The sequence below is a fragment of the Salmo salar genome, chromosome 13 (genome assembly GCF_965601325.2).
Source record: "Salmo salar chromosome 13, fSalSal1, whole genome shotgun sequence".
NCBI classification, from domain to species: domain Eukaryota; kingdom Metazoa; phylum Chordata; class Actinopteri; order Salmoniformes; family Salmonidae; genus Salmo; species Salmo salar.
Genome location: NC_138303.1, coordinates 47,134,889 through 47,206,977, shown reverse-complemented (window position 1 = coordinate 47,206,977; position 72,089 = coordinate 47,134,889). Strand labels below are relative to the sequence as shown.

The window sequence follows — 72,089 nt, the reverse complement described above, 5'->3', positions numbered from 1 at the left end:
CACAAATCTTATCTGTATACCCATCTGTCTAATCCTGCCATGGGTTTGTAGTACATCAGAAATCAGGTAAAATGTCATCTTTGCTTGCCTTCTTCTTCTTCCAAAGCTGCCATTGGTAGACCACCCAAAAAGGTGTATTGCCGCCACCTACTGAGCGGGATGAAAACAAAAATATTCCCAAAAGGAACATTGTGGGTGGGGGTAAAAATATCCATACAGACTGCCAGTGAGTGGTTTAGTGCAATTTGTTTGTAGGTGAGAGAGTGCAAAAAACGATGTTTCCTCAATTAAAGTTTGTACCGTCAATTGAATTCAGCCCACAGTGGATGAGTCATAATACCCATAAAACCCAGTAGTCAAACACAGAAATGGTTGAAATGGTTTTTTCACCATTCATTTTTTCCCATATGGGATTTTAGAACCACTTCAAACAAGATCTGTGTGTATGTAGGAGTGACGTTTTGATAACCGGGTAAATCTCTCTCGGTCAAAATTACTTTTATTCCTGTATTCGGCTTTATTTACTCTCATATTCGAAAAGTAGATATCATGCAAGACTACAAATCCCTGCAAAATCCTGCACGTCATCTCTACCCAGGTAGCACAAACGTCTGGCCCCTCGGCCGATTGTAGCATGCCAGATCTCAAACTGCTGGCCCAGGTCTGGCAGCCTGATCCGACCCAAATCCGAAATGAATGACAGTATAGACTAGGCCTGAGTCATTTGGCTCTGATCAGGCAGCCTGAACTGAGCCAAAGCTGCCATTTTAGGGCCATAATCGTCCCAGCAATGGCCCAAATCCACTCGATTCTACTTTTCCATGGGAAGTTAAGCCTGGAAATGTGGGGAATTTTGCTTAAATTCATCAAAAAAGTTAGCTTATAACAGTGAACCTTTTTTGTGGGATACACATAAGGCAATACTAGGTCTTGTGGCATATTTTGGTTAAACTATCCCCAATTCAATGGAAATGCAACCCTCTGCATGCACAGTGCATTCTTCCATCACATGTACAGCTGATTCTCAAGATCTTGTACACTAATGAGATGCTATTGAGCCCACACTACTACACTGTCTGAGCCAAGGACTACATGCTTTCTGGTAAGTTTTGATTACAATACTGGGTGGAGGGAACATATTTTATATGACATGCATTATTTTTTGTTAACTAGTAAATAGTAGCCTACAGCAAAGTGTGTTGAAATCATTTCTAACTTGTTAACAATTTCTGTTAGTTTGTTTTTGCTACCATGTGGGTTTTAGCTTGCTTGAGCCTGCTAACCCAGGAGTGTTCATTAACCTGTTTCCATACATGTTTCTTTTTAAAACATGTATCTTACAAAGGAGTTGTTTAATCTAACTGCTTAACTATTTATTTATACATGGAATTGTATTTGGGTTTTTATAATCTTTACAGGAAAATGCCACGGGCACTATCTGATGTGTGGAGACATTTCATTGCAGCAAATGTAGAAGGAAAAGCTGTGTACATTTGCAAATACTGTCCCAAATCATATGTGAAGAATGCAACAAAGATGCAGAATCATCTAGCCAAGTACATAAAGTTCCCTCAGCGCTCACAACAAGCAACCTCTGACAAAAGTTCCTTTACTTCTATTTTGAGGTGAAAATGATGAATCAAACAGCTTATCGATAGCAACAGCTCATGGTCCTCTTGGAATCAGAAGTTTTTTTGACTCAATGGAGGAACGTAGTCAGAGAAATGCTGATGAATGTCTTGCTCGAGCTGTGTGTGCAACTGGTTCACCTCTGATGCTCACAGGCAATGTGTATTGGAGATTTCTGAATGTTCTTCATCCAGCATACACCCCTTCACCCAGACATGCTTTATCTACTCATTTGCTGGATGCAGAGTTAAACAGAGTTCTAGTGAAGGTCAAGCAAATCATAGAGAAAGCAGACTATATTGCAACCATCTCTGATGGGTGGTCGAATGTTCGTGGGCAAGGAATAATTAACTACATCATCTCCACCCCTCAACCAGTATTCTACAAGAGCACAGACACAAAGGACAACAGACACACCAGTCTCTACATTGCAGATGAGCTGAAGGCAGTCATCAATGACCTTGGACCACAGAAGGTATATGCACTGTTGACAGACAATGCTGCGAACATGAAGGCTGCTTGGTCGAAAGTGGAGGAGTCCTACCCTTACATCACACCCATTGGCTGTGCTGCTCATGCATTGAATCTGCTCCTCAAGGACATCATGCACTGAAAACAATGGATACACTTTACAAGAGAGCCAAGGAAATGGTTAGGTATGTGAAGGGTCATCAAGTTATAGCAGTAATCTACCTCACCAAGCAAAGTGAGAAGAATAAGAGCACCACATTGAAGCTGCCCAGCAACACCTGTTGGGGTGGTGTTGTCATCATGTTTGACAGTCTCCTGGAGGGGAAGGAGTCTCTCCAAGAATTGGCAATATCACAGTCTGCCGATATGGACAGCCCCATCAAGAGGATTCTCCTGGAGAATATATTTTGGGAGAGAGTGGTGTGGTATCCCGGGAGGTCTTCCCCGGGGGGTGGTAATAGAGGGGAGGTACGTACTGCAACGTTGGCTCCCTCTACTGGGAGTACATGAGCTGGGCACCCCGACACGGATGGCTCCAAGTGGAGGTAATTAGGGGAAAATGCCAACCAGCCGTGGAGGCCACATAAAAGGAGCACTGTGGCACACCGTGGGAGAGAACCGGGCGAGAACGACACAGAGCTAACACTGAGAAGAACGACCGAGTCAAACCTACGTGATTTTCTTTGTAATGTTTATTTTATGGCCAAGTAAAGTCGTGTTTGCTGACTAAAACCTCCCGGTGTCTGTATTAATCTCTGCACGCTCAACCCAGCACCCCACAGTGGTAAGCAGCCTGAAACTCCTGAAACCTATAGCAGTAGCCAATGCATGGATTGAGGGAGACCATGCTATCCTGTCTGATGTTCAGACTCTGCTTGCACATGTAAGAGAAGAAATCTGTACTGCCCTGCCCACTTCACTGTTGCTCCAAGCAGAGGAAACTGCAGTTCTGAAATACATCAAAAAGCGTGAAGACTTCTGCCTGAAGCCCATACACGCCACAGCGTACATGTTGGACCCCAAGTATGCTGGCAAGAGCATCCTGTCTGGTGCAGAGATCAACAAGGCCTATGGTGTCATCACTATCGTGTCTCGCCACCTTGGCCTGGATGAGGGCAAGGTTCTTGGCAGTCTGGCGAAGTACACTTCCAAGCAAGGGCTTTGGGATGGAAATGCAATATGGCAGTCGTGCCAACATATCTCATCAGCCACCTGGTGGAAGGGACTTTGTGGATCTGAGGCTCTTTCCCCTGTTGCCTCCATCATCCTCCAAATCCCATCAACATCAGCTGCCTTAGAGCGCAACTGGTCCTTGTTTGGGAACACACACACCAAAGCACGCAACAGGCTGACCAATACAAGGGTTGAAAAATTGGTGGCCATCTGGACAAATTTGAGGCTTTTTGAGTCTGACAACGAGCCATCCTCAACAAGTGAAAATGAGGGCTCAGTCTGTTCAAGAGCTGAACATTGAGGAGGTCCAGGGAGAAGACATGGAAGCTTGAGAGGAAGACAACAAAAGCTTTAGTTTCTAGACTATCATTTTACAGATGTATGTTGAAAAGTTTTTGGGAGATGTGATGGATCATTGGGGATTATTCAATATTCCCTTTTGTTCAGTGACATCATCCCATGTGAAGAGTCAGCTCATTTAATTAAAGCTTAATTCGTAACTACATTTTTATTTATTGGAAGGATTTAATCATTTGCAATTACCTTTACTTATAAGGTAAAAGGTTTGTTTCTGTCTCCATATGATATGGTAAATATATCCAATGCAAAAAATATCTACATTGAAATGGTATTAATATAAATTTCCCATATGTTCCCGTTAATTCCCACGGAAAGTTTCCACCTGAATATACCCCAAACTGTGCAACCCTAACAAGAACATTGCCAGTCTGCATTGCAATCAAACAAATATAATGAACAACAAGTCTGCTTCTCTAGCAACCTAACTGATAGAACTAACTACCAGGTTTAGTGAAAGGATGAAATAGTATGAATTTACTTATCAAAATAAACATCTCAATGACAACTTCATTTTTACCAGTTAATGTATGCTTGTTTTCTTCAAGAATCAATGGGTATACAGTGCCTAGTGAAAGTCTACACACCCTTGAACAGTTTTCACATTTGACATTGACTCCTTTACTGTCCAGCCACACAAACTCAGGCTCAGGGTGCCAGGCTTCAAATTCACATTTTGGGTATTTGGCGCATGGTGGTGGAAGGTGGAGACAGTCCATCAGAGAGGCTGAGAGTGGAAAGACATAATCTGTTGGCAGGAAGCAGGGGCGAAAATCTGATATCCACTTTGGAGGGGACAATTACATGAAATTTTCTCAAGAGCAATTCCTGAGGGGGACACCAAAAGTAGTGCTGTAACACATAGCCTACATTGTAATATGGTAAATGTATATTGAGGAACCTAAGAAATAAGGTGTTTGCCGTACTCCTAACTACCGGTACCCAAAACTACACAACTAATCACAACAGCAATACCATTGCCTTTAACAAATCTTAGTTCAGTCACCAGTTTAAGTTGAGAGTGGGGGTATCCAAGGCATTTTCCAATTATGTTCCTATTTTACAAGTCAAAAAAATTGAGAACCTTTCATAATGTTGCCAAACAAAGACTCAACAAACTTACCTGAGACTCCCTGTCTCTGCCAGTCTGTCCCTGCATATCTGTCCCCAACTCTGCTGTCTGTGTGCCATCTGTTGCCTGCTCTGCCTAATGACATCATTGTGAAACATTTCCATTAGAATTTAATTTCTTTCTTATGAACATTTTATCAACTAGTCTTTGAGATATTAGGCTACTTATTTCATTTCTTTCTTATGAACATTTTATCAACTAGTCTTTGAGATATTAGGCTACTAGGGTTCTTACTATGCGTTTTGGTGTATTGAAAAATACTCTGATGTCCGTCTTTTGTTTTTCTGCCATTTTTCTACCTGGCTGGCTACACACACAGTGTGTAGGTTATTTACAGTGGGAGATGGGCTTCTATCATCTTCAATCATTCTATATCGGCTTCGATCTAAAAGGTAGCTAGCAAATGTGAAACGGATTAAAATGACAAGAGTTGACAGCTGTATGAGTTCACCATTTACACAACATATGCTGCAACCTTTTGTAATTTTAATAGTTTGTTTCATATTGGCTGGCTTCCAACAATAGCTGAATTTGCAAAGCTAGCGCGCACCAATTCAGTTTCAGTGGTGTTTACTATAATCTTTGCTACCCGGGTTAAATAAAGGTGAAATAAAATAAATAAATAAAATTTCCCTTGCGACTATTTAGCTTTTGCAACGAGACCATTAAATATATTTAAGACAATGGTAGATGAGAGTGTAGTTCTGTTCAGTTTGGACTTCAGTTTATCGCTAACCTTATCACAGGGACTTTGAAGCACTAACTTACATCATCTGCATGCTGATTCCATCTTTGACGAAGCCACATAAATGGAATAGGTACTAGCTAGCTTAATAGTTCATATTTGCGCGCTAGCTCTGCATATTCAGCTAGTGTGTGTGTGCGCGATTGACTGGATGAACCTCACGGCAGTTACGTAGCAAGCTAAGGAACTGGCAGTGGATCAAACCATTGTGAGGCAAAGGGCGGGGGGGTCGCAATCTTTTGAAACTTAAAAACGCGCTATTAAGTGTCTATAATCAGCACAATTGCTTTCATTGCATATTATTAATATTATTTAAATTACATAGTTATGTTTCAGTGATATATTGGGGGGGACAAATCATATTTTTCCCAGGATGGGGGGGTCGTGTCCCCCCCGTCCCCCCCGGGATTTCCGCCCCTGGCAGGAAGACAAACTAGAAGACATTTACTGTCGAACACATCGCTTTACATGGGGTTCAAGTGAGGAATGGGATCAACTGGAAACACTAATCATTCAACCTGTAGAATGTTGTTTAACATTATAGTTTATTTTCTTTTTTTTTCAATTTAAAGTTGAAAGTTTTCTTGTTTTTCAGTCAACCAACAAAACACATTCCACATTCACAGATTTGACAGACTTAAAAAAAATAAAAAATAAAAATGAAGAAAAATATATATATATATACTGCTATATATATTCAATTTGCACAACAGCATGTGAAATTTATTGTCAATCAGTGTTGCTTCCTAAGTGGACAGTTTGATTTCACAGAAGTGTGATTGACTTGGAGTTACATTGTGTTGTTTAAGTGTTCCCTTTATTCTTTTGAGCAGTGTATATTTATAATAAAAAATAGTAAGCAACACTGATTGACAATAAATTTCACATGCTGTTGTGCAAATGGAATAGACAACAGGTGGAAATTATAGGCAATTAGCAAGACACCCCCCAATAAAGGAGTGGTTCTGCAGGTGGTGACCACAGACCACTTCTCAGTTCCTATGCTTCCTGGCTGATGTTTTGGTCACTTTTGAATGCTGGCGGTGCTTTCACTCTAGTGGTAGCATGAGACGGAGTCCACAACCCACACAAGTGGCTCAGGTAGTGCAGCTCATCCAGGATGGCACATCAATGCGAGCTGTGGCAAGAAGGTTTGCTGTGTCTGTCAGCGTAGTGTCCAGAGCATGGAGGCGCTACCAGGAGACAGGCCACTACATCAGGAGACGTGGAGGAGGCCGTAGGAGGGCAACAACCCAGCAGCAGGCCCGCTACCTCCGCCTTTGTGCAAGGAGGAGCAGGAGAAGCACTGCCAGAGCCCTGCAAAATGACCTCCAGCAGGCCACAAATGTGCATGTGTCTGCTCAAACGGTCAGAAACAGACTCCATGAGGGTGGTATGAGGGCCCGACGTCCACAGGTGGGGGTTGTGCTTACTGCCCAACACCGTGCAGGACGTTTGGCATTTGCCAGAGAACACCAAGATTGGCAAATTCGGCACTGGCGCCCTGTGCTCTTCACAGATGAAAGCAGGTTCACACTGAGCACATGTGACAGACGTGACAGAGTCTGGAGACGCCGTGGAGAACGTTCTGCTGCCTGCAACATCCTCCAGTATGACCGGTTTGGCGGTGGGTCAGTCATGGTGTGGGGTGGCATTTCTTTAGGGGGCCGCACAGCCCTCCATGTGCTCGCCAGAGGTAGCCTGACTGCCATTAGGTACCGAGATGAGATCCTCAGACCCCTTGTGAGACCATATGCTGGTGCGGTTGGCCCTGGGTTCCTCCTAATGCAAGACAATGCTAGACCTCATGTGGCTGGAGTGTGTCAGCAGTTCCTGCAAGAGGAAGGCATTGATGCTATGGACTGGCCCGCCCGTTCCCCAGACCTGAATCCAATTGAGCACATCTGGGACATCATGTCTCGCTCCATCCACCAACGCCACGTTGCACCACAGACTGTCCAGGAGTTGGCGGATGCTTTAGTCCAGGTCTGGGAGGAGATCCCTCAGGAGACCATCCGCCACCTCATCAGGAGCATGCCCAGGTGTTGTAGGGAGGTCATACAGGCACGTGGAGGCCACACACACTACTGAGCCTCATTTTGACTTGTTTTAAGGACATTACATCAAAGTTGGATCAGCCTGTAGTGTGGTTTTCCACTTTAATTTTGAGTGTGACTCCAAATCCAGACCTCCATGGGTTGATCAATTGGATTTCCATTGATTATTTTTGTGTGATTTTGTTGTCAGCACATTCAACTATGTAAAGAACAAAGTATTTAATAAGATTATTTCTTTCATTCAGATCTAGGATGTGTTGTTTAAGTGTTCCCTTTATTTTTTTGAGCAGTATATATATACTATATATATATATATATATATATATATATATATAAACTTGCAGCAGCACTATCAAGGTTCTTATTAGTTATTTCCAGCCTTAGCTGAGATGACGAGCAAATAATTTGTTTTTACAGCACACAACATGTATCTGCTCATTTCCCTAATCACCCCATTCACTCTGTCCAATTTGAAATATTGTTGAGTAGTGGAGACCAAAGTCTATCAAACTTGGGCTGTCCCTTGCGGAGGTCATAAGTGAGCTTTTCAAGAGGGAGAAAGTCAACAATCTGGTCAATCCACATTTTAAATGTAGGAGAAGTATTAGAGGCCCACAGTAGAAGAATACATTTCTTAGCAAAGTATGTAATAGTCATGAGCAAATTTTCTCCGTCAGGATCAAGAACAAAGTCCTGCTGGGCATTAAGAGTTGCACCCCTTCTGAAAAAACCTACACTCGATCCCTCCGATGTCAACAACTACAGACCAGTATCCCTTCTTTCCTTTCTCTCCAAAACTCTTGAACGTGCCGTCCTTGGCCAGCTCTCTTGCTATCTCTCTCAGAATGACCTTCTTGATCCTAATCAGTCAGGTTTCAAGACTGGGCATTCAACTGAGACTGCTCTTCTCTGTGTCACGGAGGCTCTCCGCACTGCTAAAGCTAACTCTCTCTCCTCTGCTCTCATCCTTCTAGACCTATCTGCTGCCTTTGATACTGTGAACCATCAGATCCTCCTCTCCACCCTCTCCGAGCTGGGCATCTCCGGCGCGGCCCACGCTTGGATTGCGTCCTACCTGACAGGTCGCTCCTACCAGGTGGCGTGGCGAGAATCTGTCTCCGCACCACGTGCTCTCACCACTGGTGTCCCCCAGGGCTCTGTTCTAGGCCCTCTCCTATTCTCGCTATACACCAAGTCACTTGGCTCTGTCATATCCTCACATGGTCTCTCATATCATTGCTATGCAGATGACACACAATTAATCTTCTCCTTTCCCCCTTCTGACAACCAGGTGGCGAATCGCATCTCTGCATGTCTGGCAGACATATCAGTGTGGATGACGCATCACCACCTCAAGCTGAACCTCGGCAAGACGGAGCTGCTCTTCCTCCCGGGGAAGGACTGCCCGTTCCATGATCTCGCCATCACGTTTGACAACTCCCTTGTGTCCTCCTCCCAGAGTGCCAAGAGCCTCGGCGTGACCCTGGACAACACCCTGTCGTTCTCCGCTAACATCAAGGCGGTGACCCGATCCTGTAGGTTCATGCTCTACAACATTCGCAGAGTACGACCCTGCCTCACACAGGAAGCGGCGCAGGTCCTAATCCAGGCACTTGTCATCTCCCGTCTGGATTACTGCAACTCGTTGTTGGCTGGGCTCCCTGCCTGTGCCATTAAACCCCTACAACTCATCCAGAATGCCGCAGCCCGTCTGGTGTTCAACCTTCCCAAGTTCTCTCACGTCACCCCGCTCCTCCGCTCTCTCCACTGGCTTCCAGTCGAAGCTCGCATCCGCTACAAGACCATGGTGCTTGCCTACGGAGCTGTGAGGGGAACGGCACCTCCGTACCTTCAGGCTCTGATCAGGCCCTACACCCAAACAAGGGCACTGCGTTCATCCACCTCTGGCCTGCTCGCCTCCCTACCTCTGAGGAAGCACAGTTCCCGCTCAGCCCAGTCAAAACTGTTCGCTGCTCTGGCACCCCAATGGTGGAACAAGCTCCCTCACGACGCCAGGACAGCGGAGTCAATCACCACCTTCTGGAGACACCTGAAACCCCACCTCTTTAAGGAATACCTGGGATAGGATAAAGTAATCCTTCTAACCCCCCCCCTTAAAAGATTTAGATGCACTATTGTAAAGTGGTTGTTCCACTGGATATTATAAGGTGAATGCACCAATTTGTAAGTCGCTCTGGATAAGAGCGTCTGCTAAATGACTTAAATGTAAATGTAAATGTAAGAAGATAGATACACGGGGTCATATCAAACTGTACATCTAGTATTTTCTGTACAGCAGTATGTATTGATCTCTCTACAGCTCCAAAATACATGCATATAGATTCCACTTTCAGAGGTACATCTTTTACAGTTAGGAGAAATGTCTGTTTTCATTCTATGGAGTCTCATTGGAGTGTAATACAATTTGTACAAAAATATGTAATTAGATTCTTTCATTCTTACATTAGTAGAGAAGCAGTATACCCTGTCGCAAACCTCCGCCCATAACTCATCACTGATAGCCAGACCAAGGTCCTTTTCCCAGATCAAAGGGGTAAAGGAGGAGCCTCCTTTCTCAGAAAGGAGTCTATAGATATAGGAGATTTTGCCTTTAATGGATTGTGCTGTAGCAAGAAGGGTTTCAACTTCATTCATCTGAGCTCTAAACCTCCTCTTGGAGATACAGTATGGGGGAACAAAATGGCGCCGTAGAGAGAACACGGTGTTTCAGCGATCTCACGTGGTATTCGTAAATGTATATTCTTTCATTAATGTCCTAGCATTAAAAAGTGGTAGAATTGGCTGAATAAGTTACCCTACAATGAGTCTTGGCGACTATTTCTCAAAAATCTCCGACAACATGCCCAACAGAACTACTAAGAAGTCGACCAAAACCGCCATCCCTGTAGATGTGCAGGAGGAGCTAGCTAACGTTAGCGAAGCTAACAACATTGCGGATCCAGGCACAATGGACCTGGTGATTCAAAGGATGACGGATAGCATTACTAAAGTGATCGATGTTAAGATAAGAACAGTCCTGGAAGCAATAGCAGGCCATTCAGCTGAACTACAGAGGGTTGTCAAATGTGTTGATGAGGCGGAAGGAAGAATTGCTACTGTGGAAACTTCAACTACATGGAACTTCAACTATCCATGGACACTAAGATAAAAGCACTTGAGAAACAGGTGCGCGAAATGGCGGAGCACATTGACGACTTGGATAATCGAGGACGCAGATGCAATATCCGTGTTGTGGGACTCCCGGAAAATTCTGAAGGGACACGTTCAGTAACATTTTTTGAGGAATGGATCCCTGGCTACCTACAAATGGACACTAAGGCTGGTCTTGTGAAGCTAGACAGAGCACATCGCTCTCAAGCACCGATACCCGGTCCCAATCAGCGCCCACGACCAGTGGTTATAAAGTTCCACAACTTTACCGACAAGCAGCGCGTCATGGATGCGGCTAGAAACATCGGTTCTGACGGTAGTCAACGTAAAGGTCCAAAGGTCTCATTCTTCAATGATTATTCCACAGCGGTTGTACAAAGGCGCAAAGCGTTTGATGAGGTGAAGGCTCGACTCAAGAGAATGAAGATGGACTACGCACTGCTGTACCCGGCCACATTGAAGATTATGGTCAACGGATCGCCTAAAAAAACTCTACACATCTGAAGAGGCTGCTGCGTTTATTGACTCTCTCGGGTAAATAACCTTAAGCTGCACCTCCGCAGCATTGGATAACGTCTTATTTTATTTTGAATCTGATCATGAAACAGTGGTGTAAGTTCTCATGTGCTCCTGTTCAGTAATATTCGTATCGTTATTATTTTTCTTGCTAAAGTAACTGCCGCCGTAGCTCAGACTGAGATATGTGTGAACCTATATTGGTGCCCAGGCTTGGTTTTAGGTGGAAGAGCCTCAATCTTCTTCTATTGATTTTAATTTCCACATATATAAAGGATGAGGCTATTGAGTGGCAATGCGGACTTAAGAGTCTACATTGGAAAGTTGAAATCCCCTGCATGTTAGCTAGTGGGAAAACCCCCTTTTGGATCTTTACATGTTTAATTTTGGGGTTTAGTATAGTTCGAGTTCAGGGTTCATATCGTTTGTTTACGCTCAGTGAGATAGAGGAGAGTTCAACACATGAAAAAAGGTACCACCCCATTTTTACAGTAGGATTCAGTCTGGATGTTGAATGGTCAAAGCACAATGGCAGGTAACAGACTACGTGTATGTACATGGAACATTAGAGGGAGCCATAACCCCATTAAAAGGAAGAAGGTACTATCCTTTTTGAAAAAAGAAAATATTGATATTGCCCTGTTACAAGAAACTCATTTGAATGATAAGGAGCATCTGAAATTACAACAAGGGGGGTTTGGTCAAGTGTTTTTCTCATCATTTACATCCAGAAGTAGAGGTGTAGCAATTCTTGTGAAAAAGAACCTACCACTTAAGGACTTGAAGTGTGTGAAAGATAAATTGGGTCGCTTTGTTATAATTAATGGTACTTTACAAGGGCAGAGCATTTCCATAATGAATATTTACTTCCCCCCTGCCCACCCCCCTGACTTCCTCACTAAGGTATTTCTAGACTTTTCAGGATTAAACTCAGACACTGCAGTGGTTGGAGGAGATTTGAATTGTTTGTTGAACCCCCTTATTGATAAGCTTCCCAGTGGTATAGCCTCACTCTCTCCTCAAGCTAAGTCACTTACAGCTATTTGTGATGATCTGGGGTATGCTGATGTTTGGAGAGCTTTTCATCCCTCCAACAGAGAGTTCACTTTTTTCTCTGCACCTCATGGATGTCAGACTAGAATAGATTACTTTTTTATGCCCAGGACGTCACTGCAGTCTGTTTTATCCGCTAGGATAGGAAGCATAGTCATATCTGATCATGTGGAGGTGATCCTGGACATAAAACTCAACGGGGCATTCAATCAGTCAAGACATTGGAGGTTGAATACAACCATTCTTAAAGACCATACATTCACATCATATTTTATTACAGAGTTTAAAGCATTTTTCTCTATTAACTCTCAATCAACAGATAACCCCTCACTCCTTTGGGAAACCTGTAAGGCGTATGCCAGGGGTCTGATTATGTCATACGCAGCCACTAAGAGGCGGAAAAAGCGTGAAAAGCAAAAAACACTAGAGGGTGAATTAGGAACTAAAGAGAAGGACTACATTAAAACTCCCACTCCTGCCCTATTAAAGGAAATATCAGTCATTAGATCAACGTTGGACTCCCTCCTAACACAGGACGCTGAAAAGAAAATGAGATTTGTCAAGCAAAAGCTATATGAACATGGCGATAAGCCAGGAAAGTACTTGGCGTACCTAGCTAAAAGGAGAGCTGACTCACAGTCAATTGCGGCTATTACTGATTCTGATGGCAATCATTTATATGAAAATAAATTGATAAATGACTCATTTAAGAAATTTTATGCAAATCTTTATGCCTCAGAACTGCCAAATGACGCACCCAAGTTAATGGCGAACTTATTTTCTAAGATTGAGCTCCCTACTATCTCAGAAGAACAGAGGTCTCTCCTTAATGCCCCTATTACTGAGGAAGAGATAATGTCCGCAATTAAGAATCTGCAAAATGGTAAGGCCCCAGGACCGGACGGGTTTTGTAGTGAGTTCTATAAAGAGTTCCATGGCCTGATCCTTGAGCCATTGCGTGATATGTTTAACCACTCATTTTCAAATGACCAGCTCCCCCAAACGCTGCGAGAAGCCAACATATCACTTATTCTCAAAAAAGGAAAATGTCCGGAGTCTTGTTCCTCGTACAGACCAATTTCCCTTCTGAATGTGGATAGAAAATTTCTTTCTAAAATTCTAGCCACAAGATTAGAGGACTCACTGCCACTAATTGTGAAAGGAGACCAAACTGGCTTCATTAAGGGACGTAGGTCATGTAACAATGTCAGACGGCTTCTTAATGTAATTGAAGTCTACCAACGAAGTGCTATGGATGGTCTTGTGCTCTCCCTAGATGCTGAGAAAGCATTTGATCGTGTGGAGTGGTCTTACCTATTCTTTGCTCTAAATAAATTTGGTCTGGGGGACAACTTTATAAAATGGGTGAAAGTTTTATATGATGATCCTCAGGCTGCTGTCCTTACTAATGGACTACGGTCAAATAGCTTCTCTATATACAGAGGTATCAGACAGGGCTGTCCTTTGTCCCCCCTCCTATTTGCACTCGTTATGGAACCACTGGCCGAGGCCATCAGGGTAACGCCTGCTATACAGGGGCTGCTCATTGGTGATGTTCACCATAAAATAAGCTTGTATGCTGATGATGTCCTGATATTCATTTCTAATCCCGAGACTTCAATCACATCTCTTATTAATATTATTGAGTTATTCAGCGAATTCTCAGGCTACAAGATTAACCTAACTAAATCAGAGGCTATGCCACTTGGTAACCTTCACTCTGTACCTAATACTTCTCCCCCCTTCCCTTTTAAATGGTCTCCCTCAGGTTTTACGTATCTGGGTATATTTGTAACTCCTAAATTCCAACAAATGTACAAAGCCAATTTTGTTCCCTTGTTCGACACAATAAGACAGGATCTGGAGCGCTGGAACTCTCTTCCGATTTCATGGTTGGGTAGAATATCCCTCTTGAAAATGAACATTTTACCTAGGCTACTTTACCCAATCCAAATGATCCCAGTATTACTCTCCAATAAGGTAATAAAGGATGTAAATGGATGGCTAAGTTCCTTTACTGTATATGGAGTAAACGCAAGCCAAGACTTAAGATGGCAATATTGCAGCTGCCAAGTTCTATGGGCGGCTTGGATCTTCCCAATATCAGGTTCTATCAGTGCTGTGCCCACCTATGTTATATTTCAGACTGGATCACAAACGATGACTCCTCTATTTGGTTAGACATTGAGACTTCTCTTTCAAAATACCCTTTACAGGATCTTTTGTTTTTCACAAGTTTCAAGTCTGTAAAAGATCGACTGTAACAACCCCATTACACTTAACACACTCAAAGTATGGAGGTCAGTTCAACGTTTCCTGGGAAGGTCCAAACTAACCTCTGCTCTTACCCCAATTCTTAACAACCCAGATTTTGCCCCAGGATTGCTGGATGCTGGCTTTAACGTTTGGCTTAATAAGGGCATACGCAGACTAAATGACTTATTTGCGGATAAGATTTTATTGTCATTTGAGCAGATGGTCGAGAAATATCAACTCCCAAAGCAGGACTTTTTCCGTTTCCTACAAGTAAGACATTATATTCTGAAGAGCACCACCTTAATTGGCAACCCTGATATGTCTGTCATTGAAAGAATGTTTTTTTTCCCCACAAAGGAAAATGTCTGTAAGTCTGTTTTATGATGCTTTAAGGTCCTTTTCCGCTGTCGACACACAGAGGGTGAAACAAGTGTGGGAGAAAGAACTGTCTGTTACTATTGACGAAGAGATGTGGGAGGACATTTGGAAATATGCAAAAACAATATGTATATGTAATCGTACTAGAGCAATTCAATTAAGAATAATACACAGATTGCATATATCCCCAAATCACAGACATGCTTTTAGCCCCTCTTCCTCTTCTCCTCAGTGTCTTAAATGTAAAACTGATACAGGCACCCTAACACATTGTTTATGGTCATGTACCAAAATACAAAGATATTGGTCTGGTGTTCTGCAAGAAATTGAAAAGATCCTAGGGGTCGATCTAGAATTGGACCCAGTTTCTCTACTGTTAGGTCTCCCTAGTAGGCATGTAACTTCTGTGGGTAAGAGGAGGCTTTACAACATCCTCACCTTCGCAGCGAGGAAAAACATACTTTTACAGTGGATTAGTGATAAGGTTCCCCCTATTAAAGATTGGCATAAGATACTATTTGAATGGGTGCCGCTGGAATATCTGACATGTACATTGCATTCTAAGACAGATCAGTTCTACAAAGTATGGGAACCTTACCTAAATTACCTAGAACCTGAAGTATCAGCTATTATGCTGCAAGGATTCTCTTAGAATGGTGATCTATGTATTTCAGAATTACACTGTACGTTCCATGTGGGGAACCCAACTTCTTGGTTTAAACTGAGCTTTTTTTATTTTTTATTTTTTTATTTCTGTTTATATTTGTTTAAAATGTATGTATTGAGAGACGCAATGAGGGGGGTGGGGTGAGAGAAGCGCTGAGCGGGGAGAGGAAAATGGTTGTGTGTGTACGTGCGTGCATACATACGGATATGTGTAAGTGAGTGCTGTTTTTTTTGCCTTGTCTTTGTTGTTGTATCTCATAATATGGTTGAAAATTGTGAAACTCCAATAAAAATACTGTTATAAAAAACAGTATACAGTATACATGGTTAAAAAAAAAAAAAAATCCTCTTGGAAGTAAATGAGGAAATGACATTTGAAGATATATAAAAAAAAAAAGGATCTTGGCACATTGAATTCACTGCAGAGCTCTTGAAAGGATTTCAGTGTAGTGGTTTTCTGATGAAATAGGTCTGAAAAGGTCCTGATTTCTAGAGTATGCCAAAGATTAAAGTTGGCATCACTCAGGGCTTTTGGCAAGTCTGGGTTGCATACTATAAGCGAGTGAGAACATATTTGGGAGGAAATGCCCAGGTATTTCTTACAGTCCCTCCACGCTAGTAGGGTGCTGTAAATCACAAAGGTTTTGGCTAGGTTGCCCATTTCACTAAAGTTGAATATAATTGAGCTTAGAGGCAATGAACCACAGGATTGGGCTTCTATCTGAATCCACGTTGACTCTTGTCTGTTTGTGATCCATGTTTGCATGTTGCGGATTTGGGCAGACCAGTAGTACAATTGAAGGGAGGGAAGGGCAAGACTACCCTTAGATTCAGGTTTCGATAGTGTGGAGTGTAGAGTGGAGAACTTGATCCTAGGTTTTTTATTGCCCCATATACATTTGGTGATGCTTTGGTTGGTTGTTTTGAAAAAGGAAACTGGGAGATAGCATGGAAGCATCTGAAATAAATAGTTCAATCTAGGGAGGATGTTCATACGGATGACATTAATTCTTCTGACTAAGCTAATTGGGAGGGAGATACAGGTTTGGAGATCGTTCTTGATTCGATCCAGGAATGGAAGATCATTTTCCTTGAAAAGGCTATTCAGATCTGGTGTTACGAAGATCCCAAGGTATTGAAACCCCTGTGTCTTCCATTGGAACGGACATAGTGTCTTCATAGAGCTGGTGAGTGTAAGATTGAGAGGGCAAACAGTGGATTTGTTAAAATGTATCTTATATCCTGAAAACTTGCCATACTGAGCAATTGTGTCTAAAATGGGAGGGATTTCTCAGGGTTGGATATGTAGAGCAAGACATCATCCGCGTAGATCGAAATCTTGTGCTGCAGGCCGCCTGCACCATGGCATTTGGATGAGAGTATAGGGACGTAATCCATTTAATAAAGTTTGGGCCCATATTGAACTTTTCTAAGACTGAGAACAGAATGCTCCACTCCATCCTGTCGAACGCCTTCTCAGCATCCAGTGAAGCCAGCAGGACAGGGGTCTTCTGTGCGTTTACTTGATCAATAATATCAAAAAGCCGGCGAATGTTATCAGAAGAGTACCTGTCTCTAATAAATCCAGTTTGGTCCGCTTTTAATATTTTGGGAAGAAGAGTGTTTGGTCTTTAGGCAAGCAATTTGGTAATTATTTTGTAGTCGAAATCCAAGAAGCTTATGGGCTGGAAGGACGAGCAGGATAGAGGGTCCTTGTCTTTTTTGAGCAACACTGTAATGCGAGCTGTGTGCATAGAGTCTGGGAGAGCTCCGTTTTTGCTAAAATCATCCAGCATTGGCATGAAAATAGGGCTAAGCTTGGGCCAAAAAGCTTTGTAGAACTCTCTGGGAAATCCGTCTGGGCCTGGGGACTTATTAGGTGGCATGGATGTAATTGCCTCCAGGACCTCCTCGTGAGTGAAGGGGGAGTTGAGATCTTCTTGGTTGGTCTCTGATAGTTTAGGTAGCGAGATTCCCTCTAGGAAGGAATGGAGTTCTGCCTCCGTATGTTTTCTCTCAGAGGTATATACACTGCTCAAAAAAATAAAGGGAACACTTAAACAACACAATGTAACTCCAAGTCAATCACACTTCTGTGAAATCAAACTGTCCACTTAGGAAGCAACACTGATTGACAATAAATTTCACATGCTGTTGTGCAAATTGAATAGACAACAGGTGGAAATTATAGGCAATTAGCAAGACACCCCCAATAAAGGAGTGGTTCTGCAGGTGGTGACCACAGACCACTTCTCAGTTCCTATGCTTCCTGGCTGATGTTTAGGTCACTTTTGTATGCTGGCAGTGCTTTCACTCTAGAGGTAGCATGAGACAGAGTCTACAACCCACACAAATGGCTCAGGTAGTGCAGCTCATCCAGGATGGCACGTCAATGCGAGCTGTGGCAAGAAGGTTTGCTGTGTCTGTCAGCGTAGTGTCCAGAGCATGGAGGCGCTACCAGGAGACAGGCCAGTACATCGGGAGATGTGGAGGAGGCCGTAGGAGGGCAACAACCCAGCAGCAGGACCGCTACCTCCGCCTTTGTGCAAGGAGGAGCAGGGGGGGTCACTGCCAGAGCCCTGCAAAATGACCTCCAGCAGGCCACAAATGTGCATGTGTCTGCTCAAACGGTCAGAAACAGACTCCATGGGGGTGGTATGAGGGCCCGACGTCCACAAGTGCTTACAGCCCAACACCGTGCAGGACGTTTGGCATTTGCCAGAGAACACCAAGATTGGCAAATTCGCCACTGGCGCCCTGCGCTCTTCACAGATGAAAGCAGGTTCACACTGAGCACATGTGACAGACGTGACAGAGTCTGGAGACGCCGTGGAGAACGTTCTGCTGCCTGCAACATCCTCCAGCATGACCGGTTTGGCGGTGGGTCAGTCATGGTGTGGGGTGGCATTTCTTTGGGGGGCCGCACAGCTCTCCATGTGCTCGCCAGAGGTAGCCTGACTGCCATTAGGTACCGAGATGAGATCCTCAGACCCCTTGTGAGACCATATGCTGATGCGGTTGGCCCTGAGTTCCTCCTAATGCAAGACAATGCTAGACCTCATGTGGCTGGAGTGTGTCAGCAGTTCCTGCAAGAGGAAGGCATTGATGCTATGGACTGGCCCGCCCGTTCCCCAGACCTGAATCCAATTGAGTACATCTGGGACATCATGTCTCGCTCCATCCACCAACACCACATTGCACCACAGACTGTCCAGGAGTTGGCGGATGCTTTAGTCCAGGTCTGGGAGGAGATCCCTCAGAAGACCATTCGCCACCTCATCAGGAGCATGCCCAGGTGTTGTAGGGAGGTCATACAGGCACGTGGAGGCCACACACACTACTGAGCCTCATTTTGACTTGTTTTAAGGACATTACATCAAAGTTGGGTCAGCCTGTAGTGTGGTTTTCCACTTTAATTTTGAGTGTGACTCCAAATCCAGACCTCCATGGGTTGATAAATTGGATTTCCATTGATTATTTTTGCGTGATTTTGTTGTCAGCACATTCAACTATGTAAAGAAAAAAGTATTTAATAAGATTATTTCATTCATTCAGATCTAGGATGTGTTATTTTAGTGTTCCCTTTATTTTTTTGAGCAGTGTAGTTTGCAGTAAAAATCATGAAAAGTTAAATTTATATTTTTTGGGTCATATGTGACCATGATTGTACGCTCTGACTGCTCTTTTTAAATTGGTAAGCAAGCAATCTACTAGGCCTATTGCTATACTGATTGTCCAAATTCAGTTTGGCATTGGCTGCTTTAAGATGACTCCAGGAGGTGCTGTCTGGGGATTGTTTATGTACTTTTTCACAGCATTCCAGCTCCCTCTCAAGTTCTAACCTGTGTGCTTCCATTGCTTTTTTCTTAGAGGAAGCATATGCAATTAGATGACCTCTTAGTGTGGCTTTGGCAGCGTCCCGCATTGTGGCCGGAGAAACAGGAGAGTCTTTGTTGTCTTGTGTGTAGTTGTCTATCCATGTAGTTACCAATGTATGGAATGCTTGGTTTGATAACATGGAGGTGTTGAATTTACAGCTCTTTGACCTCGGAATGTTTTTGCAGAGGTCAAAGCGGAGGTGGACAAAGGCGGGATCTGAAAGTGCTATGGGTCCGATTGTACACGTGGCTGAATTTATGAAACTCTTTGGGATAAAAATTTAATCTATACGGGAATAGGTGTTATGGACATTAGAGTAGTATGTATAGTCCATAGATGAGCTATTAGTCTCTCTCCAGACATTTATCAGTCCCATCTCTTTAGTAAGAGAGTTCAACATCTTTGCAGATCTAGGATTTGTGGAGGGGATTTGAGATGATTTGTCCAGGGTTGGGTTAAGATCTCCAGTCAGCGCTCCAAAGGAAACACAATGCTCATTGAACAGGGTTATCATTTTCGACATGAAAGCAGGAATATCTGTGTTAGGGGTGTATATGTTTAAGATAGTAATTGGTTGCCCATACAGTGACCCAATTATCAAAATAAATCTCCCCTCCGGATCAGATATGTTTTTGTCAGTTATGAATGGAACATTCTTATGGATAAGTATGGCTGTGCCTCTACTGTTTGATTTGAAAGATGAGAAATACACCTGTCCCACCCAAGCTCTGCGGAGTTTGGCATGTTCGGCATCACAGAGGTGTGTCTCTTGTAATAGCGCAATGACTGCTTTTTCCTTTTTTAGAGCACATAGTATCTTTTTCCGTTTTATTGCATGACCTAGACCATGGCAGTTCCATGTCAGTAGATTTAAGATACTAGTCATCGTCATCGAACAGTAATCGAACTTTAGTGCAAGTCATCTCTGGGTAAAGGTGGATAATAGTTACAGCTGCGATCACATAAAATAAAAATAAATGGTGTACATAAAATAACAATCACTGAACACCCCAGCCGAGTTCCCAAACAACTCGACACATCCCGTTGGATCTATTACCCCCCCCGCTCAGTCTCAATTCTTTGTTCCAAAAACCCCCAAAAAAACAGGAACAGTTAGCAATGCACAACGTCTCCCCCTCCCCACCAAAGAAATGCCTCATCCTCTCCACCCCGCATTGAGTAAGTGACAACGTAAGTGACAACGATTTTTTTCCGCCTGTAGGACTCGTTCCTTGTCGGTGAATCTCAGGAAACGTATGGTGATTGGGCGCGGTGGTTGTCTGGCTGCTGGTGGGGGCCTCAGTGCTCGGTGAGCTCTCTCGAGTTCTATGGGCCTGTGGGCCTGTCGGTGTACAGGTGGAGCCACTCGGGAAGTTTGTCTTGCAGGCTGCGGATCAGTGGCATGTTTCCCTCTTCTTTGTCGCCCAGATTTAATAGAACACAATTATTCCTTCGCCCCCTGTTTTCCAGGTCCACTGTTTTCTCTTCCAGATGCTCTATTTTCTTTTTAGCATATGCTGTTGTTTCCATGGCGTCTGTCAGTGAGTTGTCCATGGATAGGATTCGCTCCTCTGCCTCGTCCAGGCGCCCCCGCGTTGATGGCAAAGCATTTTCCAGGGTTGTCACCTTGCCCTCTATTGCACTGAGCTGAGAGTTAATGCATTCTAATTTGATGTTGAGTTCTGTACGTTGGGATCTCAGCTCAGAAAGGATGTCTTCAACAGAGTGCGAGATTGGCATTTGTTGGGTCTCGGGGGGGGGACGGCAATCTCGTTCAAGGGTCACGTGATCCCCCCCCCTATTTTCTTTTTTTTATTGATTTTATTTTCAATGAAAGTAGACAGCAGCTGATTGGCCCATTGACTGTATAGGGTCAACCATGAATACTTTCCAAAAAATGTTTATTGTTTTTTGGTGGACCACAAGTTACATCCAAATAATTCAGGTAGCTAACATTACACAGAACTACCGGGACCATATGAAAAAAAATAATTATTGTGTTACTGTAATTCAACGTTTAGCTGCCATAGTACACATGAAATGAAATAAACCATAATCATCGTCATCATTGAATCTTGGAGTGCTATTTGCCATTTCTACTCGAGACCAGTTGGGGTCACACGAGTACTTTGTAATGGTGCATGTACACTAGATAGCGGTAAATTGCCATGTGCCGCTTAGGCCGCCCATTGTGACTCGCTTGTGGGCGTGCTGGCAGCATATGGCAGCATATAGCAGCACGTTCGATTGTGCGTCAAGAATTCAGCATAGCAAGTTTGTATGAAGGTCTGGTTATTAAATGGGTACATAGTTCAATAGTAATATCCTCTAAAACTCTCTGGTGACAAACAAACTTTGCTGCCCTGTTTCCAATTGTCCACATGGCTGGGATAACCTATTCAAGTAAGTAAATACATTTTGCAAATGTGTGTAGTAATCCACAATGACCTGGCAATGTAAAAGTCTAGTAATTACAGTCTTCCATATTCCTACAGATACCATGTAATTGGAGATTCCTTCAAAATTATTGCCTACAGTTACTGTGCAGGGCACTGCAAGGTTGGGTGACCAGGGCCATCTGGGACTGCCTCCTGGAGGAATTTAGGTGTGTGAAGGCTACCTGTGTCCTGAATAACTTAATGAGGATGGACACGAGGACCAGGAGGGGACCTGTAGCTCGCCGCTGTGTGCCAGAGGAGAAGTCTGGTGCTCTGCAGGATGTTTCAAGGATGGGGTCCAACAACGCAGCAAGAGGCAATCCGTGTGCAGGAGATCTTCACCTCCTACTTCTTCAAAGAGGGTGCTGTTCCCTGGCAACACCATCGACTACACTATGCACAACCAAAGGCTATGTTAAGTGCCATCCACATTGCAATACGAGTATTCTTCCATTTACTTAGCTTTTTTAACTAGATTTATTCAATTCCCAGTTTCTCTCCCTTTGATTTCTACTTCTCAGGTGAGGGTGCTGTTTAGGTAAGTGTGTGATGTCTGTACAGAAACAAAACAGGCTATTTTAAATCAGCCATATTGAAAAAATGTAGAACGATTAGACGTCCTATAACTCACACCCTCATGGATCAATCTGATTGATGGATTGTGTTGTGCAGTATGCAGGCTCAGGTGTATACACTACTGTTCAAAACGTTGGGAGTCACGTAGAAATGTCCTTGTTTTTGAAAGATAAGCACCATTTTTGTCCATTAAAATAACATCAAATTGATCAGAAATACAGTGAAGACATTGTTAATGTTGTAAATGACTATTGTAGCTGGAAACGGCTGATTTTTAATGGAATATCTACATAGGCATACAGAGGCCCATTATCAGCAACTATCACTCCTGTGTTCCAATGGCACATTGTGTTAGCTAATCCAAGTTTATAATTTTAAAAGGCTAATTGATCATTAGAAAACCCTTTTGCAATTATGTTAGCACAGCTGAAAACTGTAGTGCTGATTAAAGAAGCAATAAAACTGGCCTTCTTTAGACAAGTTGAGTATCTGGAGCATCAGCATTTGTGGGTTTGATTACAGGCTCAAAATGGCCAGAAACAGAGAACTTTCCCAGAATTTTGAACGGTAGTGTATGTCCAGTGAGTAACCCTCATGATACACTAGCACAGGATGCCGCGCGGTGAAACACCGCTCCCCATTCATTTCAATGGAAGGAAAGCGGAGAGGGTGGGGACAATTGGGCGGTGCGAAGGTGACGTGGGAGGCGGTGAAAAATATAAACTTTTCACAACTTTATGCAAGTCACCAGCGGGACCGCTGGACGATGACCAATCATATTGAGTGGTTCCCATGACGAATTTGACGCTATGCGACCCAAAGCTGGAGACTTTCTTCAGCAAAGATGGCTGACAAAAATCCTAGGATGGATGCAAGTGTAAGTGATTATAACGTCATAACGAATCATGCAAAAAATTTACAGTTGACAGGAATATGTTAGTTAATACATATTTTTTTAATCAGAAAGTTAATTCATAAAGTTAAAGGCCTCTGTTTGCCTATGTAGATATTCCATAACAACAGTTAGCTAAAATAGCTAGCTAACATTAACGTTAGCTGACGTTAACGGTACAATTACCTATTTTTTACTTTTTGGTATCTCCTCCGACTGGCCTCGACTGTTAACTGACTGACACTCACAATACCTTTGGAAAGTCAAGTGCTCGAGCTGCAAGGCAGACACTCGCGCAGCAGAGGCCAACGCTTCTGGATTGTATGTTTTTGGTTCATTTATAGGTAATGCTAGCTCCCTATTAAGGATACTTCAGCAAGCATTGATATTGACAATTGATACATGTATTCTGCTATTTGTTATGTTGAAAATGACAATCACAGATTTGTAAAACAGATACAAATAGTAGCCTGCATCACTCCTTCAGCCTAGGTAGCTGATTATAAAATGGAAGATATAGACCTATCGGTGCCTCCAGTCCTCTGCGGTTGCGGGCACGCTCCACTATTGATAACCATCATTAAGCCTACATTTTTAGAAAATACAATTATTCTACCTGTTAGGCTACAACAACGTAATACAATCCTCATTGCACTATTGTTAGTACACAACTATTGTCTAGGCTGAAAACTGCAGTGATGTAGCCTAAATTGAATAATTGCTCAAACATCCTTTTGTGTTTCATGCCGAAATAAAGCCCTGATTATACAATTTGGATCAACAGTTTACAAGGTCCAGAAAATTACATTAGGCTTCTCATATTGTCACGACTTCCTCCGAAGTCGGTCCCTCTCCTTGTTCGGGCGACGTTCGGCGGTCGACGTCACCGGTCTTCTAGCCATCGCCGATCCACTTTTCATTTTTCCATTTGTTTTGTCTTGTCTTCCCACACACCTGGTTTCAATCCCATCAATTACGTGTTGTGTATTTAACCCTCTGTTCCCCACATGTCCTTGTCTGGTATTGTTTGTTTGTAAGTGCTTGTGCATATGTGTACTGGTGCGCGTCGGGCTTTGTACCCATGTCGATTATTACTTTATGCCGTTGGTTTTGGAATTAAACAGCTCTGGCTATTTACCTGGTTCTGCTCTCCTGCGTCTGACTTCACTGCCACCAGTTACGCACCCCTTACAGAATACCGGACCAAACTTATGGAGTCAGCAGGAGCAGGTACCCCGGTTATAGGGGTGGAGGAGCGCGTCCGGGAGCATGCAGCAATGCTCCACCATCTTGGCACTGCCATGGACCGCGTTGTCCAGACAATGGACCGCTGGGAGAGACAGGGAGTCTCTCATATGTACACATATGTATTTGTATTTTGTCAGGATGTATCAGCGTTTACAGATAGGCCTACCATATAAAAATAGGCTATAGCCTGTGACACTGAGATGTGCTGTCTGTCGTGGATCATGTATCCCAAGTCATCCTATAATTAACGTGGCCACCAGCATATGCCTAAAAATTATTAGGCATATTATATTAAGCCAGGATTGGCCGAAGGACTTAAATTAATAGAATTAGTGTGAGTGGAGTTCCCCCCCAAAAAATCTGTAGTAAAATGTCATTTATTTAAAGCAAAGATTATCTAGGGTCCTTTCCATCCAATAGCCTAATGGGCCAAATTTTAGCTTGCAAATGACCTAGCAAATTTCAGGTGAAATTATTACATTAATTTGTTTTTGTATTCTTCATCACCTGCTGAATAAAAACCAGATATGGCCCTACTTCTGAAAAAGTTAATTGGGCCAGATATGCTGAAATGGACTCGACCCGAGTACCATTAGCTGGAACCCAGAGTAATATGATTATGCCGGACTCGGGAAGAGCTCAGCCCGTATGAAGCTCCTTCGAGTTTGAGTCGATGCCGAGTGTTGACCCACAGTGTTGACTGGGTAGTCAGCTAGCTACTAGCTACCTTCATCCAAAACAAAAGATATAGTGAACAAAAATAAAAAACGCAACATGCAACAATTTCAAAGATTTGACTGAGTTACAGTTCATATAAGGAAATCAGTCAATTGAAATAAATTCATTAGGCCCTAATCTATGGATTTCACATGAGTGGGAATAAAGATATGCATCTGTTGGTCACAGATACCTTTAAAAAGGTAGGCGCGTGGATCAGAACCAGTCAGTATCTGGTGTAACCACCATTTTCCTCATGCAGCACAACACATCTCCTTTGCATAGTTGTTGGCTGTTGATTAGGGCCTGTGGAATGTTGTCCCATTCCTCTTCAACGGCTATGCGAAGTTCCTGGATATTGGCGGGAATTGGAACACTCTGTCGTACACGTCAATCCAGAGCATCGCAAACATGCTCAATGGGTGACATGTCTGGTGAGTATGCAGGTCATGGAAGAATTGGGACATTTTCAGCTTCCAGGAATTGTGTACAGATCCTTGCAATATGGGGCTGTGCATTATCATGCTGAAACGTGAGGTGAGTGCAGCTGATGAATGGCATGACAATGGGCCTCAGGATCTCGTGCATTCAAATTGCCATTGATAAAATGCAATTGTGTTCCTTGTCCATAGCTTATGCCTCCAAATACCATAACCCCACCGCCACCATGGGGCACTATGTTCACAAAGTTGATATCAGCAAACCGCTCACCATACATATGCCCAGTAAGGTTGAAATCGAGATTCATCCGTGAAGAGCACACTTCTCCAGCCTGCCAGTGGCCATCGAAGGTTAGCATTTGCCCACTGAAGTCGGTTACAATGCCGAACTGCAGTCAGGTCAAGACCCTGGTGAGGACGACGAGCACGCAGATAAACTTACCCGAGATGGTTTCTGACATTTTCTGCATAAATTCTTCCATTGTGCAAACCCACAGTTTCATCAGCTGTCCGGGTGGCTCGTCTCAGACCACCCCGCAGGTGAAGAAGCCACATGTGGAGGTCATGGGATGGCTTGGTTACACGTGGTCTGCGGTTGTGAGGCCTGTTGGACGTAATGCCAAATTCTGTAAATTAAGTTGGAGGTGGCTTATGGTAGAGAAATGTACGTTAAATTCTCTGACAACAGTTCTGGTGGATATTCCTGCAGTCAGCACGTCAATTCCACGCTCACTCAACTTGAGACATCTGTGGCATTGTGTTGTGACAAAACAGCACATTTTAGAGAGGCCTTTCATTGTCCCCAGCACAAGGTGCACCGGTGTTGTGATCATGTTTAATCAGCTTCTTCATATCCCACACCTGTCAGGTGGATGGATTATCTTGACAAAGTAGAAATGCTCACTAACAGGGATGTAAACAAATTTGTGCACAACATTTGATTGAAATAAGCTTTTTGTGCTTATGGAACATTTCTGGGGTCTTTTATTTCAGCTCATTAAACATGGGAACAACACTTTACATGTTTGTTACGTTCCCCAGTTTCTGTGTTGCTGTGGGTTAGTATGTGTGTCTATTTCAGGAAATGGCTTCCTGGATTTCTAAAGCAGCTGATTGGTGCTCTGACCCCTCCCTCTCGTCAGGGGATACAGCTGTTTCTTCAATTACCAACTCCTTCTCCAGCTTGATAAAAGCCAGTGTTCCTTCCTCAGAGAGGAGAGTTTTTTTTTTATGTCCTGTGTTGGTTGTTGTGGCAGTTAGTGAAAGCTTTTTTTTAAATATCATTTTGTAGCTGCTCCTTCAGCGATATGTGTATGACAATAGGACTTAGTGTTTGGGGTTATTGAAATTTCACACTTAAAGTATTGGTAAATTATTCTGCGTTTCATTTGTTCCTGGGGGGGAAGGGGAACGTACCTTGGGAGTGTTTAGCCAAGATTTAAAATCGGTCTATGCACACTAAGTAAGACCTGGATGGACCATCCCTTGTATTTTGGTTAGCGTGCCAGGTGGTGCTGAAGGTTAAGGTTAGAAGTGGGAAGATGGGAGAGGGGATTCCTTAACTTTTACTTTCTTTGCTTTGGTTCCGTCCAGCCCCCTTTCCCCACATTACCGTGTTAGGAATAATAAATTCCCTGTAAACAATATTTTTCTCTGCCTCTGTCGTCCTACCCCGCACCTACGATCACATACTTTTTGCACTCCACAGGGAGTTGAGATGCAGCGGGGTGTTGCATTCCCTCCAAGAGGCGTACGTAACAATGTCACAGGAAGGCCAAAAAGATCATCAAGGACAACAACCACCCGAGCCACTGCCTGTTCACCCCGCTATCATCCAGAAGGCGAGGTCAGTACAGGTGCATCAAAGCTGGGACCGAGAGACTGAAAAACAGCTTCTATCTCAAGGCCTATATAAAAAATATAATTAATCCCAACAAGCCTACTCCAGGTCACTCGCTTTGACTCCACGGTAGCATGTCACGGTTCCACCTCTCACCAGAGGGCGGTAGAGACCGTCCTAGAGACATTAACGACACTCAGGTGTGTCCTATTTACTCATTATGAATTCCCTGTTTAAAGAGGTGTGTTTTCTGTTGTTCTTTGCTGAAGCTTGAATTATGTGCCGTGTGCGCTTGTCTCCTGAGTGAGTTTGAGACTTAGTGTTTGTTTTCCCAGTGTTACTGTGATCCGTCCGTTACTTTTTCTCAGTGAAGTATTATGTTTATCCTTAACAACTGATTCCTCATCTGGTCTCTTCTCTGCACCTGGGTCCAACCTCACCATGTCACAGCAAGCTTCAGCCCACAACATGGACCCAGCAGAGACCACCCAGATCAAGAATGTTGTAACCCATCAAGGAGCACTGCTGGGGCGGCAGCAAGAACAACTCTTGCAGATATCAGAAACCCTCCGGGCACTTACCGACTCCCTCCAACCCCAGCCCAGGAGGAGCCAATGCCCAAGTCTCATCACCCAGTGCTACAGGCATCGCTGTAGTTCCTCCAGGGAACCTGCACCGGGATCACAATATCCCAGCACCTGAGCGGTATGACGGCCACCTGGGAGGATGCAAGGGGTTCCTCACCCAGTGCTCTCTGGTGTTCGAGTTACAGTCCTCCTCGTTCCACACCGATCGGGCCATGATCGCCACCATCCTGCAGCTCTATATTAGCCTTCACTGTCGAGCTGTGACGAGTCTTCGACCACCCAGTTGACAGATGAGAAGTGGCCAACTGTTCAACATCCGCCAAAGAGAAGGAGAATGATGGAGTGCTGCATCAGATAACCTGGCCTCCACAATAACCTGACCTCAACCTAATTGAGGTGGTTTGGGATGCGTTGGACCGCAGAGTGAAGGGAAAAGCAGCCAACAAGTGCACAGCATATGTGGGAACTCCTTCAAAACTGTTGGAAAAGCATTCCAGGTGACGCTGGCTGAGAGAATGCCAAGAGTGTGCAAAGCTGTGATCAAGGCAAAGGGCGGCTACTTTGAAGAATCTAAAATATTAAATATGTTTTGATTTGTTTAACACTTTTGGGTTGCTACATGATTCCATATGTGTTAATAGTTTTGATGTCTTCTATTATTCTACAATGTAAAAATAAAGAAACCCTTGAATGAGTAGGTGTCCAAACGTTTGACTGGTATTGTAGATATTACCGACTCTGTCAGGGAGAGGTTGAAAATGACAGTGAAGACACTTGCCAGTTGGTCCGTGCGTGCTTTGAGTACACGTCCTGGTAATCTATCTGGCCCTGCGGCTTTGAACGTTGACCTGTTTAAAGGTCTTGCTGACATCGGCTACGGAGAGCATGAACACGCAGTCATGCGGAACAGCTGGTGCTCTCATGCATGCTTCAGTGTTGCTTGCCTTGAAGCGAGAATAAAAGGCATTTAGTTCATCTGGTAGGCTCGTGTCACAGGGCAGCTCGCGACTGGGTTTCCCTTTGTAGTTCGTAATAGCTTTGAAGCCCTGCCACATCTGACGAGTGTCAGAGCCGGTGTAGTAGGATTCAATCTTAGTCCTGTGATGCTTTGCATGTTTGATGGTTCGTCTGAGGGCATAGAGAAATGTCTTAAGCGTCCGGATTAGTGTCCCGCTCCTTGAAAGTGGCAGCTCTAGCTTTTAGCTCGGTGCGGATGTTGCCTGTAATCCATGGCTTCTTGTTGGGATATGTACATATGGGGATTTCGATGCACTTATTGATGAAGCCGGTGACTGATATGGTATACTCAATGTCATTGGATGAATCCCGGAACATATTCCAGTCTGTGCTAGCAAAAGTCCGGTAGCATAGCATCCGCGTCATTTGACCCCTTACATACTGAGTGAGTCACTGGTAGTTTTTGCTTGTAAGCAGGAATCAGGAGGACAGAATTATGGTCAGATTTGCAAAATGGAGGGAGAGCTTTGTATGCGTCTCTGTGGGGTAAAGGTGGTCTAGAGTTTTTCCTCTGGTTGCACATGTGACATGCTGGTAGAAATTTGGTAAAATTGATTGAAGTTGCCTGCATTAAAGTCCCCGGCCACTAGGAGCGCAGCTTCTGGATGAGCATTTTGTTTGCTTATGGCCTTACAGCTCGTTGAGTGCAGTCTTAGTGCCAGCATCGGTTTGTGGTGGTAAATAGACGGCTATGAATAATATAGATGAGATCTCTTAGTAGGTAGTGTGGTCTACAGCTTATCATGAGGTATTCTACCTCAGGCGAGCAATACCTCGAGCCTTCTTTTAATATTAGACATCGTGCACCAGCAGTTATTGGCAGACCCTCACCCTCTATAGAATAACTATCTTCGTCGTAATGACTCAGGACGTTGGGTTGTGAAATGAAAGCTTCTTTTAGTAATAATACTAGTTCACGTTACATTTAACAACTTTAGATTCTACAAAACAATAAAAGAAAGTTGCTAGCGAAAGTTGGGTTAATCACTTGTACATAACTGCCGCGTTTTACTACCTGTCGCAAGGCATTCTGGTACTTGCAGTCAATAGTGTAATCCAATACAACAGAAGTATGTAGTTCTCCAAATCTCATCATACGAATTCTAATACAATTACATATGTAAATAATTCTAAAGAAAATATCTTTAGATACAGCTCAACTGTATACATTAACTCTGTAACCCATTAAAAGTTACAACACCCCCGCCCCTCGTCTTACCAGATGTAGCTGCTCTGTCCTGCAAACGCATGGAAAATTCACCCAGCTTTATATTATCTGTGTTGTCTTTTAGCCACGCCCCGTGAAACATAAGATATTTGTTTTTTTCATGTTCAGTTGGTAGTATATTCTTTTTTATTTTATAAAACATTTTTGTTGTATTTTTCACCCCTTTTTTCTCCCCAATTTCGTGGTATCCAATTGGTAGTAGTTACAGTCGTCTCATCGCTGCAACTCCCATACGGACTCGGGAGAGGCGAAGGTCGAGAGCCATGCGTCCTCCGAAACACAACACAACCAAGCTGCACTGGTTCTTGACACAATGTCCATCCAACCCAGAAGTCAGCCGCACCAATGTGTCGGAGGAAACACCGTACACCTGGCGACCGTGTCAGTGTGCACTGCGCCCGGCCCGCCACAGGAGACACTAGTGCGCGATGAGACAAGGATGTCCCTGCCAGCCAAACCCTCCCTAACCCGGACGATGCTGGGCCAATTGTGCGCCGCCTCATGGGCCTCCCAGTCGCAGCCGGCTGCGACAGAGCCTGGACTCAAACCCAGAATCTCTAGTGGCACAGCTAGCACTGCGATGCAGTGCCTTAGACCACTGCACCACCCGGGAGGCCTGGTAGTATATTCTTAATCGTAGATCGTCCAGTTTGTTTTCCAATGATTGCATGTTGGCCAATAACACAGAGGGTATTGGTGGTTTACCTACTCATCTGCGAATTCCTACAAGGCACCTCACCCTCCTCCCCATTTTTCTCTGTCTTTTCTTCACTCGGATGACAGGGATTTGGGCCTTGTCTCGACAAAGCAGTATATCCTTCACGTCGGATTCATTAAAGAAAAAAACCTTTGTCCAGTTTGAGGTGAGTAATCTGTTATGATGTCCGGAAGCTCTTTTCAGTTACGAGACGGTAGCAGCAACATTATGCACAAAATGAGTTACAAATAATGCGGGAAAAAAATAGCACATTTGGTTAGGAGCCGTGTAATGGCAGCTATCCCCTCCGGCGCCATATGTCCTTTTTTCTCCTCTTTTTTTTCACATCTTCAGAGTTATGTACAACAGCTATTTTCTCCAACCATGATAGCCAGAACCCTACATTGCTGCTATGTCCCGATTCTTGAGATACATCCAGCTACAGTCCCATAGCCTAGTCGCATGTCACTAAAACCAGCCTGTCACAAAACGTATTATTCTGCACGTAAGTCCGTGCCAAGTTACTTTACATGATTTTCTTCTTCCTTTTGGGTGTAACCAGCTCACAGACACAATGATGATACTAGCAAAGAGAATTTAAATAACTCAGAGTTGGGAAACTCTGTCATGCTAGCAGATGTCACGGGTAAGAACATTATTTGATTGTTGATTTATTGATGTCAGCCTTTAAGTGGATAATCCTTTTCCAGCTCTTAAGGTAGCTGGCTATGACTAGTTAGCTAGTTATATTGTTGGCTCTCCTCTGGCTCTCCTAAGCCGACAATGTCATGGGCTTTGCTTATCTGATCTGCTGGATCTTCGTTGCGTCGTTACCCGCGGCGGTCTTGTTGTCTCTCCTACCCGTGTTGAGCAGGCCAGTTCTCACTGTAGCTCTCTTCACAACAGACACAGGTTGGTTCCTTGAAACGGGCGTTTATTGCCTTGCACGTCTTTTTCTCCGATGCATCCACGTCACGCCGTGAGAGTTCGTTGGCAGCTTGTCCCGAAGAGGTTCTTGAATCCTTAAAGTCCCTTGAAAGTCCCTTTACCTTCAATGACAATGACCTAACGTTAATTTACCTGTTACATCATATTTAAATTCTTATCTATACATCAATAAATCATTTATTTATTTACTACATCAAATAAACCATGAATTATGTATTAATCATGCATCGTGAACACAGCATCTATGTAACACCACTTACACTCACCCTGATTCTTGAGGGTTGAAGCTGGTGAAAAATGATCATTAAGTAAATGGGACTTTTCAATTCTTGAATAAAAAAACTTTAATGAACATGAATTTAAATACAATTGACTTGAGGATCAGAGCAGGCAGGCTGACTGGCTAGCCCTGAAGGCCCTCTGCCTCTACCTCTGTGTGGTTCATCTCAACTAAGAGGTTGTGTGGGTTGTCTTTCTCTCTGTGGGTGTGAATCACTATGACCTCTCCCTCTGCCTGCCATTTGGCTGATCAGAAGCCTTCTGCTCTTTCTTGGTCACATTAACAGGAGGAATGGCCTCTGGGGTAACCTCCTCTATCTAACGCCTCTTCCACCTCCTCTTTCTGACTGTGTTCGACTGAGGTCACTCGTTCTCTCTCCCTGGGTGTTGGATAGTTCCTCCTCCTCTGTGTCTTTGTGAGTTTGGAGGGAGTTATCCTGTTCCGGCTCCCTCTACGGGTGTGCACCTTAATCTCTTTCGGTGTGTTGAGGGGTTCAGTGGTTTTGGAGGGAGTCTGAAGTTCGATCTCTAGTGATGAGTGTGGGGGCTGTCCCCCTCCCTCCTAAGGAGGAGCCACTGAGACATGTGATGAGTCCAAGGAAGATCACTCTGCAAGGACGGGATAGGACACATCACAACACTGATGCTCATTCATATTAAAACACACCTCAGTGTATGGACACCAACATGGACCCCCCCCCCCCCCCCCCCAAGAATCATACATTCGACAGCCACCTCTTCCCCCACATGTATTGATCCCCCACCCCAAACATGTTGAGTCAATTCCAGATGCTGGAATGCAGGTGCAGTAGGGCCTAGTATGTAATGATGTGATACCATGTGTACCCCATATCCTGTGTTTGTTGATGTTTTTTACAGTTGGTAGAGCATGGTGTTTGCAACGCCAGGGTTGTGGGTTCGATTCCCAAGGGGGCCAGCACAGGGAAAAAAAAGTATGAAATGTATGCATTCACTACTGTAAGTCGCTCTGGATAAGAGCGTCTGCTAAATGACTAAAATGTAAAAAAAAAAAATTAAAAAACATTTTATTTAAACAGGGAGTCAAGACAAAATATTTACGTGCCTTTCAACGGGGCATGGTAATAGGTGCCAGGGGTACCAGTTTGTGTCAAGAACTGCAACGCTGCTGTGTTTTTTTATGCTGAACAGTTTCCCGTGTGTATCAAGAATGGTCCACCACTCAAAAGACATACAGCCAACTTGACACAACTGTGGGAAGCATTGGAGTCAACATGGCCCAGCATCCGTGTGAATGTTTTGTACACTCAGTACATTAATAGTATTGGTATCGTGTTCTTGCCGTAACCTGTAAAGCTGGAGCAGCCTGCGAGGCAGGGGGAGGTGTAGGTGATGCCGTTGTCTGAACACACAGGGTCCCACTCCCCAGCCAAGCAGGAGCAGTCTCTGTTACACTCTGACAACAGGCTGCCATCGTACACCAGGGGACCTGGGGGACAGAGAAAATGGCTGGTAATAATGATGTTTAAATAATTGTTGCTGAACTATCATTGGCATAGGCACAGTGACAAAACAGCCAGGAATCCTGGCTCAGTAACAACCATACTGTATATTCCCACAAGAGGGAGCCCCGGCACAAGCCCATGTGTGTTTTGGTCTCACTCTCCCTCATATTCCACTGATCAAAACTTTTGTTTTTATCAACCCACCCACCCACCAACTAACCAACCAATCAGATGTCATATTTACCCGTTGTGGGACACGGTCAGACAAGCCACCTTAACGTTGTCACACTTAGTGCCAGACTGCAGAGGGAGGAGGAGGTAGGCCATGAAGGAGGTGACGAAAGACAGCTGGGCTCCAGACATAACGCCAAGCTTATACCTCTTCATCAGTAGACCTCCCAGGAATATCCCCACCGCACGCACAGGCAGCTTCAACTCACCTGGAGAAGTTATACTCAAACGTCTTTAGTGCTACCAGTGTGCTGGAGTTTCATTTCCACTCATGTTCAACAAACCTACAGGGGATGGGAGAAGAAAAAAAAAGTGTATTAAATGCAATTCAACATCAGTACTGACAGGGGGGAACATTTCAGTTGGAGCATGTCCAGGTTTCTATGGCTTCGTTGAGACAGGCAGCCCAAATCAGTCATTTTTTTGAGTAATTGGTCTATTGACCAATCAGATATGCTCTGAAAAAGAGCTGATGCGAAAATATCTAATGTGATTGGCCAAAAGACAAATTAGTGGAAAAATATCCGAATTGGGCTGCCTGTCTAAACGCATCCCTTGTCTCTCTGTCTCTGACCCAAATCTCAGTCCTTGCATCAATTACAGAGGGATGAATAGGATTACAATCAAGAATCGTTACCCCCTACCCGATGTCCGCCGCCTTGGAGTTGGCCCTAGGAGCCCAATTCTTCACCAAACTGGACCTCCGCAACGCTTAAAATCTGGTGAAAATCAGGGAGGGAGATGAGTGGAAAACTTCCTTTAACACCCCTAGTGGTCACTGAGTATTTAGTCATGACCTTCGGAATATCGAACTCACCGGCAGTCTTTCAAGCATTGATCAATGACACTCTTAGGGATATGTTGAATCAGTTCGTCTTTGTTTACCTCGACGATATCCTGATCTTCTCCAAAAACCCTTCCGGAACACATAAGGCCCTGTCCCACCTCACTCAAGCTGTTTTTTGCTGGAATCCCGAGGCTGACAGGGCATTCATAGAGCTCAAGGGACGTTTCACCTCCGAACCCATTCCTCGTTCATCCTGATCCTACTCGTCCCTTTGTGGTAGAGGTGGACGCCTCGGAAACCGGAGCTGGTGCGGTACTTTCACAGCGGAACGAGGAGGACAAGAAACTGCACCCATGCGCATTTTTCTTTTTTTTTTTAACAAAAAATGGCATATCAGTTTGGATACTAGGCTGCAACAACATAGCAGCACATAAAACAATGTTAGGGGTTTGACAGTAGAGTCATGGACAAACGCCAGTCAATCAATTAATAGGAACAACTATAAAACTGGACAGTATTGAGAGCAGACTCTGAACCACAAAAAAAACGGATCATACTGTATTGTGTATCTAGTTTTTACTACATGAATTCTCAAGCAACTCATTGTTATTGTTGATACCCATCTCAAAGCTGCCGTCTATGAGTCCGATGAGAGAGCCGGACAGGTCAAAGTGTCTCTCTGAGTGATGGCACTCTTCATGTAGGTCCCTGACAGAGCTTTGGTGAAGTAGGCGAACGACAGGGCCACGATGAACTGCTGACAAACACAAGAGAGAGAGAACATTAGTGTGTGTTTGTCCGTGTGTATGTGCATGCGTGGATGCGTGTGCAGACAGAGTGCATGTGTAGCTGAGGTGGCCTGCAATAGTAAAAAGAGCGGACACAAGTTTAAGTCTGCAAAGTTCTGGCTCTTTCTTTATTCTGAAGAATGTTTTTTTTCTCTTGTTCAATTGTCTATTTTCTTGTTAGTACTTTGAAAATATTCACATCAAACAAGTGCACACTTTAAATTACACAACATAAATTCACTTTACCTAAAGCACAACTCAAAAATGTTCCACAAATAACCCTGTCTTAGTGTATGGTTTCACATGAAAACAACAATGTATTTCACATTCATACAATAGAAACACCTATATATGAAACCATAAATAACTGAATGTTTTTCTATATACCGCTACCTCTATAGAAAACTGACAACAATACATTCAGCTTTAAGATAATGGCACCTCCAGAAAATCGTCTCTCTCTCACTGTATGCACTAAAAGTCCACCAGACTGAGCGTGCTCGGCCAGTTTACCAGCTAGTGAGCACAATTTTACACAAAAAAACCAATAACATGTAAAACCAACTCAGAAATCCCTAAAAAATGGATTCATTATAAAAAAAATCTCCTAGACAAAATCCAGTACAAGTAAGCTACTCAGTAAACATTGTCTCTGTGACTCGTAGTTTTTTTTACCTCAGCTAGCATCAAGCTAACATATACTCTCACTCAATGTAAATCACGTCCTTCTTTCACTCAGTTCGACACAAAGCCAAAACAAGACCTTTCCTAACGTGATAATACCTTGACAAAGTTGTTAAATAGCATGTTATTACATATTGTGTATATATTTCAATGCTTGGAAGTTCTGTTACATACCTGCAAAAGTAAAAAGAACAGACCCAGTTTACCTCAGTAAAGTTCTGATCCTTATTCTGCAGAATGGTGAGCGCTTGGCCAGAACTTGCTGTTTCTCCTGCTACAACAGTGCAACAGCGCCATCTATTGGCCTGATGGACTGCTAACGCAAAAGTATGTGGAAAACACAATTTAGATTAATTAAGACAAATACATAAACAAATTTGGCGGGGGTATAATAAATGGGTGTCTGTTTTTAGTGAATTTGTTTTCAACCCATTACACATGCACAATCATACATGTGCATTTTAAAGCATTATTAAGAACCTTGAGTGTGGCACTGCAGGGTGTTTGGAGGCCTGCTTGTCAGGGACACACAGTTCCTGTTGGCTGGTCAGCTTTGCTCTGTCCTCTGCTGAATCACCCATCCTATCCAGTTAGATACGCAAAAACCACATGAATTTCACATGTGAACATGGGAAGTGTTCCAAAAACATGTTTTCATGTAATCACATGGGGATCTTATGTGAAGATAATGTGATGGCATGTAAAGCAACATGTCGATTACATTAAACTACACATGTGAAAACGTGATCACGTTGTGTTCTGAAACATGTTTTCACATGATTTCACATAAAATGTAAGGTGAAATCATGTGGTTTTTCTGTCAGGGCAGGAATATAAGATGCATTATGATGTTATGTTTGATGTTACATGATCTTGAAAATGCAATGTTCTTCCATGTTCCTTTCCATGTATTTTCCATTTTACTTTCCCTCAGTCCTTTTCACTTTCCTTGGCAAAACAAGCTCTGTCTCTGTCAAGACTTATTCAGAGCCACCATGAATTGAAAGCAGCTTCTAACGGAGTTTAAACCATTCAACAAATAGTTTTATAATGAAGAGTAGACCCAACTAAACACCTTGGATTCTTTATACACACATTGAAAGGCAAAATCTCAAATTTGGACTCATTAGACCAAAGGACAGATTTCCACCAGTCTAAGGTCCATTACTCGTGTTTCTTGGCCCAAGCAAGTCTCTTATTATTGGTCTGTCCTTTAGTAGTGGTTTCAATGGAGCAATTCGACCATGAAGGCCTGATTCACGCAGTCTCCTATGAACAGTGCATGTTGAGATGTGTGTGTTTTTTGAACTCTGTGAAGCATTTATTTGGGCTCCAATCTGAGGTGCCGTTAACTCTACTGAACTTATCCTCTGCAGCAGAGGTAACTCTGGGTCTTCCTTTCCCGTGGCAGTCCTCGTGAGAGCCAGTTTCATCATAGCGCTTCATGGGTTTTGCGACTGCACTAGAAGAAACTTTCAAAGTTCTTGAAATGTTCCATATTGAGTGACCTTCATGTCTTTAGTAACGATGGACTGTTTCTCTTTGCTTATTTGAGCTGTTGGCATAATATGGACTTGATCTTTTACCAAATAGGGCTATCTTCTGTAAACCATCCCTACCTTGTCACAACACAACTGATTGGCTTAAACACATTAAATGTCACAGGGGTCGTTGAATGGAGACCAAGGCGCAGCGTGTATAGTGCTCATTCTTTGATTTTTAATGAAAACACAACAACAAAACAATAAAACGACCAACAACAGTCCCGTCAGGTGTTCTAGACTAAACGGACACAACCACCCACAAAACCCCATGAAAAACAGACTGCCTAAGTATGGCTTCCAATCAGAGACAACGATAGACAGCTGCCTCTGATTGGAAACCATACCTGGCCACAACATAGAAAATGACAACATAGAATGAAACTCTAGACAACCCACATAGAAAACAGAAAACCCAAAACACCCCCGTCACGTCCTGACCAATCTACTAGGGAAAAATGACCTCATACCAGGGTCAGGACGTGACAATTAAGGAACGAAATTCCACAAATGTAACATTTCAAGATCGCAGTTTGATCATCTCAAAGACAGCTGCAAGTTTATTTTATTCATTTTCACAAAATGTCTAAGTCCAGAGCCTCAGCCATTGCACTGTTGAGCCGTGTGCCTGGTGAATGATTGGGTACCAGGTGAGTTTTTCAATATGGTTTTTAATGGCTTGAGTGGTGTGCTGGGGTCCATTGCTTGCTAAGGGGGAAGCCCCCACCCGGGTTCAGCCAACAGGGGGCGCACCCACCCCCTCTAATAAAACAATGTTGATACGATGGTAACCTCATCTCAGGAGATGATTCACTCCGCCTTTCAACTATTTTCAAATTATAGGATGGCTATTGAACACAACTTTAAAACCTGGTTTTCTTGTATGTACCGTTCGAGGGTTGCCTAATCACACATTATTTTGGAAAGATGTGACCTTTTTAACCCCTCGAAACAGCCCGTGACCCCAACTTAAGGCACTTCCGGTTGCAACAGGAAACTGCAATTAAATTTTTTTTTATTTCACCTTTATTTAACCAGGTAGGCTAGTTGAGAACAAGTTCTCCTTTATAACTGCGACCTTGCCAATAATAAAGCAAAGCAGTTCGACACATACAACACAATGTTGATGTCCACACCTGGAGGTTGTCTCCCATCCAAGTACTAACCAGACCTGACCCTGCATAGCTTCCGAGATCAGAGGAAATTACCATATTTATTTTTATTTTAATTATATAAAAATAATTAAATTACAATATCTAAAGAATGAACAATACACAAAACTCTAGACTAACATAGACAGGTGAGCATTTCACCCCCTATCAAATCAAAGAACACAAATAAAAAAATTAAAAAATTAAAGACAAATACTGTCACGGTTGTCGTAGGAAGTAGCAGACCAAAGTGCAGCGTGTGTCGTTCCACATTTTATTTTCACTGTGAAAATATGCAATACATACACAAACTAAAGAACAAAAAACAACAAACCGTGACAGAGGTGAAACATACACTAACTCAAAAACAAAAACAATCTCCCACAAACCCAGGTGTAACGAGCGTCGTAAGGATTAGACCAAGGTGCAGCAGGAACGTGTATACTCATCTTCTTTATTAAATCAAAAGGGAAAAACAAACAAATCACGTATACACAACGAACAACACTAAACAGTCCTGTCAGGTGCACAGACACAAAACAACTACCCACAAATTCTATTACAAAAATATCCCTACACATAGGACCTTCAATCAGAAGCAACGAGGAGCAGCTGCTTCCAATTGAAGGTCAACCCCATTAACTAAACATAGAAATAACAAGACTAGAAATAACAGAAATACACTTACATAGAACATAGACCAAAAAACACCGGAACACTGAAAACAAACACCCCTCTTACATAAGCACATAGCCCAACAAACCCCGAACCACATAAAACAAACACCCCCTGCCACGTCCTGACCAAACTATAATAACAAATAACCCCTTTACTGGTCAGGACGTGACACCAGGTGGGAAAAACACCAACTTAAGTATTATCTCCAATTAGAGACAACAATGACCAGCTCCCTCTAATTGGAGATCATCCCAAACAAAACCCAACATAGAAATACAAAACTAGAACATAACATAGAAAAACTAAACTAGAAAACCCCCCCCCCCCCCCCCCCCTGTCATGCCCTGACCTACTCTACCATAGAAAATAACAGCTTTCTATGGTCAGGACGTGACAAATACAGTCAAGACATAAATTCCACTCACAAAGAAACAAAAAGAAAATCAACTATAAAAAAACATACCAAAACAATGCTTTCAAAATTATGTGATTCCTTCACCATCCACCCTTGCAATTAACCCACTCCCAGCAACAAAAGCTTTATAATCTGCAGCAAGAGTAGACCTAGATGTCCTTGTACCTTTGCCATCCCACAAGAAGTTGGAAACAATAGAATTCAGTTATTTTAAAACCCACTCAGGCATCCGAAGCACACCCATGACATATAAACATTTAGATAACAGTAAAGAATTTGTTACCACTACTTTCCCTTTCAATTTTACATTTCTCTATCTCCAAAATGCCAGAGTTTGTTTGATTTTATTTAAGGCACCTGTCCAAGTCATATCACACGCCTCCTTTTCATCAATAACCAAAATAACTCCAAGCGCTTTAATATAGCCATTAGCTCTTTTAAATTGATACTCCCATTATCATTAAGTAGACCCACAAGACCTCAGTCTTTTCCACACTAATCTTGGCACCCGATGCTTTCCCAAAGAGCTCAAAACATTCCATCACTCTATTTACACTGTCAACATCTCTTATAGTAATTGTAGTGTCATCCGCATATTGCTGGACAATGCTAACACCACCTCCTGGAATCAAAACACGCCGGATTTGAGCATCTGCTTTAAGGAGAGCCACCAGAGGCTGTTTTTAAGCACTAGTACCTGGGAACCCAATGAAAGTCAATGATAGATTTATAAAGATTTATATAGATTTGCATAGATGCAAAGACTGTGCCCTGCCCTTGCCACCCAGAGATGGACACAATTGGACGTAGGATAAATCATTCCAGAATGAGAAGCAACATAAAGGGTCAGCTTCAGCAATTAGAAGTGGATGGCAAAGTGTGGAACGTCATCCTTTTCATTGCCCTACGAGACATTCAGGTGCAGCAAGAACTGTTATTTGACTATGGGGTGTCAAGAAAATCTTTTGGTGGAGAAGGAGAAGATTTGGAATGGCTTGACAGCAAGGTCCGTCAGCTTGAAATCTGATGGGACTCAAAACTATCCATTAACCTGTGAGGTTCTAATTGTTAGAGTAAGGACTTGACGGACACATATTCTCACAACCCAACAAACCCCTTTTTAAAATGTAAAACTGTAATTTCTGTAATATGTTTAGCCATGCATGTTTGACTGAAAATGTCAGTTTTGGCTATCATACACTTTAAATTAAACAACACATAAATAAACAACCTGCGTATTGTTTTTATTATAAACAGATAATTAAGAAAGCTGCATTGCTCCTCAAAGGTAATTTTATGATTGCCCTTGCAAACTCACCTTCAGTGACAGCTCATCAGGCTACTATAAGGATGACCTTTATTGATTTTCAGCTATGGACCTGGAGCCACCGAAAACGCTCAAATTGTCCCTGCGGTTTTGAATTTATTCCCTGCAACAAATTGTTGAGAGGCTGAGAGTGTGATCTTTGGAGATTATCTCCCCAGCCTGCCAACATTTAGTTTTCAAATGGAATTAATGCAAATACAGCTTGGGACAAAATCTCCAGGCCTGTCAATAGCTTGTGAAACTCCCACTCAGAGGTGTGATATCCCCTTGATGAGCCTCCAACCTCAGAACAATGACCTAGGCAACACCTTGGTTTGGCAATCTATGCAAACTGCATGTACAGTTGAAGTCGGAAGTTTACATACGAATTCTCTGTTTTAGGTCAGTTAGGATCACCACTTTATTTTAAGAATGTGAAATGTCAGAATAACAGTAGAGAGAAGGATTTATTTCAGCTTGTATTTCTTTCATCACATTCCCAGTGGGTCAGAAGTTTACATACAATTAACTAGTATTTGGTAGTTGAAAATGTTGAGAGGCTGAGAGAATCGTCTTTAGAGATTATATTCCCAGCCTGTAAACATTTCGTTTTCCAAAAGATTTCATGCAAATTGAGCTTTGGACAAAAAAATACCAGGCCTGCCAATTCTTTAATATGAAAAAATCTCAGAGAGTTTCCCTGTTTTAAATTATGTGAAAATTCTGTTCCAACAGAAAACCATTTTTTTAAATGAATTTGCCCTGAATGGAATATTTAAATGTGGAAAAGGGTTGGGCCTATCTGATTGTATTTCTAATGATCTTGTCCAGAGTTTGAACTCATTCTTAACAGAACTTCATACTGAGAGAACACACTTCAGGAGCTGATTTGGGATTATTGCCTTTTTCCGTATTCTGAAAACATTTCATTGAGAAATTACTTCCTTCTCCTTGAAGCAAGATGGCATCTGCAACTGCTACTGGTTCAAGGTAAGTTCTCTCTTTAATTATTCAATGTATATTACTATAATTATCTTGCTGTTAATAATGATGTTAGTAGTAGTTCTGCCAGACTTAGGAAGGTTGGCAACAGGCAATGTATTCCTATTTTGAGAGATTTAGAGGTCAAGGCATGCACGCTGTTTTAACTCTTAAGGAGGTCCATAGTTCCAGGGTGTAAGCTGCAAATAGCTTAGCTTGTGAGCCTCAAACTTCACTACAATTGCCAAACCACATCTATAGTAAACCTAATTTAACTCTTTTGGCAACTGTGTTTCTGTCACGCAAAAGCACCTTAATTTTAGGTCAGTTTTCAAATGAGAGTAACCCTCTGTGAAACATGATAGAAAGCAATTGATTAAGGTCTTTCTGATTTAAGAGAAAGAGCCAAATGAGAGTATATTCCTTAGTTTTACCCAACCATTAGCAATGAAAGTGTGCAGAATGGTTTTGAAATCACTTGGCAACCCAGTTTATCTCTGTACAAATCATGCTGTGTATGTTTTATTAAGTAATAACTTCATTACATGTACTTTTTGTGCATTCCCTGTCGTACAGAAAACAAAGAAGGATCCCTATTGTGTGCAGATTTTGCATGAAGAACCAGGAAAACATCTCTATGCATCTCAGCAGAGTGTGCATGAAGTTAGAATCAAAACAAAAGATTGATGAGGAAGTTCGTATTTCCCGCGACTCGATGATAGAGCATCTTTTGAAAGGCAGGATCATTGACTACAGATTACTCAGCTGTATTGTTACACAACAGGACGGACTCCGACTTCTGATCAAGAATCTTGAACAAACTGGTCATTTTGTTACAAACAAGCCAGAAGACAAACAAACAACTGGGTAAGCTACTATTTTACACTTATAAAATAATATATATGCAAATTACATACTATTGGAGCTCATTTTAACTGTTGTCCAATTATGTTTGACTGTAATATAATATAAAAGTTTTTTTGTTCATCTGTTTGATATTTCAGCCAAGTGGAAGAGGCTCAAGTGTTGGCACCAACTACAGATGAAAATTTAGACGAAGAATCAGACGTAAACATGGAAGATGACCAGTCGGCGTTGTACCAACCGTAAGTAAATACAAATAGAAATCATCTCATAAACAAGTACTACATATAAGTATATAAGCAAACATGGATGTATTTTATTTATTGTAATCTGCGTACTAAATATTTTCCAAACCATTGAACCAGTCATGGGACAACAAACTGAGAAAGGGGATGCAAAGCAGTGGTTTATATCAAAAGCACCCTCTGAATTGTGATCTGCTGGCTGGATTTGGGAAATATCTCCGCGACAACAACAACATTCCCAATTTTATGTTCAGAAATATTAATTTCATTTAACTGTTTACATATTTTCAGGAGAATTATTAGATTTTAAAGTAGTTATTAACTATGTAATTAATATTATTTTCATTTTCATGTACAGGTTGCAAATGTGTCAAGGTTTTTGTTTTACATGGACTCAACCAAACCATCACTGGATTTTGTCAATAACTTGGAAAAAAGCAGATCATTTTTTCCCAAGCTTGCAAACATTGGACAGAAGAAGCAAACCATTGCAAACTACATGAAGAATTTAAAGAGATTTATTCGCTACAACATCACCTCAACAAGCCTATTTAAAAAAGCCCTGTCCAGAATGTCACTATTTTGGCATGACTTGAGAATTCGTTTATGGGTCACGAATTTGAAACATATTTTTCAGCACTTTTTCGTGAAAATGGACAAAAATCTTTTTTTAGGCCTTCTCCGGAATTTCGCTACTTCGGCATGAACGTTGTCACGGTTTCTGTGTCACGAATTTGCAACATATTTTTTAGCAGTTTTTCTTGAAAATTGTCAAAAATCTTTTTTTAGGCACTGTCCGGAATGTCGCGAGTTCGGCATGACCGGAGACACCGTTTATTGGTCACGAATTTGAAACATATTTACCATTACTTACATTACTTACTTATTTCTCAGCAATTCTTCGTGAAAATTGCCGAAAACCTTATTTTAGGTCCTATGCGGAATGTTGCTAGTTCGGCATGATCGGAAACATCGTTTATGGGTCAAGAATTTTAAACATATTTACCATTACTTTTTCGTAAAAATGGCCTAAAATAAAAAAAAAATTACGTTGTATACGGAATATTGCTTGTTCGGCATGATCAGAGTCACCGTTTCTGGGTCAAGAATTTGAAACATGTTTCTCAGCACCTTTTTGTGAAAATGGCCGAAAATCTTTTTAAAAAGCCTTGCCTGGAATGTCGCTAGTTCGGCATGACCGGAGAATTCGTTTATGGGTCACGAATTTGAAACATATTTTTCAGCACTTTTTCGTGAAAATGGACAAAAATAAAAAAAATTAGGCCTTGTCCGGAATGTCGCTAGTTCGGCATGACCGGAGACATCATTTCTGGGTCAAGAATTTGAAACATATTTACCATAACTTTTTCGTAAAAATTGCCAAAAATCTTTTTTTAGGTTGTATACGGAATGTTGCTAGTGCGGCATTATTGGAAACATCGTTTATGGGTCACGAATTTGAAACATATTTTTCATCACTTATTCATGAAAATGGCCGAAAATCTTTTTTTAGGCCCCGTCCGGAATGTTACAAGTTCGGCATGAACGTAGTCACGGTTTCTGTGTCACGTAATTTGCAACATATTTTTTCAATTCTTCTTGAAAATGACCGAAAATCTTTTTTTATGCCCTGTCTGGAATGTCACTAGTTCGGCGTGACCAGAGACACCGTTTATTGGTCACGAATTTGAAACATATTTTTTAGCACATTTTCGTGAAAATGTCCGAAAAACTTTTTTTAGGCCCTGTCCGGAATGTCGCTAGTTCGGCATGATCGGAGTCACCGTTTCTGGGTCAAGAATTTGAAACATATTTACCATTACTTTTTCTGTGAAAATGGCCGAAAACCTGTATTTAAAAGGCCCTGTCCGGAATGTCGCTAGTTCGGCATGACCGGAGACATCGTTTATGGGTCACGAATTTGAAACATATTTTCCAGCACTTTTTCATGAAAATGTCCGAAGATCTTTTTTTTAGGCCCTGTCCGGAATGTCGCTAGTTCGGCATGAACGTAGTCACGGTTTCTGTGTCACGAATTTGAAACTTATTTTTCAGCAATTCTTCTTGAAAATTGCCGAAAACATTTTTTTAGGTCCTATCCGGAATGTTGCTAGTTCGGCATGATCGGAGACACCGTTTCTGGGTCAAGAATTTGAAACATGTTATTCAACACTTTTTCGTGAAAATGGCAGAATATCTTTTTTTATGAGGCTACATAACATATTACACATCTTTGCAGCGGAGGAGAAGAAGCTGAGGCAAGCTGCCTTCAAGAACCTCCAGTCGGCCTTCACATTACTTCTTCTTCAGCCACCCTACTGCTACACCTCCATCTGTCTGTCCATTTATAAGACGTTCATCCACCTTCTCCAAACGTACATTGTCGAAGTTGCTCCAAACGTCAAATTTCAAAGTGTTTTTGTTGCTCCTGCTGCTCTGTATTTTTTTTCTCTCCAAACATCAAATTTCAAAGGTTAAGTTTAGTCGTTCATTCCAAATGGTTAAGGTAATGATTGAGGTTTGAGACAGGGTTAAAAAAACCACTCATAAAAACACACAACCTTCTGATTCAGTCATGGGATTATGCCCATCCACAACGCTTTAGCAAAACCCAAGCCTACTTGATTGTAATGGCGCTCACTGTTTCCACTAGTGGACAGTTTTGAAGGCATTTGCTGACGTCCTCAGGACATGGATAGACTTCCAATTTGGGCATAAATCTTGAACGACTTGGCTGCTGTGGTACAATGGATTGGATACATGCTGGAGAAACGTGCAGTGTCAGAGAATAGACCTGTGATGCAATGTATCTCCTGTAGATAAGAATTCTTATGTCATGACTTTACGGTTATGTGCCACTGCTGCTGATTTTAGCTCTGTTTTCTGTCGTGACTAAGGGATTGTGAATGAAAATAGGAATGCATTTTTAGTAATATGATGTTGTGAACAACTAGGATTGCATTTTAACTGAACGTTATTAACTTATTTACTTACCGGTGAATCTGAATTGTGAACTTGTGTTCAAAAGAGGTCTTATACAATCCATTGTGTTACTTGGGACCTGTGATGATTGCGCACTATACATTGTCATTTCCTGTAGGAAGCGCTTTCTGAAAGACACAAGTTTCACTGTATCCTGGATGCTTGGAGAGATAAAAAAAACAGCTAGCCAGAGTTGCATTCCGTATGCTGTGAGAGAAAATACATTTGTGCACAGTTCTTTCCAGACACTCAATCTCATTCTAACGTAGAAGAATAGTTAAGTGTTCAATGCCTAAAATAGCTCGATATTTTTTATGTTTGTCGGGGTAGATGTCAAGAAAGTTTTGGTTTTGGGGGAGGGATGTCTTTGCATGTGGTCATTTTGAGCAGTGTGTTTTGCATGGGCACTTAAGTTCAAGTTCTGACAATCTTATTAACCCCCTAAAATGGCTCCTTGGCTTAAGCCTCAACGGCCCCCTGGTATCAACCAGTCCAACTACTGACTGACCATGTGCTAATTTTAATCCTCCCTACCAGATTCAATTGGACTTCTAGAGTGATTGAATAATGTCTGCTAGTTTGGCTCTGTCTTTCATGAAGCAAGTATAGTAAATTACTATCTATCATTGTTTTTGAACATAGTTGGAGAGCTGCGCAATTTGCACTAATTTGTCCTTTTCAAAGAGTTGATTCAAACAGAGCTTTGATATGCTTCAATTTAACCTTGTTTAATGCAAATACGGATGTAACTTTATTAAATGTAAAGACTAAATCCCGGTAATTTATTAATACATTTATTGACAGGGTTAGAAAGTAGACTATTTTGTAATACCATTCATGTGAGCCGCTATCCAGAAAATGTTACTCATTTTAACTTAACCTATCTACATTTAAAAGGAGCTGAATGGGACTATAACAAAATGAGGGAAATTGTTGTTTTGAATGTTTTCATTATATTTTGCGAGCTTCCAATGTAGTGTTAATAAACGGGTATCAACGGTACAACTGAGAGGTTGTGTATAAAGATATAATATTGTTTCATGATAATATAACTTTTAGTTTTGTATGGTGAGAGATTCTGTGAAATGTTCTGCATGTGGGTGTTGCCCACAAGTGGGTCTCCAGGTAAAAATTGTATAAAAGTATCCACTGGTTACTCCACTTCCTGGTGATGGGTGGTTGGCCAGTTGTAATTCTGACTGATAAAAAAAGGGTTTCTTTTGCAATGCAGAGACTAGTTTGTTAACAGTGATTCTGTGTCAAATGTCTTCAGATGCTGTCAATAGTGGAAACCTGTAGGTTTCTTCCACTGTCCAGTGTTCTATTCTGTCCTGTGAAATCTAGACTACAGATGTGATTCCATGATGCATTCTCAAACTATGTCACTCCTCTCCTCTTTTGATGTACCTTTACCCTGTTCTGACTGAGGGAAAGAACGGGGTGCAATAAGCCTGGTCCCAGATCAGTATTAGTTGTATTACCATCACAGTCGGAGTTGGCTAATACAGTGTTTCCCAACCCTGATCCTCAGTACCCCCAACAGTACACCATTTTATTGTAACCCTGGACAAGCACACCTGATTGAACTTGTCAACTAATCAAATCAAACTTTATTTGCCACATGTGCTGAATACAACAAGTGTAGACTTTACCGTAAAATGCTTACTTACAAGCCCTTAACCAACAGTGCAGTTCAAGAAGAAGAACATATCATCAAGCCCTCAATGAGTTGAATGAGGTGTGTTTGTCAAGGGATACAACGAAACTGTACTGTTGGGGTACTCGAGAACCAGTGTTGGGAAACAGTGGGCTAATACACTTCAAACAGATTTGGGACCAGTCCAGGGTGCATTGTGAGAGAACAGAGGGTGGCACACAAACCAATGACTGTATGTGAAGGGACAAAGCCATCCATCACGTGACACCATTCATTCCTATGTGAAGACTCAATAGTGCATTGAAGCCAAATGAAGTCAGTTAAGATGGCGTTTCATGGAGACATAAAATGCGCAGTTTGAGCTACTCCAGGAAGTGACATTGCAGGCTAGCTCAGGGCTGCCCCCCTCATTGAGTAACTCCAGTTGAAGGCCAACCAGGGTACTGCAGGCTACCATTAGAAACTTACTATAACGGGGATCTTGTTTTCTGTAAACAATGCCTGCAGTACTGTAGTCGGCCTTGAACCTCTGTGGCTTCAATGAGAGGGAATAGTCGTTCTCCCCTGGCACAAAGCACACAGTGGCGACCACGCTTGTTTCTGTCATTCCTCTATATTTTTATTTTCTCCCATGCCTTGATTTCTTCTATGTTGTGTTGTTTGTCATTCCCATGGGTCCAGGGAAATTGTGCCAAATATTTTTGTCTACTTACCATTCCACTACTCTCATTCCACTGTCAAGTCAGAGGGATTTTAAAGTTGTCTTCATAACATTCGAGGAAATCATTCCATTGACCGTGAAATAGGAGATTTAGATTTAACATGGTGAACTGGTGTGATGTTCGGGGTACTGTATAGTAAAGTTACAATGTACCTTACTTTAGGTCCCTTCTTTTGGTCTGTAGTTGTAACACTGCACTTTGAAAGATTGTCAAATGTAGTTTTTGCTTCAATTGGTCATACTTTTTCAAAGTTCCATTTTTTCTAATTCTTTTTTGTGATCTTTCTTGCAGGCGTCATATCTGTTTTGATTTATTGAAAGTATTATATTGACTTCTTTTAGACTGATGATCAAATGTGTGGCTACTCTATAATACACCTTTTTTTTGGATTTTGTTACTAAAATGTATGATTCTTGTGGCAATAAAAAAACATTTCATTTTGAAGCGTGATTACTTTTATTATTTTTTACTTTGTTTCCCTTTGTCAGTGTATGCTTACTGTGAGTTTTACTATACTCCAATCCAGTGAGATTGTGAACTAACGTTTTGAATTGGCCATTTTATTCATCATGTCTGCCAAAAGCCAATATCCTCTCTCTGATTTTAGTGGCCTACTTGTATACTTAAAAACACCTGCCATGTCATATCCTTCATCCTTCCAAATGTTACATTTTCTGTTTTATTACACAGCTCTAACAAAAGCTTGATCCCAACATAAGTGAAACCGTGTCCTTGTGTGACAACAATGAGGATGTGCAGATAAAGGACAGCTTGGTAAATGAGTAGCACGTTCACTGCTCTCAGGTGACAGCATGCTCGATAGTATCACTGTATATCAGGTAAAGGTGATGGTTACTGTTTTCAGATGAGAGCTTCTTCATGAAGCAGTGGTGCAGTTCAGGTAGGTGGGAATGAACACTTTAGCCTCTTTCTAGGTTTCAGAATTAGTTCTAGGAACTTGTACACAGATTCTGGTACATCCGTGATTGTTGTTGCAGAGTTGGGGGTCAATTCCATGTCAATTCAGGAAGTATACTGAAATTCCAATTCCTTTTTTCCCTTTATTGAAAAGTGTTGAGAAGAAGTTGGATGGAATTTCAGTTTACTACCTGAATTGACTGAATTGAAATATAATTGAATGCAAACCCTGTGTGGGGGTGTTGTGTCATCATGGTTATCATCAAGCAAATGCTAAAAAAGCTTGCGATGCAAGAAATTGTTAGAACTAGGAAGTATTGGAGCAAAGGTCATAAGTCCTACATAAGTCCTACATTAGGCCAAAAGAGGCACTTTTGTGTATGGTGTGTTTTGTCATTACATACTTTATGTATACAAAAACAAATGTACATACTGGGTGATTGCTCTGTTGCTATGTTGTGTGGATTGCTAACCAAAATACTTACAATTTGTTGATCTATACAACACAAATGAATGCAGGTTTGACAAATGTATATCTTTGTGTATGCATTGCATAATGCATTGTAATATAGTAGTTAACTGAGATTAGTGTTGTTGATGTCAGCAGCCAGTTATGATCGGGTTAGAATATAAACATTGTTTCATTTTTAACGATTTATTTAACATAGTTATGTAAATGTGTATCTAAAATCTCACTCAAACAATTCTACCTCAGATATTATCCTCTCCCTTTCGCGCTCTTCTACTTTTCTAATCAGTAAGATGCCAATATTGCCATCATATCTCCGTCATCAGAGTCATCTCACTGCAACTGTTTTCCATCTCTCCTAACCATCCATTTGGGTACTGCAGTTGCCCACAAGATTGAATGAATAATAGATTTCCACTTTAGGGATACCCTAACTACCTAAACATTTGGAGCACCTGCTCTTTTCATGACACAGACTGACCATGTGAATCCAGGTAAAACTATGATCCCTTATTGATGTCATTTGTTAAATCCACTTCAATCATTGTAGATGAAGGGGAGGAGACGGATTAAAGAAGTAATTTTAAGCCCTGAAACAATTAAGACATGGATTGTGCATATGTGCCATTCAGAGGGCGAATGAATGGACAAGACAAAAGATTTAAGTGCCTTTGAACGGGGTATGGTAGTAGGTGCCAGATGCACTGGTTTGAGTGTGTCAAGAACTGCAACGTTGCTCAGTTTTTCACGCTTAACAGGTTCCCGTGTGTATCAAGAATGGTTCACCATCCAAAGGACATCCAGCCAACTTGACACAACTGTGGGAAGCATTGGAGTCAAAATGGGCCAGCTTCCTTGTGGAAAGCTTTTGACACCTTGTAGAGTCCATGCCAAATTGAGGGTGTTCTGAGGGCAAAAGGGGGTTCAATATTTACATATACAGTGGGGGGAAAAAGTATTTGATCCCCTGCTGATTTTGTACGTTTGCCCACTGATAAAGAAAGGATCAGTCTATCATTTTAATGGTAGGTTTATTTGAACAGTGAGAGACAGAATAACAACAAAAATATCCAGAAAAACGCATGTCAAAAATGTTATAAATTGATTTGCATTTTAATGAGGGAAATAAGTATTTGACCCCCTCTCAATCAGAAAGATTTCTGGCTCCCAGGTGTCTTTTATACAGGTAACGAGCTGAGATTAGGAGCACACTCTTAAAGGGAGTGCTCCTAACCGCAGCTTGTTACCTGTAAAAAAGACACCTGTCCACAGAAGCAATCAATCAATCAGATTCCAAACTCTCCACCATGGCCAAGACCAAAGAGCTCTTCAAGGATGTCAGGGACAAGATTGTAGACCTACACAAGGCTGGAATGGCCTACAAGACCATCGCCAAGCAGCTTGGTGAGAAGGTGACAACATTTGGTGCGATTATTCGCAAATGGAAGAAACACAAAAGAACTGTCAATATCCCTCGGCCTGGGGCTCCATGCAAGATCTCACCTCGTGGGGTTGCAATGATCATGAGAATGGTGAGGAATCAGCCCAGAACTACACGGGAGGATCTTGTCAATGATCTCAAGGCAGCTGGGACCATAGTCACCAAGAAAACAATTGGTAACACACTACGCCGTGAAGGACTGGAATCCTGCAGCGCCCGCAAGGTCCCCCTGCTCAAGAATACATATACATGCCCGTCTGAAGTTTGCCAATGAACATCTGAATGATTCAGAGGACAACTGGTGAAAGTGTTGTGGTCAGATGAGACCAAAATGTAGCTCTTTGGCATCAACTCAACTTGCTGTGTTTGGAGGAGGAGGAATGCTGCCTATGACCCCAAGAACACCATCTCCACCGTCAAACATGGAGGTGGAAACATTATGCTTTGGGGGTGTTTTTCTGCTAAGGGGACAGGACAACTTCACCGCATCATTTGACAGGGCCATGTACTGTCAAATCTTGGGTGAGAACCTCCTTCCCTCAGCCAGGGCATTGAAAATGGGTCGTGGATGTGTATTCCAGCATGACAATGTTCCAAAACACACGGCCAAGGCAACAAAGGAGTGGCTCAAGAAGAAGCACATTAAGGTCCTGGAGTGGCCTAGCCAGTCTCCAGTCCTTAATCCCATAGAAAATTTGTGGAGGGAGCTGAAGGTTCGAGTTGTCAAACGTCAGCCTCGAAACCTTAATGACTTGGAGAAGATCTGCAAAGAGGAGTGGGACAAAATCCCTCCTGAGATGTGTGCAAACCTGGTGGCCAACTACAAGAAACGTCTGACCTCTGTGATTGCCAACAATGGTTTTGCCACCAAGTACTAAGTCATGTTTTGCAGAGGGGTCAAAATGCATTAAAATGCAAATAATTTTCTAACATTTTTGACAAGCGTTTTTCTGGATTTTTTGTTGTTATTCTGTCTCTCACTGTTCAAATAAACCTACCATTAAAATTATAGACTGATCATTTCTTTGTAAGTGGGCAAACGTACAAAATCAGCAGGGGATCAAATACTTTTCCCCCCACTGTATACTAAGTGTACAAAACATTAGGAACAGCTTCCTAATATTTTGTACACTTAATATATATGTAGACATGCATTTCCCAGATAATGGTGTCAAAGCAGAGTTCAACGACAGAAGCGAGGGCCCCTCAGGGCCATAGTCCAACCCTATCAAGGCATCCAGGACTCACCAGGAGCTGCACAAGGAACTGCTGCTAGCCCACAAAAAGTAGGCACCACAAAGATGAGTATAAGCATAAGCCCTTTACACCGTACACACTAACTCTGCTTTTATCAGGACACCAGGATTCCAAAGCAGAGTCTGATCATCTGGAAAGACCCAAACAAGTGTTCCTAGCTCAAGCGCCCAACGTTCTAGGAGCATTCTGAAGTTCCATGCTGGCCGCCGTTCTAATGTTTTTTGTTGTTGTAGTGGATAAATATCATAAATAGTTATCAACCTAATTTTAAGAGTTTGGCAAACTATGCAGAAGTTGAAGGACATTACCTGAAAACGAATCATGCCTATTACAACAACTCATTATTGAAAACTGTGTAAGAGACATCTAATTCCTAGGTTTGAATATGTTATGTGAGGAGGATATGTTGTCGTGTTATACATTTGAAGCAACAAAAGTTTAGATAATCTGTTATGAAAACGTGTTCCTATTTGTTAGTGTACCTCAAACCTCTCCAATGTCTTTCCATCACCAATAGTGAATCCTCATGTCAAGCACGTCGTGATGTACCAAGCCATACTACTGTATTTAACAACCCAAAATGAACCCATTACACCCAGAGCCACACTACATGGCCAAAAGTATGTGGACACAACTTCAAATTAGTGGATTTGGCTATTTCAACCACACACGTTGCTGACAGGTGTATAAAATCAAGCACACAGCCATGCAATCTCCATAGACAAACATTTGCAATAATAGCTACCGAGTTCCAAACTGCCTTTGGAAGCAACGTCAGCACAAGAACTGTTCGTTGGGAGCTTCATGAAATGGGTTTTAATGGCCGAACAGCCGCACACAAGCCTAAGATCACCATACGCAATGCCAAGCGTCAACTGGAGTGATGTAAAGATTGCCGCCATTGGACTCTTGTGCAGTGGAAATGCGTCCTCTGGAATGATGAAACAAGCTGCACCATCTGGCAGTCCGACAGACGAATATGGGTTTGGCGGATGCCAGGAGAACGCTACCTGCCCAAATGCAGTGCCAACTGTAAAGTTTGGTGGAGGAGGAATAATGGTCCCTGGTGGTTTTTCATGGTTCGGGCTAGGCCCCTTAGTTCCAGTGAATGGAAATCTTAACGCTACAGCAATACAATGACATTCTAAATTATTCTGTGCTTCCAACTTTGGGGCAACAGTTTGGGGAAGGCCCTTTCCTGTTTCAGCATGATAATGCCCCCATGCACAAAACGAGGTCCATACAGAAATGGTTTGTCGAGATTGGTGTGGAAGAACTTAACTGGCCTGTACAGAGCCCTGACTTCAACCTAATCAAACACCTTTGGGATGAATTGGCACGCCGACTTCGAGCCAGGCCTAATCGCCCAACATCAGTGCACGATCTCACTAATGCTCTTGTGGCTAAATGGAAGCAAGTCCCTGCAGCATCAGTGCACGACCTCACTAATGCTCTTGTGGCTAAATGGAAGCAAGTCCCTGCAGAAATGTTCCAACATCTAGTGAAAAGCCTTCCCAGAAGAGTGGAGGCTGTTATAGCAGCAAAGGGGGGACAAACTCCATATTAATGCCCATGATTTTGGAATGAGATGTTCGACGAGTAGGTGTCCACATACTTTTGTTAATGTATTGTACATGATGTGTACACCCACTTAGTTATTCCTAGGTTACCTGTTTTGACTGAAAAGGACGTGTCATTCATGTCCTAGCTATGTCCTTCATGCTCTCCTTTTCCCTGTCTCCTCCTCCTTTCCCCTCCTTCTCCCCTCCCTCCCTCCCTACCGGTCCTTTCACGCTCTCCTCCCTTCCTCTCCTTCTCTCCCCCTTCCTACTATCCCCCTCCTCCTCTCTCCCTCTCTTCGTCTATGGGCCTAGGGGTAAGGGCCTGTGCAGTATGCCTGAGCTGCAGCAGGTGCTTGAAAGGCATAAGAAGGAGCAAACCCAGAAAGAGGAAAGAGACCAGGCCAGGACTCCCCTGGAGGAGGTGCTTCTGATGCGCCAACAGAAAAACAGGTGAGTGGGGAACACTACGGTAGCCTATCCCATCTCACACAGCCCACACCTGGGTCATATTTATTAAGCAAGGGTTTCCTCCATCTGTTGGAGTTTGTCCGAGTCCGACAGAACCTGAAGAAGATCCAGGCATTCCACAAGGCTACAAACTCTTGAGTTAGTTGTGTGGACAGGCTCAGAATAGACTTTCACAGAATAGACTGTTGTACTGTATGATGCCTGGGAAAGGCCATGAATCAGCATTGGCTCTCTCCCAACTTTTCCAAAATGGCTTCCTTCCACTTCCACAGTCCCACACATTGACAATACTGTGTTTGTGTGCAGAGACTAGTCAGAAACTCATACAACATCACTGATACGATTTGAAAGCACAAGGATATCGTGAACTTGGAAATATTTTAAACCAAGGACAAACATCGACAAATATTCACATTGAACTAGCTGTGGGGGAATGAAATACTATATTGCTGTTCAATGGGTCAGTCAAAAGGGTGTGGATCTACGGTTGCAATGTTAGGACTCTGGACAGTATTCAGTCAATTGCGGAAATAAAATGGTACTTTAGAATGGAGGCACACATAGTATAAAGAAGGTACACTTGTAGATATTGTCCTTTGAATTTGATTATGCATAAAATTACTTTATATTTTTATTTTGACAAATTAAACATAACTTATTTGACATATTTTGTAAACCATGAGCAGGAGCTACTGTATATCAAATCAAATTTATTTGGTCACATACACATATTTAGCAGATATTATTGCGGGTGTAGCCAAATGCTTGTATATAATTCATATGTCATGAAGTAACTATATGTTCCTAACATGTCTTATCTAAATCTCTAAATAATGCTATATTTTGTGTTTCTTTATTTCCATGTATAATATTAGAAACATTTAAGTGTTAACTGTATTTTTCATGCTTAAGAACGGTACTGTATTTAAAAGTAGTTATGCATCTGAGGATGTTTCTAAAGCATTGCACAGTATACAGTATGTTGACATTAAATGTTAACACTGTAGACAATAGAAATACATTACAAGCTAAGTAACAAATATGAAATACCCGTTTTTTGTATTAGAAGTTAGAAATCATTGTCATTGAAATGTAGCCCATAACTAAGTTTCGTGATCCTATATGAATTGTGTGTCTTTATTCATAGGTAACAGCGGGGGTATGCTTAGGTTGAGAGGTTCATTGGTTTAGCCTCCTACTACATCCTACCATTGAATAAAAGGGGTTTGCTTTTATTTTGTAATTCTCCCTGCTCCTCACGTGACCGATCTAGGGAAGCACATGACCCCACATGACAAGCAGTCATATGATAAGACTTTAAACGTCCTCCTCTTGAACTAACCAGTTATTATTTTGTGTGTACACTGTGTTGATCTACGGTTGCGTTCGCGTCTAAGACGGCATACGTCTGCATTTATCGAATGAAGCTCCGTTACAAGAGTGAAAATCTAAAACTACGTTTGGGAAAAAGGTAACTAAGCGCAGCGCTTTAAAATAATCTACTTCTCTATAGAGCAGAAGTGGGCTGAAGTGTATAGACGAGCCCAACGTAAGTACATAGACTGATGTCTAACTTGTCACTTGTTCAAAAATAGGATTCACACCATAGCCATAAACCATTATTATGCTTTCCTGAACGGGTCCTGCAAGAATAGTATTTAGGATATCTGAATAACGGCATTCACATTAGTGTTCTACAAACGTGTAGACCTAAGACCTACCAATTTTCATCTGGCTTGATGATCGATTCAGTCTTGTTTTTGGAAGGTGCGATGTCTGTCGAGAAGTTGCAGCGGTATCGAGAGCAGATGCGCACAGAGCTGGACAAAGTGGTGGACTTCTGGCAGAAATACTCTCATGACACACAATATGGGTAAAACCGTTTGATCAGATATTCACAAATATTTGTCAATGTTTTTTGTTATTTTAACATTTTCTTTATTATAGTGACTTTTTACAAAAATAAAAAGTGTAGCCTTGTCTTGCTGTAGGATAGTATGTATGCCATATCTGTGAGATGATATCAATTGACCATGTTAAACAATGTATTTTTCCAGTGGATTTTTCACTTGTATAGGGAAAGATGGAAAAATCTACGATGAGCTGAAATATGTCTGGTTGCAGGGGAGACAGGTAAACTCATCCACAAATGTTCAGTGATTGCCTTACTGCTCAACACCAAACAGCCAGACCAATGAAAAGGGCTGCTAATAACATTGATGTGCATATTCTGCTGAATGTTTCAGTGCACCTTGATTTGATTATTGGGTGGGTTTTCCTATGAATATACTTTGTAAAAAGCAATAGTCTTTTTGTTTGGCCTTGAGCAAATTTCAGGTCTGCTGAGCGCAAACTTGAACATTGTTAAAATTCAGTGCAACTTCCAGCGCGCATTTACTGTGAACACTGAGGCTGTACCTGCTTTAAGTTACTGTTGTAACAGTGGTCAAGTAGGCTGCTGTGGCTATTTGATCATAATGTAGGCCTACCAGAGTGAAGAAAATGCATCCCATAACATTTGAACACGGAAATAGATGTTCTATCATTCAGCTGACAGTTGCAGTCAATGTGTGGTCTTCAGTGTAGGCCTGACATTAACCGGTCTATCCACTTGTCCTTCAGACAAAGAGGTGACTGGAAATGTTGTGGTGTTTGATGCAAGAAACCACTTTTCAAAATAAAATGCATAATTATTCCCATACCATTATTACAGAGAATCAGACAAATTATGCTGCCCTCTGCCTATTGGCTCCTTAGCTTATTCAAGCCTGTCTCAAAATACAACACTGCCCCTTTAAGACAAAAAAAAACCTCTTTCATTTACTCACTTTTCAAAGATGGCTAGAAATGTACACGTTTTGTGCTTTTGTAGGAAGCAGTCACTCCCCCATTACAAAGTATCTATAACTGGGCTAATAACTCACTAACTAGCAAAGGATATGAACAAATGTGCACACGTGGTTACATGTAGCTCTTGCTTTGAACTCAAAACAAGCGTATCAACTCATGACCCCTCATGCTGTAAACACAATCTAGTTCAAAGTGAAGGGCATAGATCCATATATGGCAATGGTCGATTTGCATATAGGCCTACTGCAGCTCTGATTGGTTATGGAGCTCAGGTCTGTGTAGAGTACGGGCCTGATTCAGGCCTCTCAATGCAATAGAATCCTACTCCGATGCGTTCTGCCAACAACATCTCTTGCATAGTTAGTTTTGCACACTAAGTTTTGCATAGTTTATTTTGGTTCAGTATGTTGTATTGAAAGTGGCTAATATTGCATGGATCTGATCACATTTCTAACAGTAAAGGGGAGCTTTGATAGTGTTAACTAACAGGGAAAACTCTAGAAAGTGAACTTCAATTAAAGCTTGTGCTTCTCTGCGCTGGCTGATATTTCTTCTGCATGGCAGTAATGGGCTGCACGCTCGCATACTTGCGCAGCTTAGAGGGAACATTGCTCACAATATAATTTCACATTTTCACTTGGATCAATGTATCTTTGCAGGTGTGGATGTATTGCCGTCTATACAGGACAATGGAGCGCTTCAACAAGCCTGAGATCCTGGAAGCCGCCAAATCTGGTATGGGGGTTTGGTGGTTGCACAGCATCTTTGTCAGTAATTGGGAGTGAAAATGCATACATATTCAGACTGTTAGAGCATTTTAGAGTGGATTTCCAAACACTTATCAGGTTGTTTTGTCCTGTCAGCTTTGCAAGGAATTTCCCAAGTAAGCATTTAGTTCCAAGCTTTTTCCAAAGGTGGTAGATGGTGAAATGTTTTCTGTTAGTGATTTAGTTGATTAATGCGAGTCCTTTAAAGAGGTCACCTCACCTGCTGTGCCAGTATTCTGACTCATTTAACTGATGCAAAGTAAAAAAAAAAATCCAAGATGGTGTAGCAGTGCAGACGTTGTTTGTTCTCCTGTGTACATTTTGTCTTTTTTGTTTACGTTTCAATTTATTTTCAATCTCTTTTTCCATTTTTAAATTGTGTGTGTATATCTATATCTATATCTATATCTCTATCTCTTCCGGCAACCCGCCTCACCCAATGTGACACTGATCTGCTATTTTTAGACCTTATTGCCAGAACCTCCATCAGGAGCTAACCAGCTAATTAGCTACTAGCTATTTAGTCATTGTTAGCCACTGCTAACGGCCTTTACCTTCTGCACAGACACCAGACACTTTTAGCCTGGATAATACTTCCCAGCCTGCCAGTATCGGACTGTTTTCTCCACTACAACACCGGATTCCTGCCAAAAGCCCTGGACCATTTCCTGATTATCACAGCTAGCTAGCTGCCACCGAGTGGCCCAGCCCCGAAGCTAGCTTTGAGCAAGGCCCACCTCCCGGCCTGCTCAGTGATCACTTGGCTACACAGCTGATGCCTTCCGGACTCTTCACTAACACAATTAGAATCCACTACTTTACCGGATTCTTGCCGTAAGCTCTGGACCTTTGCATCGGATCATCGCTGCTACCAAGTGGCTATAGTGGCTAACGCCCTTGTCCCGAATCTAACACCAGTTAGCCGCGAGCCAGGCGCTAGCAAACGAAGTTACTCCAGCTACAATACCACTTTTGCCAACTGGCCTGGACCCTTTGTTGACACGGAGACCCGCCGTTCCATGGTGACTGGTCTGCCGACGTAATTCCATCCGTTGTGCCCTCAACCGGCCTTTGCCAGACGTCGGAGCAGACGCTTGTACTAGCCCCGCCTGCCAACTTTTTTGAACGGCGTGTCTCCCGCTTGCTAGTGTAGTAACGACTACCCAGCGGCTTCCCTGTTTCATCTATTGCTGTTCACTGGACCCTATGATCACTTGGCTACATAGCTGATGCCTGCTGGACTGTTCATTAATCACGGTACTCAATTTAGTTTATTTTTGTTTATCTGTCAGCCCCAGCCTCAAACTCAGGCCCTGTGTGTAGTTAACTGACCCTCTCTGCCCATTCATCGCCATGTTACTTGTTGTTGTCTTAGCTGATTAGTTGTTGTCTTAGCTAGCTCTCCCAATCAACACCTGTGATTGCTTTATGCCTCGCTTTGTCTCTCTCTAATGTCAATATGCCTTGTATACTGTTGTTTAGGATAGTTATCATTGTTTTAGTTTCCTGCGGAGCCCCTGGTCCCACTCAACATGCTTCAGATACCTCTTTTGTCCCACACATGCTGTGACCTCACCCAGCATAACTAGTGCGTCCAGAGATGCAACCTCTCTTATCGTCACTCAATGCCTAGGTATACCTCCACTGTACCCACACCTTACCATACCCCTGTCTGTACATTATGCCCTGAATCTATCCTACCATGCCCAGAAATCTTGCTCCTTTTATTCTCTGTCGCACTAGACGACCAGCTTTGATAGCCTTTAGCCGTACCCTCATCCTACTCCTCCTCTGTTCCTAGGGTGATGTGGCGGTTAACCCAGGTCCTGCGTGTCCCCAGGCGCTCTCATTTGTTGACTTTCTGTAACTGTACAAGCCTTGGTTTCATGCATGTTAATATCAGAAGCCTCCTCCCTAAGTTTGTTTTACTCACTGCTTTAGCCCACTCCGCCAACCCCTGATGTCCTTGCCGTGTCTGAACCCCTGAATCCATACTAAGTGGTACAAAACAGCAATTTTCTCTGTTGCTTAATAACCGTCTTCGCTCAGGTTAAGAACCGTCTTCGCTCAGGTTAAGAACCGTCTTCGCTCAGGTTAAGAACCGTCTTCGCTCAGGTTGTCAAAGACTGACTCATTTATTTAACCAGGTAGGCCAGTTGAGAACAAGTTCTCATTTACAACTGCGACCTGGCCAAGATAAAGCAAAGCAGTGCAACAAACAACAGAGTTACACATGGAATAAACAAATGTACAGTCAATAACATAATAGAATAAAAGTCTATATACAGTGTGTGCAAATGGTGTGAGGTGGTAAGGGAATAAATAGGCCATAGTAGCGAAGTAATTACAATTTAGCAAATTAACACTGGAGTGATATATGTGCAGATGATGATGTGCAAATAGAAATACTGGGGTGCAAAAGAGCAAAAAAGTAAATAAAAACTATATATATATATATATATATATATATATATATATATATATATATATATATATATATTAATTGAACCTTTAACTAGGCAAGTCAGTTAAGAACAAATTCTTATTTACAGTGACGGCCTAACGGGGAACAGTGGGTTAACTGCCTTGTTCAGGGGCAGAACAACAGATTTTTTTTACCTTGTCAGCTCGGGGATTCGATCCAGCAACCTTTCGGTTACTGGCCCAACGCTCTAACCACTCGCCCCCACTCGCCGAACATGGTAAACATTGAGTGATCCTCCTCTTTGTTTTTCCGGTTTGCTATTCAATGTGTCATCGGTACTTAAAAATGTATACCACATTTTTAATTGGCTGCAGAAAACAAACAGGAGTGAGGTAATAACCGTTTGTGGTCTCTATAGGGATTTTGGTACACAATTCTAGTTGTGACAAGCAAACTTTGTTAATGTTTTTTTTTTTTCTGTTTTCTTAGGAGGTGCATTTTTGCGACGCTTCGCTCGCATTCCCAATAGTGGCAGCCCATGGAAGTGTGCCTTTTGTTTGACCAGGGACGGTAAAGCCCTGAAAGTGCAGAGGACCATCTTCAGCGAGTGTTTCTATGTCATGGCCATGGATGAGCTGGCTAGGGTCACAGGAGACAAAGACATGCAGGTAAAACAGCCCGGGGCACAAAACACTTCCACAATAAAGTTCTCTGTTAAAGTGGCAATCTGTGATCGATACAACCATGTTTTAATTTATTATTAATAATTACTTTAACTGTTGAGCCCATGAGAACCCAAAATAGCTTTTTTTACATGGTTAAAACTATCATTTTGAAATCATGGAATCAACCTTCCATCCATAGTGCTGTCTCTGAATTATAGACAGATAACATTTCTCCAGCCCCATCGTTTCGCTGTTTACCAACACAGTGGAGGGGTCACCACTTTGTTATTGTTTTGAAATGCAGATTACCCCTTTAACCTAAAGTGAACCAATTCTTTACTTTTTGTGGGGGGGGGGGGGACACTTCCGGTTTGGCGAAAAGGGCCATGCATCAAAGACCCAATCAAATTTGAGCAGAATGGGGGCAAATATCTGCTAGCCAATCAGAACACAGAATCCTTAGTGGGTTTTGCCTGTATTATGGCCTATTTTATTTCTCATATGCTCTCGTTGTTACTAGGCGGAAGCAGCACAAATGATGGACCAGCTGGTCCACTGGGTCAGGGTGGACCCATCAGGCCTGGGCAAGCCCCAGCTTTCTGGAGACACCCCGGTCTGCAGCATGGCTGTCCCCATGATGCTGCTGTGTCTGGTGCAGCAGCTCACGGAGGCCCGCAGCGGGGAGGAGGTAGACAAGTATAGGGAGGTTGGAGGCTGGTGCGTAAAGCAGATCCTCCAACACCTTCAGGTAAAGAACTGTAGGCCTACTAATATGAAACAGCCAGACCTAGGTTGAAATATGTGTGTATGTGTGTGTGTGTGTGATTGAGCCCGTTTGGAGTGTCAGATGGGAGGCGTTTGCACTTTTTGGGGCATTTCCATTGGTTCCATTAAATTGTCTATGACTGTGTCTTTGTACAGAGAGGTGGTACGGCCATATTGGAAAGTGTCTCATCGGAAGGAAAGGAACTTCCTGGTTGTGCGGGGCGACTGCAGAACCCAGGTGATACCCTTTGTACTCAACTAAAGGAGATTTCTCTAGATCAGGGCTGTTCAATTCCAGTCCTGGAGGGCCAAAACACTTCTGGTTTTTGTTTCTACCTGGTTTTTAATGGCACTCACCTAGTGTCCCAGGTCTGAATTAGTCCCTTATTAGGAGAGGATGAAAACCAGAAATGTTTTGGCCCTCCAGGATCGACATTGACAGCCCTGCTGTAGATAATGTTTGATAAGCTCCATATTACTTATGTCTAACATAGTGGTATATATTACAATGTATTACCTTATTATCCCTAATACTATACGTTTTGTGTAATAACACTAGTTACTTAGTTAGACTGGATACTGCACATGTAGTGATATCGAAGATGACTGGGTTGTTACCATTGTATTGCCTGCCTGTTGTTTCTTCCCTTTCTGGTTTCCTTATTTCCTTAATATATACATTTGCCATAGGCCATGCACTGGAAGCAGGCTGGTTCCTGCTTCAGTACGGTTTGGAGAATGGGGACCAGGAGCTCCAAAGGACAGCAGTGGACAAGTTCATGGAGATCCCCTTTCTGACAGGCTGGGACAAGGAGCACGGAGGGCTCCTCTACTTCCTGGATGTGGACGGTTACTGCCCCACACAGGTACATCCTGTGAAAGTAGACTTAATTTATTTCCAGTATGGGCCTCCTATGTGTGCACCAAAACATTTTATGGGCCTAATCATAGAAATGCATATAGAATCCCTATTAATTCAGTAGGCTCTCTGTGGGCCTAGTCTTAAAAGATTTGTCATTTAACTTGTATTATTTTTCATTTTGGCATAAACACAACCAGTCAGGTTTTTTTATTTGATTGTCACTGTTTTACCGATACTGCGTACCCCCACTATTTATTTTGCTTCGATGCCGTATCAGACCGTAACGCCTTACTTTCACCCCTGCATACTGTTAGTTTTCTAAATAAACAGAGTAAAAAACTGACGGACACTTAGTAAAGCTCAAAACAAGTTGATTCACCCACTGGGTCATACAGCTGCATAAGACAAACATATTCACACAAGAACTGGTATTTAACCCTTTCTCTTATGCTGAGCCCCTCCTTACACATCTGGACAGCCAATTGCTGGATTTGAATCCTTGAGCTGACAAGGTAAAAATCTGTCATTCTGCCCCTGAGCAAGGCAGTTAACCCACTGTTCCCCGTGCGCCGACGACGTGGATGTCGATTAAGGCAGTCCTCCGTACCTCTCTGATTCAGAGGGGTTGGGTTAAATGTTGACACGTTTCAGTTGAATGCATTCAGTTGTACAACTGACAAGGTATCCCCCTTTCCCTTTTACACGTCTGTTGCTAGACAGAACCTTAGTGATTTCTGTTCTTCCTCACTTCATCTGACAGTACTACGTAGAGCCATGACTACATGGAACTCTATTCCACATCAAGTAACCGACGCAAGCAGTAAAATTAGATTAAAAAAAAAATGTATATACACCTTATGGAACAGCAGGGACTGTGAAGCAACACAAACGTTGGCACAGACACACACACACACACACAATGTTTGTGTTGCTTCAGTCCCCGCTGTTCCATAAGTTTATGTTTTTTTTAAATCTAATTTTACTGCTTGCGTCGGTTACTTGATGTGGAATAGAGTTCCATGTAGTCATGGTAACATTCACACTATAACACGATAATATACGCACTATACATACACATGGATTTAGTACTGTAGATATGTGTTAGTGGTGGAGTAGGGGCCTGAGGGCACACAGTGTGTTGTGAAAGTATTGTAATGTTTTTAAAATTGTATAAACTACCTTAATTTTGCTGGACCCCAGGAAGAGTAGCTGCTGCTTTGACAGCAGCTAATGGGGATCCATAATAAATACAAATACCTGACCTCGGCCCCAACTCCTCACTTCTCCACATAGGATCCCTGAAGGCTAACATTAACACATCCTGACAGAATGTAGACCTTCTACTTTTCCCTCTCTCCCTCAGTAACATGAATAAGTATATTTCATATTTTTAAGTTTGGAAGTCAGAACCCATCTATACAACACTGCGCTTGCTGCAAATGCATGAGTCGTTCAACCAACTATAGCATAAAAATCAGTGTGGGAGTCATTTGGCAGCTCAAACCCACACTCGTCACAAAGGGTTGAATGGGTGAAAGTAATATGGATGAAATAGCAACTGAGGGTATCAAACCTTTTGCTTGTCCAACCCTTTTCAAGGCCTTTATTAATTGACTAAATATGGGAACAAAGTACTATAGAAATTTGAACCAGGGCCAATGTGTTCTGTTTTCACAGTTGGAGTGGAGTATGAAACTATGGTGGCCGCACTGTGAGGCTCTCATCGCATACCTGATGGCCTACAGCCATACCAAAGAGCCAGCCCTGCTGGAGCGATTCTCTCAAGTGTACGACTACACCTTCAGCCATGTGAGTGAACTCCAGTCTTATTGTGTTTTATTTTTTTTATTTGCTATCGTTCTGCTAGAAATAGACCATACATGGAAATGGCATGAATATGGGTGTCATTTTATATGTAGAGAATAAATAACACATATTAGATATTGCAGCTAAACTGCTTTGAGGAGCTAACCTTTTTCAATATGGTGTGCTGTTTGTCTGCCTGTTTATGCAGTTTTCTGATGCTGAGAATGGCGAGTGGTTTGGATATTTGACCCAGCAAGGGAAAGTGACACTGGATTTTAAAGGAGGGCCTTTCAAAGGTGAGAATGTTAACAGGCCAGAGAAGGGGTTACTCAGAAACCATGACAGGCACAAATAATTCTACCTCCTGTTGTTTGAGACTACAGTGATGTATACATTGGTTTGATATATGCTCAATCTGTAATATTTGATGTTTTGCCCTTGTTTCTATATGTCCATATCACCCACTCTAGTGGATATAGTAAATACAATGTGGTTGTATTTGATTAAAGTGAATGCAAGGCTTCCTTTCCCCCAACCAAAAAGTGGTGGAGGCGCGACACTCTTCTATTTTATTATGAATCAATTAAAAACAGACGTTTCGGTCATGGTGGACCTTCATCAGACTGGTTTCTTTCCCCAAAATAAATGCATCAGATAAAATGTTTTGACCTTGTGTACGTCTGTGATTACACTGACTATTAATCTACCTTTCGTTTTATTTCAGGTTTCTTCCATGTGCCTCGGTGCCTTTATATGTGCGAGAAAATCCTGGACTCTATACTGAACAAACAGGAATCCTGAGGTCACCAACTAGCATGACCTGGACAATGTAATTTTATAATCATTATTTACACTGAGTATGCAAAACATTAAGAACACCTTCCTAATATTGAGTTGCATTTCCCCCTTTTGCCCTCATAACAGCCTCAATTTGTCAGGGCATGGACTCAACAAGGTGTCGAAAGCGTTCCACAGGGATGCTAGCCAATGTTGACTCCAATGCGTCCCACGGTTGTCATGTTGGCTGGATGTCCTTTGGGTGGTGGACCATTCTTGACACACACGGGAAACTGTTGAGCGTGAAAAACCCAGCAGCGTTAAAGTTCTTGACATAAACAATATCCCGTTCAAAGACACTCAACCTTTGATTGGCACACACACAATCCTTGTCTCAATTGTTTCAATGCTTAAACATCCTTCTTTAACCTGGCTCCTCCCCTTCATCTACACTGATTGAAGTGGATTTAGCAAGTTCCATCAAAAAGGAAGCATAGCGTTCACCTGGTCAGTCTCATGGAAATGTTTTGTACATTCAGTGTAGGTCTACATTGGACAATGGTGTCAATTTCCTGAGATTCTGGAGACAGTTTTGAAAGCAAAATTGCAGATTACTGCATATGTTCTTAAAGTGAAGATGGCATACATTTTATTAGTAACGGTGAAGGGTAAAGAAAATGGCTATAGAAATAGGGGACACAGACTGCAAAGTTTTGTACTAAGATGATTACATTACATCAGCTCAACTGTTTGTTGTTAACTAATAAGCCCATATGTTTGGCATCTTGAAATATGAAACACAATTTAATAAATTAATGAAATCATAGGCAAATAAGGGAAATATTGTTATCACCTAAGGTCAATATAAAGGTGACCCAAAATCACTTTGTTATTTACCATAGAGAATATTGCAACAAGTTATTGTGTCTCAAAGCCTGCAAGCTGGAAAGACAGAACATGACCATCTATAACATTATTGTCAGGAGGTCATGTACCGGTGTGCAGCTCTGCATCTCTCACCAAGAGAAGCTTAGACTCATTTCACATAATGGCAACAAGGCTCTTGCTTAATTTTAAGAAGTGTTTGAAACTTAAAATCATTTGAACTTTGAGCGCAGCAAGCAGCACCACAAAAATGCCCCAGAACCCTTTTAGACCCAAGACAACTTGTTGTAGCTGTTCTATGATAAATGTATCACATGTAAATTGTGCTTTTATGATCCATAACCCAATTAATATTTTAAAATTGTATACTGTAGTTATATTGATTTATTGTCTTTCTAATTTTTCATTTACCGGTATGTTCATTTCATCAGTGCTTTTTTAAGTCTAGGATCTGTATAGTTATAAGGAAATAACAATTTACAGTAACTCATGTCTGGTCAATGATTAAATTAACCTACATGCAGCCAAATGTTCTTTGACAGTCATTGAAAGTGTAATTATATTCTGTGTTGTGTCCTATCTGTCATACTTATAATTTCATAACAACAATGGACGAAGTAAAACAGACTGGGACACAAGGCAAAAACATTGTGGCTCATTTCAAGTAAATACTAGGTTTATACTGTAATGAATAATGTTTTAAAATATAAACTCAGCAAAAAAATATCCTTTTTTCAGGACCCTGTCTTTCAAAGATAATTTGTAAAAATCCAAATAACTTCACAGATCTTCATTATAAAGGGCTTAAACACTGTTTCCCATGCTTGTTCAATGAACCATAAACAATTAATGAACATGCACCTGTGGAACGGTCGTTAAGACAAACAGCTTACAGACAGTAGGCAATTAAGGTCACAGTTATGAAAACTTAGGACACTAAAGAGGCCTTTCTACTGACTCTGAAAAACACCAAAAGAAAGATGCCCAGTGTCCCTGCTCATCTGCGTGAACGTGCCTTAGGCATGCTGCAAGGCGGTATGAGGACTGCAGATGTGGCCAGGGCAATAAATTGCAATGTCTGTACTGTGAAATGCCTAAGACAGCGCTACAGGGAGACAGGACGGACAGCTGATCGTCTTCGCAGTGGCAGACCACGTCTAACAACACCTGCACGAGATCGGTACATCCAAAAATCACACCTGCGGGACAGGTACAAGATGGCAGCAGCAGCAGCAGCAGCAACAACTGCCCAAGTTACACCAGGAATGCACAATCCCTCCAGTGCTCAGACTGTCCGCAATTGGCTGAGCGAGGCTGGATTGAGGGCTTGCAGGCCTGTTGTAAGGCAAATCCTCACCAGACATCGCCGGCAACAACGTCGCCTATGGGCACAAACCCACCGTCGCTGGACCAGACAGGACTGGAAAAAAGTGCTCTTCACTGACGAGTCGCGGTTTTGTCTCACCAGGGGTGATGGGCGGATTCGCGTTTATCGTCGAAGGAATGAGTGTTACACCAAGGCCTGTACTCTGGAGCGGGATCGATTTGGAGGTGGAGGGTCCGTCATGGTCTGGGGCGGTGTGTCACAGCATCATCGGACTGAGCTTGTTGTCATTGCAGGCAATCTCAACGCTGTGCGTTACAAGGAAGACCTCCTCCCTCATGTGGTACCCTTCCTGTAGGCTCATCCTGACATGACCCTCCAGCATGACAATGCCACCAGCCATACTGCTCGTTCTGTGCGTGATTTCCTGCAAGACAGGAATGTCAGTGTTCTGCCATGGCCAGCGAAGAGCCCGGATCTCAATCCCATTGAGCACGTCTGGGACCTGTTGGATCGGAGGGTGAGGGCTAGGGCCATTCCCCCCCCCCCCCCAGAAATGTCCGGGAACTTGCAGGTGCTTTGGTGGAGAGTGGGGTAACATCTCACAGCAAGAACTGGCAAATCTGGTGCAGTCCATGAGGAGGTAATGCACTGCAGTACTTAATGCAGCTGGTGGCCACACCAGATACTGACTGTTACTTTTGATTTTGACCCCCCCCCCCCGTCTGTGGAACTTGTTCAGTTTGTCTCATTTGTTGAATCTTATGTTCATACAAATGTTTGCTGAAAATAAACGCAATTGACAGTGAGAGGACGTTTCTCTTTTTTTGCTGAGTTTATACATAGATGCATACAGTTGAAGACGGAAGTTTACATACACCTTAGCCAAATACATTTAAACTCAGTTTTTCACAATTCCTGACATTTAATCCTAGTAAATTTCCCTGTCTAAGGTCAGTTAGGATCACCACTTTATTTTAAGAATGTGAAATGTCAGAATAATAGTAGTGATTTATTTCATCACATTCCCAGTGGGTCAGAAGTTTACACACTCAATTAGCCTTTAAATTGTTTAACTTTGGTCAAATGTTTTGGGTAGCCTTCCACAAGTTTCCCACAATAAGTAGGGTGAATTTTGTCCCATTCCTCATGACAGAGCTGGTGTAACTGAGGCAGGTTTGTAGGCCTCCTTGCTCGCACACACTTTTTCAGTTCTGCCAACAAATTTTATATAGTGCGGTCAGGGCTTTGTGATGGCCACTCCAATACCTTGACTTTGTTGTCCTTATGCCATTTTGCCACAACTTTGGAAGTGTGCTTGGGGTCATTGTCCATTTGGAAGACCCAATTGCGACCAAGCTATAACTTCCTGACAGATGTCTTGAGATGTTGCTTCAATATATCCACATAATTTTCCTGCTTCATGATGCCATCTATATTGTGAAGTGCACCAGTCCCTCCTGCAGTAAAGCACCCCCACAACATGATGCTGCCACCCACAACATGATGCTGCCACCCCTGTGCTTTATAGTTGGGATGGTGTTCTTTGGCTTGCAAGCCTCCCCCTTTTTACTCCAAACAGAACAATGGTCATTATTGCCAAACAGTTCTATTTTTGTTTCATCAGACCAGAGTACATTTGGAGAAATGTCCTATCTTTGACCCCATGTGCAGTTACAAACCGTAGTCTGGCTTTTTTATGCCGGTTTTGGAGCAGTGGCTTCTTCCTTGCTGAGCGGCCTTTCAGGTTATGTCGATACAGGACTTGTTTTTACTGTGGATATAGATACTTTTGTACCTGTTTCCTCCAGCATCTTCACAAGGTCATTTGCTGCTGTTCTGGGATTGATTTGCACTTTATCGTACCAAAGTACGTTCATCTCTAGGAGACAGAACGCGTCTCCTTCCTGAGCAGTATGACGGCTGCGTGGTCCAATGGTGTTTATACTTGCGTACTATTGTTTGTACAGATGAACGTGGTATCTTCAGGTGTTTGGAAATTGCTCCCAAGGATGAACCAGACTTGTGGAGGTCTACAATTTATTTTCTGATGTCTTGGCTGATTTCTTTTTATTTTCCCATGCTGTCAAGCAAAGAGGCACTGAGTTTGAAGGTAGGCCTTGAAATACATCCACAGGTACACATCCAATTGACTCAAATGATATCAATTAGCCTATCAGAAGCTTCTAAAGCGTCCAAGCTGTTTAAAGGCACTGTCATCTTAGTGTATGTAAACTTCTGACCCACTGGAATTGTGATAGATTATTTCACTGTCTGTAAACAATTGTTGGAAAAATTACTTGTGTCATGCACAAAGTAGATGTCTTAACCGACTTGCCAAAACTATAGTTTGTTAACAAGAAATGTGTGGTTGAAAAACAAGTTTTAATGACTCCAACCTAAGTGTATGTAAACTTTGAAGAATCTAAAATATATTTGGATTTGTTTAAATCAAATCAAATGTATTTATATAGCCCTTCTTACATCAGCTGATATCTCAAAGTGCTGTACAGAAACCCAGCCTAAAACCCCAAACAGCAAGCAATGCAGGTGTAGAAGCACGGTGGCTAGGAAAAACTCCCTAGAAAGGCCAAAACCTAGGAAGAAACCTAGAGAGGAACCAGGCTATGAGGGGTGGCCAGTCCTCTTCTGGCTGTGCCGGGTGGAGATTATAACAGAACATGGCCAAGATGTTCAAATGTTCATAAATAATAATAATCACAGTAGTTGTCGAGGGTGCAACAAGTCAGCACCTCGGCTTTTCATAGCCGACCATTGAGAGTATCTCTACCACTCCTGCTGTCTCTAGAGAGTTGAAAACAGCAGGTCTGGGACAGGTAGCACGTCTGGTGAACAGGACAGGGTTCCATAGCCGCAGGCAGAACAGTTGAAACTGTAGCAGCAGCACGGCCAGGTGGACTGGGAACAGCAAGGAGTCATCATGTCAGGTAGTCCTGAGGCATGGTGCTAGGGCTCAGGTCCTCCGAGAGAGAAAGAAGGAAAGAGAGAATTAGAGAGAGCATACTTAAATTCACACAGGACACCGGATAAGACAGGAGAAATACTCCAGATATAACACACTGACCCTAGCCCCCCGACACATAACTACTGCAGCATAAATACTGGAGGCTGAGACAGGAGGTGTCAGGAGACACTGTGGCCCCATCCGATGATACCCCCGGACAGGGCCAAACAGGAAGGATATAACCCCACCCACTTTGCCAAAGCACAGCCCCCACACCACTAGAGGGATTTCTTCAATCACCAACTTACCATCCTGAGACAAGGCCGAGTATAGCCCACAAAGATCTCCGCCACGGGCACAACCCAAGGGGGGGCGCCAACCCAGACAGGAAGACCACGTAAGTGACTCAACCCACTCAAGTGACGCACCCCTCCTAGGGACGGCATGGAAGAACACCAACAAGCCAGTGACTCAGCCCCTGTAATAGGGTTAGAGGCAGAGAATCCCAGTGGAGAGAGGGGAACTGGCCAGGCAGAGACGTCAAGGGCGGTTCGTTGCTCCAGAGCCTTTCCGTTCACCTTCACACTCCTGGGCCAGACTACACTCAATCATAGGACCTACTGAAGAGATAAGTCTTCAGTAAAGACTTAAAGGTTGAGACCGAGTCTGCATCTCTCACATGGGTAGGCAGACCATTCCATAAAAATTGAGCTCTATAGGAGAAAGCCCTGCCTCCAGCTATTTGCTTAGAAATTCTAAGGATAATTTGAAAGCCTGCTATTTGTGACCGTAGCGTACGTGTAGGTATGTACGGCAGGACCAAATCGGAAAGATAGGTAGGAGCAAGCCCATGTAATGCTTTGTAGGTTAGCAGTAAAACCTTGAAATCAGCCCTTGCCTTAACAGGAAGCCAGTGTAGGGAGGCTAGCACTGGAGTAATATGATCAACTTTTTTGGTTCTAGTCAGGATTCTAGCA

The 72,089-nt window shown here is 42.4% G+C and overlaps 1 protein-coding gene and 1 long non-coding RNA gene across 7 annotated transcripts; one reads left to right on the top strand and one right to left on the bottom strand.

The window, feature by feature from the left end:
* Positions 1-32,437: 32,437 nt before the first annotated feature.
* Positions 32,438-36,616, bottom strand: LOC106594214 (uncharacterized). Of its 3 annotated transcripts, none has more exons than XR_014380097.1 (6): positions 36,539-36,616; positions 34,923-35,649; positions 34,743-34,824; positions 34,119-34,389; positions 33,718-33,858; positions 32,438-32,999 (listed from the first exon to the last, which is right to left on the bottom strand). It is a non-coding gene; the product is annotated as an uncharacterized LOC106594214 (long non-coding RNA). The 3 variants fall into 3 exon arrangements; XR_001326061.3 differs by having other exon boundaries at positions 34,750-34,824; XR_014380096.1 differs by having other exon boundaries at positions 34,750-34,824; positions 34,923-35,646; positions 36,539-36,613.
* Positions 36,617-54,861: 18,245 nt separating this feature from the next.
* renbp (renin binding protein) lies at positions 54,862-67,639 on the top strand. Of its 4 annotated transcripts, none has more exons than XM_045693319.2 (11): positions 54,862-55,003; positions 56,789-56,894; positions 57,079-57,154; positions 58,531-58,606; positions 61,553-61,731; positions 62,249-62,476; positions 62,650-62,731; positions 63,184-63,359; positions 65,033-65,164; positions 65,370-65,457; positions 65,886-67,549. In XM_045693319.2, exons 2-11 carry the CDS (start codon positions 56,794-56,796, stop codon positions 65,960-65,962), a joined length of 1,215 nt encoding a protein of 404 aa, XP_045549275.1. In that variant the 5' UTR covers positions 54,862-55,003; positions 56,789-56,793; the 3' UTR covers positions 65,963-67,549. The 4 variants fall into 4 exon arrangements, with proteins under 4 accessions (XP_045549275.1, XP_013991139.1, XP_045549274.1 ...); XM_014135664.3 differs by lacking the exon at positions 54,862-55,003 and adding an exon at positions 56,284-56,492; XM_045693318.2 differs by lacking the exon at positions 54,862-55,003 and adding an exon at positions 56,340-56,492 and having other exon boundaries at positions 56,774-56,894.
* Positions 67,640-72,089: the final 4,450 nt, after the last annotated feature.

Excerpts from the sequence above, each read along its gene's own strand:
- renbp (XM_045693319.2), top strand. The coding sequence starts at position 56,794 with ATGTCTGTCGAGAAGTTGCAGCGGTATCGAGAGCAGATGCGCACAGAG. Across the intron at positions 56,895-57,078 it reads TCTCATGACACACAATATGG|TGGATTTTTCACTTGTATAG; the intron begins GTAAAACCGTTT and ends GTATTTTTCCAG. Across the intron at positions 62,477-62,649 it reads AGATCCTCCAACACCTTCAG|AGAGGTGGTACGGCCATATT; the intron begins GTAAAGAACTGT and ends GTCTTTGTACAG.